Below are 66,954 nucleotides of genomic sequence, written 5' to 3'. Positions count from 1 at the left end.
GAAAGAGCGCAGAGAGAGAGAAAGAAAGAGCGCAGAGAGAGAAAGAAAGAGCGCAGAGAGAGAGAGAATGAGCGCAGAGAGAGAGAAAGAGCGCCGCGAGAGAGAAAGAGCGCAGAGAGAGAGAAAGAAATAGCGCAGAGAGAAAGAAAGAGCGCAGAGAGAGAGAGAAAGAGCGCAGAGAGAGAGAAAGAAAGTGCGCAGAGAGAAAGAAAGAGCGCAGAGAGAGAGAGAGAAAGAAAGAGCGCAGAGAGAGAGAAAGAAAGAGCGCAGAGAGAGAAAGAAAGAAAGAGCGCAGAGAGAGAAAGAAAGAGCGCAGAGAGAGAAAGAAAGAGCGCAGAGAGAGAAAGAAAGAAAGAGCGCAGAGAGAGAAAGAAAGAGCACAGAGAGAGAGAAAGAAAGAGCGCAGAGAGAAAGAAAGAAAGAGCGCAGAGAGAGAGAAAGAAAGAGCGCAGAGAGAGAAAGAAAGAGCGCAGAGAGAGAGAGAGCGCAGAGAAAGAAAGAGAGCAGAGAGAGAAAGAAAGAAAGAGCGCAGAGAGAGAAAGAAAGAGCGCAGAGAGAGAAAGAAAGAGCGCAGAGAGAAAAAAAAGAGTGCAGAGAGAGAGAGCGCAGAGAGAGAGAGAGCGCAGAGAGAGAGAGAGAATGAGCGCAGAGAGAGAGAAAGAGCGCAGCGAGAGAGAGAGAAAGAGCGCAGAGAGAGAGAAAGAAAGAGCGCAGAGAGAAAGAAAGAGCGCAGATAGAGAGAAAGTAAGAGCGCAGATAGAGAGAAAGTAAGAGCGCAGAGAGAGAAAGAAAGAGCGCAGAGAGAGAGAGAATGAGCGCAGAGAGAGAGAAAGAGCGCAGAGAGAGAGAAAGAGCGCAGGAGAGAAAGAAAGAGCGCAGAGAGAGAGAAAGAAAGAGCGCAGAGAGAGAGAAAGAAAGAGCGCAGAGAGAGAGAAAGAGCGCAGAGAGAGAGAAAGATAGTGCGCAGAGAGAAAGAAAGAGCTCAGAGAGAGAGAAAGAAAGTGCACAGAGAGAGAGAAAGTAAGAGCGCAGAGAGAGAAAGAAAGAGCGCAGAGAGAGAAAGAAAGAGCGCAGAGAGAGAGAAAGAAAGAGCGCAGAGAGAGAGAAAGAGAGCGCAGAGAGAGAGAGAGAAAGAAAGAGCGCAGAGAGAGAAAGAAAGAGCGCAGAGAGAAAGAAAGAGCGCAGAGAGAGAAAGAAAGAGCGCAGAGAGAGAAAGAAAGAGCGCAGAGAGAGAGAGAAAGAGCGCAGAGAAAGAGAGAGCGCAGAGAGAGAGAAAGAAAGAGCGCAGAGAGAGAGAAAGAAAGAGCGCAGAGAGAGAGCGAAAGAAAGAGCGCAGAGAGAGAAAGAAAGAGCGCAGAGAGAGAGAGAGCGCAAGAGAGAAAGAAAGAGCGCAGAGAGAGAGAAAGAACGCAGAGAGAGAGAGAAAGAGCGCAGAGAAAGAGAAAGAGCGCAGAGAGAGAGAAAGAAAGAGCGCAGAGAGAGAGAAAGAAAGAGCGCAGAGAGAGAGAAAGAAAGAGCGCAGAGAGAGAGAAAGAAAGAGCGCAGAGAGAGAAAGAAAGAGCGCAGAGAGAGAAAGAAAGAGCAGAGAGAGAAAGAAAGCGCAGAGAGAGAAAGAAAGAGCGCAGAGAGAGAGAGAAAGAGCGCAGAGAAAGAGAAAGAGCGCAGAGAGAGAGAAAGAAAGAGCGCAGAGAGAGAGAGAAAGAAAGAGCGCAGAGAGAGAGAGAAAGAAAGAGCGCAGAGAGAGAAAGAAAGAGCGCAGAGAGAGAGCGCAGAGAGAGAGCGCAAGAGAGAAAGAAAGAGCGCAGAGAGAGAGAAAGAGCGCAGAGAGAGAGAAAGAAAGTGCGCAGAGAGAAAGAAAGAGCGCAGAGAGAAAGAAAGAGCACAGAGAGAGAAAGAAAGAGCACAGAGAGAGAGAAAGAAAGAGCACAGAGAGAGAGAAAGAAAGAGCGTAGAGAGAGAAAGAAAGAGCGCAGAGAGAGAAAGAAAGAGCGCAGAGAGAGAGAGAGAGCGCAGAGAAAGAAAGAGCGCAGAGAGAGAAAGAAAGAAAGAGCGCAGAGAGAGAAAGAAAGAGCGCAGAGAGAAAGAAAGAGCTCAGAGAGAGAAAGAAAGAGCGCAGAGAGAGAAAGAAAGAGCGCAGAGAGAGAAAGAAAGAGCGTAGAGAGAGGGAGAGCGCAGAGAAAGAAAGAGCGCAGAGAGAGAAAGAAAGAAAGAGCGCAGAGAGAGAAAGAAAATGTGCAGAGAGAGAAAGAAAGAAAGAGCGCAGAGAGAGAAAGAAAATGTGCAGAGAGAGAAAGAAAGAGCGCAGAGAGAGAAAGAAAGAGCGCAGAGAGAGAAAGAAAGAAAGAGCGCAGAGAGAGAAAGAAAGAGCACAGAGAGAGAGAAAGAAAGAGCGCAGAGAGAGAGAAAGAAAGAGCGCAGAGAGAGAGAAAGAAAGAGCGCAGAGAGAGAAAGAGAGCGCAGAGAGAGAGAAAGAAAGAGAGCAGAGAGAGAAAGAAAGAGCGCAGAGAGAGAGAGAATGAGCGCAGAGAGAGAGAAAGAGAGCAGCGAGAGAGAGAGAAAGAGCGCAGAGAGAGAGAAAGAAAGAGCGCAGAGAGAGAGAAAGAGCGCAGAGAGAGAGAAAGAAAGTGCGCAGAGAGAAAGAAAGAGCGCAGAGAGAGAGAGAGAAAGAAAGAGCGCAGAGAGAGAGTAAGAAAGAGCGCAGAGAGAGAAAGAAAGAAAGAGCGCAGAGAGAAAAAGAAAGAGCGCAGAGAGAGAAAGAAAGAGCGCAGAGAGAGAAAGAAAGAGCGCAGAGAGAGAAAGAAAGAAAGAGCGCAGAGAGAGAAAGAAAGAGCACAGAGAGAGAGAAAGAGCGCAGCGAGAGAGAGAGAAAGAGCGCAGAGAGAGAGAGAGAGCGCAGAGAAAGAAAGAGAGCAGAGAGAGAAAGAAAGAAAGAGCGCAGAGAAAGAAAGAAAGAGCGCAGAGAGAGAAAGAAAGAGCGCAGAGAGAGAAAGAAAGAGCGCAGAGAGAAAAAAAAGAGTGCAGAGAGAGAGAGCGCAGAGAGAGAGAGAGCGCAGAGAGAGAGAGAATGAGCGCAGAGAGAGAGAAAGAGCGCAGCGAGAGAGAGAGAAAGAGCGCAGAGAGAGAGAAAGAAAGAGCGCAGAGAGAAAGAAAGAGCGCAGAGAGAGAGAAAGAGCGCAGAGAGAGAGAAAGATAGTGCGCAGAGAGAAAGAAAGAGCTCAGAGAGAGAGAAAGAAAGTGCACAGAGAGAGAGAAAGTAAGAGCGCAGAGAGAGAAAGAAAGAGCGCAGAGAGAGAAAGAAAGAGCGCAGAGAGAGAGAAAGAAAGTGCACAGAGAGAGAGAAAGTAAGAGCGCAGAGAGAGAAAGAAAGAGCGCAGAGAGAGAAAGAAAGAGCGCAGAGAGAGAGAGAAAGAAAGTGCGCAGAGAGAAAGAAAGAGCGCAGAGAGAGAGAGAAAGAGCGCAGAGAAAGAGAGAGAAAGAAAGAGCGCAGAGAAAGAGAGAGAAAGAAAGAGCGCAGAGAGAGAGAAAGAAAGAGCGCAGAGAGAGAGAAAGAAAGAGCGCAGAGAGAGAGAGAGAAAGAAAGAGCGCAGAGAGAGAAAGAAAGAGCGCAGAGAGAGAAAGAAAGAGCGCAGAGAGAGAAAGAAAGAGCGCAGAGAGAGAGAAAGAGCGCAGAGAAAGAGAAAGAGCGCAGAGAGAGAGAAAGAGAAAGAGCGCAGAGAGAGAGAAAGAAAGAGCGCAGAGAGAGAGAAAGAAAGAGCGCAGAGAGAGAGAAAGAAAGAGCGCAGAGAGAGAGAGAGCGCAGAGAGAGAGCGCAAGAGAGAAAGAAAGAGCGCAGAGAGAGAGAAAGAGCGCAGAGAGAGAGAAAGAGCGCAGAGAAAGAGAAAGAGCGCAGAGAGAGAGAAAGAAAGAGCGCAGAGAGAGAGAAAGAAAGAGCGCAGAGAGAGAGAGAGAAAGAAAGAGCGCAGAGAGAGAAAGAAAGAGCGCAGAGAGAGAGAAAGAAAGAGCGCAGAGAGAGAAAGAAAGCGCAGAGAGAGAAAGACAGAGCGCAGAGAGAGAGAGAAAGAGCGCAGAGAAAGAGCGCAGAGAGAGAGAAAGAAAGAGCGCAGAGAGAGAGAAAGAAAGAGCGCAGAGAGAGAGAAAGAAAGAGCGCAGAGAGAGAGAGAAAGAAAGAGCGCAGAGAGAGAAAGAAAGAGCGCAGAGAGAGGGAGAGCGCAGAGAAAGAAAGAGCGCAGAGAGAGAAAGAAAATGTGCAGAGAGAGAAAGAAAGAAAGAGCGCAGAGAGAGAAAGAAAATGTGCAGAGAGAGAAAGAAAGAGCGCAGAGAGAGAAAGAAAGAGCGCAGAGAGAGAAAGAAAGAGCGCAGAGAGAGAAAGAAAGAGCGCAGAGAGAGAAAGAAAGAGCACAGAGAGAGAGAAAGAAAGAGCGCAGAGAGAGAGAAAGAAAGAGCGCAGAGAGAGAGAAAGAAAGAGCGCAGAGAGAGAAAGAAAGAGCGCAGAGAGAGAGAAAGAAAGAGCGCAGAGAGAGAAAGAAAGAGCGCAGAGAGAGAGAAAGAAAGAGCGCAGAGAGAGAGAAAGAAAGAGCGCAGAGAGAGAAAGAAAGAGCGCAGAGAGAGAAAGAAAGAGAGCAGAGAGAGAAAGAAAGCGCAGAGAGAGAAAGAAAGAGCGCAGAGAGAGAGAAAGAGCGCAGAGAAAGAGAAAGAGCGCAGAGAGAGAGAAAGAAAGAGCGCAGAGAGAGAGAAAGAAAGAGCGCAGAGAGAGAGAGAAAGAAAGAGCGCAGAGAGAGAGAGAAAGAAAGAGCGCAGAGAGAGAAAGAAAGAGCGCAGAGAGAGAGCGCAAGAGAGAAAGAAAGAGCGCAGAGAGAGAGAAAGAGCGCAGAGAGAGAGAAAGAAAGTGCGCAGAGAGAAAGAAAGAGCGCAGAGAGAAAGAAAGAGCACAGAGAGAGAAAGAAAGAGCACAGAGAGAGAGAAAGAAAGAGCACAGAGAGAGAGAGAAAGAAAGAGCGTAGAGAGAGAGAAAGAAAGAGCGCAGAGAGAGAAAGAAAGAGCGCAGAGAGAGAGAAAGAAAGAGCGCAGAGAGAGAGAGAGAGCGCAGAGAAAGAAAGAGAGCAGAGAGAGAAAGAAAGAAAGAGCGCAGAGAAAGAAAGAAAGAGCGCAGAGAGAGAAAGAAAGAGCGCAGAGAGAGAAAGAAAGAGCGCAGAGAGAAAAAAAAGAGTGCAGAGAGAGAGAGCGCAGAGAGAGAGAGAGCGCAGAGAGAGAGAGAATGAGCGCAGAGAGAGAGAAAGAGCGCAGCGAGAGAGAGAGAAAGAGCGCAGAGAGAGAGAAAGAAAGAGCGCAGAGAGAAAGAAAGAGCGCAGAGAGAGAGAAAGAGCGCAGAGAGAGAGAAAGATAGTGCGCAGAGAGAAAGAAAGAGCTCAGAGAGAGAGAAAGAAAGTGCACAGAGAGAGAGAAAGTAAGAGCGCAGAGAGAGAAAGAAAGAGCGCAGAGAGAGAAAGAAAGAGCGCAGAGAGAGAGAAAGAAAGTGCACAGAGAGAGAGAAAGTAAGAGCGCAGAGAGAGAAAGAAAGAGCGCAGAGAGAGAAAGAAAGAGCGCAGAGAGAGAGAGAAAGAAAGTGCGCAGAGAGAAAGAAAGAGCGCAGAGAGAGAGAGAAAGAGCGCAGAGAAAGAGAGAGAAAGAAAGAGCGCAGAGAAAGAGAGAGAAAGAAAGAGCGCAGAGAGAGAGAAAGAAAGAGCGCAGAGAGAGAGAAAGAAAGAGCGCAGAGAGAGAGAGAGAAAGAAAGAGCGCCGAGAGAGAAAGAAAGAGCGCAGAGAGAGAAAGAAAGAGCGCAGAGAGAGAAAGAAAGAGCGCAGAGAGAGAGAAAGAGCGCAGAGAAAGAGAAAGAGCGCAGAGAGAGAGAAAGAGAAAGAGCGCAGAGAGAGAGAAAGAAAGAGCGCAGAGAGAGAGAAAGAAAGAGCGCAGAGAGAGAGAAAGAAAGAGCGCAGAGAGAGAGAAAGAAAGAGCGCAGAGAGAGAGAGAGCGCAGAGAGAGAGCGCAAGAGAGAAAGAAAGAGCGCAGAGAGAGAGAAAGAGCGCAGAGAGAGAGAAAAAGCGCAGAGAAAGAGAAAGAGCGCAGAGAGAGAGAAAGAAAGAGCGCAGAGAGAGAGAAAGAAAGAGCGCAGAGAGAGAGAGAGAAAGAAAGAGCGCAGAGAGAGAAAGAAAGAGCGCAGAGAGAGAGAAAGAAAGAGCGCAGAGAGAGAAAGAAAGCGCAGAGAGAGAAAGACAGAGCGCAGAGAGAGAGAGAAAGAGCGCAGAGAAAGAGCGCAGAGAGAGAGAAAGAAAGAGCGCAGAGAGAGAGAAAGAAAGAGCGCAGAGAGAGAGAGAAAGAAAGAGCGCAGAGAGAGAAAGAAAGAGCGCAGAGAGAGGGAGAGCGCAGAGAAAGAAAGAGCGCAGAGAGAGAAAGAAAGAAAGAGCGCAGAGAGAGAAAGAAAATGTGCAGAGAGAGAAAGAAAGAAAGAGCGCAGAGAGAGAAAGAAAATGTGCAGAGAGAGAAAGAAAGAGCGCAGAGAGAGAAAGAAAGAGCGCAGAGAGAGAAAGAAAGAGCGCAGAGAGAGAAAGAAAGAGCACAGAGAGAGAGAAAGAAAGAGCGCAGAGAGAGAGAAAGAAAGAGCGCAGAGAGAGAGAAAGAAAGAGCGCAGAGAGAGAAAGAAAGAGCGCAGAGAGAGAGAAAGAAAGAGCGCAGAGAGAGAAAGAAAGAGCGCAGAGAGAGAGAAAGAAAGAGCGCAGAGAGAGAGAAAGAAAGAGCGCAGAGAGAGAAAGAAAGAGCGCAGAGAGAGAAAGAAAGAGAGCAGAGAGAGAAAGAAAGCGCAGAGAGAGAAAGAAAGAGCGCAGAGAGAGAGAAAGAGCGCAGAGAAAGAGAAAGAGCGCAGAGAGAGAGAAAGAAAGAGCGCAGAGAGAGAGAAAGAAAGAGCGCAGAGAGAGAGAAAGAAAGAGCGCAGAGAGAGAGAGAAAGAAAGAGCGCAGAGAGAGAAAGAAAGAGCGCAGAGAGAGAGCGCAAGAGAGAAAGAAAGAGCGCAGAGAGAGAGAAAGAGCGCAGAGAGAGAGAAAGAAAGTGCGCAGAGAGAAAGAAAGAGCGCAGAGAAAGAAAGAGCACAGAGAGAGAAAGAAAGAGCACAGAGAGAGAGAAAGAAAGAGCACAGAGAGAGAGAGAAAGAAAGAGCGTAGAGAGAGAGAAAGAAAGAGCGCAGAGAGAGAAAGAAAGAGCGCAGAGAGAGAGAAAGAAAGAGCGCAGAGAGAGAAAGAAAGAGCGCAGAGAGAGAGAGAATGAGCGCAGAGAGAGAGAAAGAGCGCAGCGAGAGAGAAAGAGCGCAGAGAGAGAGAAAGAAATAGCGCAGAGAGAAAGAAAGAGCGCAGAGAGAGAGAGAAAGAGCGCAGAGAGAGAGAAAGAAAGTGCGCAGAGAGAAAGAAAGAGCGCAGAGAGAGAGAGAGAAAGAAAGAGCGCAGAGAGAGAGAAAGAAAGAGCGCAGAGAGAGAAAGAAAGAAAGAGCGCAGAGAGAGAAAGAAAGAGCGCAGAGAGAGAAAGAAAGAGCGCAGAGAGAGAAAGAAAGAGCGCAGAGAGAGAAAGAAAGAAAGAGCGCAGAGAGAGAAAGAAAGAGCACAGAGAGAGAGAAAGAAAGAGCGCAGAGAGAAAGAAAGAAAGAGCGCAGAGAGAGAGAAAGAAAGAGCGCAGAGAGAGAAAGAAAGAGCGCAGAGAGAGAGAGAGCGCAGAGAAAGAAAGAGAGCAGAGAGAGAAAGAAAGAAAGAGCGCAGAGAGAGAAAGAAAGAGCGCAGAGAGAGAAAGAAAGAGCGCAGAGAGAAAAAAAAGAGTGCAGAGAGAGAGAGCGCAGAGAGAGAGAGAGCGCAGAGAGAGAGAGAGAATGAGCGCAGAGAGAGAGAAAGAGCGCAGCGAGAGAGAGAGAAAGAGCGCAGAGAGAGAGAAAGAAAGAGCGCAGAGAGAAAGAAAGAGCGCAGATAGAGAGAAAGTAAGAGCGCAGATAGAGAGAAAGTAAGAGCGCAGAGAGAGAAAGAAAGAGCGCAGAGAGAGAGAGAATGAGCGCAGAGAGAGAGAAAGAGCGCAGGAGAGAAAGAAAGAGCGCAGAGAGAGAGAAAGAAAGAGCGCAGAGAGAGAGAAAGAAAGAGCGCAGAGAGAGAGAAAGAGCGCAGAGAGAGAGAGAAAGATAGTGCGCAGAGAGAAAGAAAGAGCTCAGAGAGAGAGAAAGAAAGTGCACAGAGAGAGAGAAAGTAAGAGCGCAGAGAGAGAAAGAAAGAGCGCAGAGAGAGAAAGAAAGAGCGCAGAGAGAGAGAAAGAAAGAGCGCAGAGAGAGAGAAAGAGAGCGCAGAGAGAGAGAGAGAAAGAAAGAGCGCAGAGAGAGAAAGAAAGAGCGCAGAGAGAAAGAAAGAGCGCAGAGAGAGAAAGAAAGAGCGCAGAGAGAGAAAGAAAGAGCGCAGAGAGAGAGAGAAAGAGCGCAGAGAAAGAGAGAGCGCAGAGAGAGAGAAAGAAAGAGCGCAGAGAGAGAGAAAGAAAGAGCGCAGAGAGAGAGCGAAAGAAAGAGCGCAGAGAGAGAAAGAAAGAGCGCAGAGAGAGAGAGAGCGCAAGAGAGAAAGAAAGAGCGCAGAGAGAGAGAAAGAACGCAGAGAGAGAGAGAAAGAGCGCAGAGAAAGAGAAAGAGCGCAGAGAGAGAGAAAGAAAGAGCGCAGAGAGAGAGAAAGAAAGAGCGCAGAGAGAGAGAAAGAAAGAGCGCAGAGAGAGAGAAAGAAAGAGCGCAGAGAGAGAAAGAAAGAGCGCAGAGAGAGAAAGAAAGAGAGCAGAGAGAGAAAGAAAGCGCAGAGAGAGAAAGAAAGAGCGCAGAGAGAGAGAGAAAGAGCGCAGAGAAAGAGAAAGAGCGCAGAGAGAGAGAAAGAAAGAGCGCAGAGAGAGAGAGAAAGAAAGAGCGCAGAGAGAGAGAGAAAGAAAGAGCGCAGAGAGAGAAAGAAAGAGCGCAGAGAGAGAGCGCAGAGAGAGAGCGCAAGAGAGAAAGAAAGAGCGCAGAGAGAGAGAAAGAGCGCAGAGAGAGAGAAAGAAAGTGCGCAGAGAGAAAGAAAGAGCGCAGAGAGAAAGAAAGAGCACAGAGAGAGAAAGAAAGAGCACAGAGAGAGAGAAAGAAAGAGCACAGAGAGAGAGAAAGAAAGAGCGTAGAGAGAGAAAGAAAGAGCGCAGAGAGAGAAAGAAAGAGCGCAGAGAGAGAGAGAGAGCGCAGAGAAAGAAAGAGCGCAGAGAGAGAAAGAAAGAAAGAGCGCAGAGAGAGAAAGAAAGAGCGCAGAGAGAGAAAGAAAGAGCTCAGAGAGAGAAAGAAAGAGCGCAGAGAGAGAAAGAAAGAGCGCAGAGAGAGAAAGAAAGAGCGTAGAGAGAGGGAGAGCGCAGAGAAAGAAAGAGCGCAGAGAGAGAAAGAAAGAAAGAGCGCAGAGAGAGAAAGAAAATGTGCAGAGAGAGAAAGAAAGAAAGAGCGCAGAGAGAGAAAGAAAATGTGCAGAGAGAGAAAGAAAGAGCGCAGAGAGAGAAAGAAAGAGCGCAGAGAGAGAAAGAAAGAAAGAGCGCAGAGAAAGAAAGAGCACAGAGAGAGAGAAAGAAAGAGCGCAGAGAGAGAGAAAGAAAGAGCGCAGAGAGAGAGAAAGAAAGAGCGCAGAGAGAGAAAGAGAGCGCAGAGAGAGAGAAAGAAAGAGAGCAGAGAGAGAAAGAAAGAGCGCAGAGAGAGAGAGAATGAGCGCAGAGAGAGAGAAAGAGAGCAGCGAGAGAGAGAGAAAGAGCGCAGAGAGAGAGAAAGAAAGAGCGCAGAGAGAGAGAAAGAGCGCAGAGAGAGAGAAAGAAAGTGCGCAGAGAGAAAGAAAGAGCGCAGAGAGAGAGAGAGAAAGAAAGAGCGCAGAGAGAGTAAGAAAGAGCGCAGAGAGAGAAAGAAAGAAAGAGCGCAGAGAGAAAAAGAAAGAGCGCAGAGAGAGAAAGAAAGAGCGCAGAGAGAGAAAGAAAGAGCGCAGAGAGAGAAAGAAAGAAAGAGCGCAGAGAGAGAAAGAAAGAGCACAGAGAGAGAGAAAGAAAGAGCGCAGAGAGAGAGAAAGAAAGAGCGCAGAGAGAGAGAAAGAAAGAGCGCAGAGAGAGAGAAAGAAAGAGCGCAGAGAGAGAAATAAAGAGCGCAGAGAGAGAGAGAGAGAGAGCGCAGAGAAAGAAAGAGAGCAGAGAGAGAAAGAAAGAAAGAGCGCAGAGAAAGAAAGAAAGAGCGCAGAGAGAGAAAGAAAGAGCGCAGAGAGAGAAAGAAAGAGCGCAGAGAGAAAAAAAAGAGTGCAGAGAGAGAGAGCGCAGAGAGAGAGAGAGCGCAGAGAGAGAGAGAATGAGCGCAGAGAGAGAGAAAGAGCGCAGCGAGAGAGAGAGAAAGAGCGCAGAGAGAGAGAAAGAAAGAGCGCAGAGAGAAAGAAAGAGCGCAGATAGAGAGAAAGTAAGAGCGCAGAGAGAGAAAGAAAGAGCGCAGAGAGAGAAAGAAAGAGCGCAGAGAGAGAGAGAATGAGCGCAGAGAGAGAGAAAGAGCGCAGAGAAAGAGCGCAGAGAGAGAGAAAGAAAGAGCGCAGAGAGAGAGAAAGAAAGAGCGCAGAGAGAGAGAGAAAGAAAGAGCGCAGAGAGAGAAAGAAAGAGCGCAGAGAGAGGGAGAGCGCAGAGAAAGAAAGAGCGCAGAGAGAGAAAGAAAGAAAGAGCGCAGAGAGAGAAAGAAAATGTGCAGAGAGAGAAAGAAAGAAAGAGCGCAGAGAGAGAAAGAAAATGTGCAGAGAGAGAAAGAAAGAGCGCAGAGAGAGAAAGAAAGAGCGCAGAGAGAGAAAGAAAGAGCGCAGAGAGAGAAAGAAAGAGCACAGAGAGAGAGAAAGAAAGAGCGCAGAGAGAGAGAAAGAAAGAGCGCAGAGAGAGAGAAAGAAAGAGCGCAGAGAGAGAAAGAAAGAGCGCAGAGAGAGAGAAAGAAAGAGCGCAGAGAGAGAAAGAAAGAGCGCAGAGAGAGAGAAAGAAAGAGCGCAGAGAGAGAGAAAGAAAGAGCGCAGAGAGAGAAAGAAAGAGCGCAGAGAGAGAAAGAAAGAGAGCAGAGAGAGAAAGAAAGCGCAGAGAGAGAAAGAAAGAGCGCAGAGAGAGAGAAAGAGCGCAGAGAAAGAGAAAGAGCGCAGAGAGAGAGAAAGAAAGAGCGCAGAGAGAGAGAAAGAAAGCGCGCAGAGAGAGAGAAAGAAAGAGCGCAGAGAGAGAGAGAAAGAAAGAGCGCAGAGAGAGAAAGAAAGAGCGCAGAGAGAGAGCGCAAGAGAGAAAGAAAGAGCGCAGAGAGAGAGAAAGAGCGCAGAGAGAGAGAAAGAAAGTGCGCAGAGAGAAAGAAAGAGCGCAGAGAGAAAGAAAGAGCACAGAGAGAGAAAGAAAGAGCACAGAGAGAGAGAAAGAAAGAGCACAGAGAGAGAGAGAAAGAAAGAGCGTAGAGAGAGAGAAAGAAAGAGCGCAGAGAGAGAAAGAAAGAGCGCAGAGAGAGAGAAAGAAAGAGCGCAGAGAGAGAAAGAAAGAGCGCAGAGAGAGAGAGAATGAGCGCAGAGAGAGAGAAAGAGCGCAGCGAGAGAGAAAGAGCGCAGAGAGAGAGAAAGAAATAGCGCAGAGAGAAAGAAAGAGCGCAGAGAGAGAGAGAAAGAGCGCAGAGAGAGAGAAAGAAAGTGCGCAGAGAGAAAGAAAGAGCGCAGAGAGAGAGAGAGAAAGAAAGAGCGCAGAGAGAGAGAAAGAAAGAGCGCAGAGAGAGAAAGAAAGAAAGAGCGCAGAGAGAGAAAGAAAGAGCGCAGAGAGAGAAAGAAAGAGCGCAGAGAGAGAAAGAAAGAGCGCAGAGAGAGAAAGAAAGAAAGAGCGCAGAGAGAGAAAGAAAGAGCACAGAGAGAGAGAAAGAAAGAGCGCAGAGAGAAAGAAAGAAAGAGCGCAGAGAGAGAGAAAGAAAGAGCGCAGAGAGAGAAAGAAAGAGCGCAGAGAGAGAGAGAGCGCAGAGAAAGAAAGAGAGCAGAGAGAGAAAGAAAGAAAGAGCGCAGAGAGAGAAAGAAAGAGCGCAGAGAGAGAAAGAAAGAGCGCAGAGAGAAAAAAAAGAGTGCAGAGAGAGAGAGCGCAGAGAGAGAGAGAGCGCAGAGAGAGAGAGAGAATGAGCGCAGAGAGAGAGAAAGAGCGCAGCGAGAGAGAGAGAAAGAGCGCAGAGAGAGAGAAAGAAAGAGCGCAGAGAGAAAGAAAGAGCGCAGATAGAGAGAAAGTAAGAGCGCAGATAGAGAGAAAGTAAGAGCGCAGAGAGAGAAAGAAAGAGCGCAGAGAGAGAGAGAATGAGCGCAGAGAGAGAGAAAGAGCGCAGAGAGAGAGAAAGAGCGCAGAGAGAGAGAAAGAGCGCAGGAGAGAAAGAAAGAGCGCAGAGAGAGAGAAAGAAAGAGCGCAGAGAGAGAGAAAGAAAGAGCGCAGAGAGAGAGAAAGAGCGCAGAGAGAGAGAAAGATAGTGCGCAGAGAGAAAGAAAGAGCTCAGAGAGAGAGAAAGAAAGTGCACAGAGAGAGAGAAAGTAAGAGCGCAGAGAGAGAAAGAAAGAGCGCAGAGAGAGAAAGAAAGAGCGCAGAGAGAGAGAAAGAAAGAGCGCAGAGAGAGAGAAAGAGAGCGCAGAGAGAGAGAGAGAAAGAAAGAGCGCAGAGAGAGAAAGAAAGAGCGCAGAGAAAGAAAGAGCGCAGAGAGAGAAAGAAAGAGCGCAGAGAGAGAAAGAAAGAGCGCAGAGAGAGAGAGAAAGAGCGCAGAGAAAGAGAGAGCGCAGAGAGAGAGAAAGAAAGAGCGCAGAGAGAGAGAAAGAAAGAGCGCAGAGAGAGAGCGAAAGAAAGAGCGCAGAGAGAGAAAGAAAGAGCGCAGAGAGAGAGAGAGCGCAAGAGAGAAAGAAAGAGCGCAGAGAGAGAGAAAGAACGCAGAGAGAGAGAGAAAGAGCGCAGAGAAAGAGAAAGAGCGCAGAGAGAGAGAAAGAAAGAGCGCAGAGAGAGAGAAAGAAAGAGCGCAGAGAGAGAGAAAGAAAGAGCGCAGAGAGAGAGAAAGAAAGAGCGCAGAGAGAGAAAGAAAGAGCGCAGAGAGAGAAAGAAAGAGAGCAGAGAGAGAAAGAAAGCGCAGAGAGAGAAAGAAAGAGCGCAGAGAGAGAGAGAAAGAGCGCAGAGAAAGAGCGCAGAGAGAGAGAAAGAAAGAGCGCAGAGAGAGAGAGAAAGAAAGAGCGCAGAGAGAGAGAGAAAGAAAGAGCGCAGAGAGAGAAAGAAAGAGCGCAGAGAGAGAGCGCAGAGAGAGAGCGCAAGAGAGAAAGAAAGAGCGCAGAGAGAGAGAAAGAGCGCAGAGAGAGAGAAAGAAAGTGCGCAGAGAGAAAGAAAGAGCGCAGAGAGAAAGAAAGAGCACAGAGAGAGAAAGAAAGAGCACAGAGAGAGAGAAAGAAAGAGCACAGAGAGAGAGAGAAAGAAAGAGCGTAGAGAGAGAAAGAAAGAGCGCAGAGAGAGAAAGAAAGAGCGCAGAGAGAGAGAGAGAGCGCAGAGAAAGAAAGAGCGCAGAGAGAGAAAGAAAGAAAGAGCGCAGAGAGAGAAAGAAAGAGCGCAGAGAGAGAAAGAAAGAGCTCAGAGAGAGAAAGAAAGAGCGCAGAGAGAGAAAGAAAGAGCGCAGAGAGAGAAAGAAAGAGCGTAGAGAGAGGGAGAGCGCAGAGAAAGAAAGAGCGCAGAGAGAGAAAGAAAGAAAGAGCGCAGAGAGAGAAAGAAAATGTGCAGAGAGAGAAAGAAAGAAAGAGCGCAGAGAGAGAAAGAAAATGTGCAGAGAGAGAAAGAAAGAGCGCAGAGAGAGAAAGAAAGAGCGCAGAGAGAGAAAGAAAGAAAGAGCGCAGAGAGAGAAAGAAAGAGCACAGAGAGAGAGAAAGAAAGAGCGCAGAGAGAGAGAAAGAAAGAGCGCAGAGAGAGAGAAAGAAAGAGCGCAGAGAGAGAAAGAGAGCGCAGAGAGAGAGAAAGAAAGAGCGCAGAGAGAGAAAGAAAGAGCGCAGAGAGAGAGAGAATGAGCGCAGAGAGAGAGAAAGAGAGCAGCGAGAGAGAGAGAAAGAGCGCAGAGAGAGAGAAAGAAAGAGCGCAGAGAGAGAGAAAGAGCGCAGAGAGAGAGAAAGAAAGTGCGCAGAGAGAAAGAAAGAGCGCAGAGAGAGAGAGAGAAAGAAAGAGCGCAGAGAGAGAGTAAGAAAGAGCGCAGAGAGAGAAAGAAAGAAAGAGCGCAGAGAGAAAAAGAAAGAGCGCAGAGAGAGAAAGAAAGAGCGCAGAGAGAGAAAGAAAGAGCGCAGAGAGAGAAAGAAAGAAAGAGCGCAGAGAGAGAAAGAAAGAGCACAGAGAGAGAGAAAGAAAGAGCGCAGAGAGAGAGAAAGAAAGAGCGCAGAGAGAGAGAAAGAAAGAGCGCAGAGAGAGAGAAAGAAAGAGCGCAGAGAGAGAAATAAAGAGCGCAGAGAGAGAGAGAGAGAGAGCGCAGAGAAAGAAAGAGAGCAGAGAGAGAAAGAAAGAAAGAGCGCAGAGAAAGAAAGAAAGAGCGCAGAGAGAGAAAGAAAGAGCGCAGAGAGAGAAAGAAAGAGCGCAGAGAGAAAAAAAAGAGTGCAGAGAGAGAGAGCGCAGAGAGAGAGAGAGCGCAGAGAGAGAGAGAATGAGCGCAGAGAGAGAGAAAGAGCGCAGCGAGAGAGAGAGAAAGAGCGCAGAGAGAGAGAAAGAAAGAGCGCAGAGAGAAAGAAAGAGCGCAGATAGAGAGAAAGTAAGAGCGCAGAGAGAGAAAGAAAGAGCGCAGAGAGAGAAAGAAAGAGCGCAGAGAGAGAGAGAATGAGCGCAGAGAGAGAGAAAGAGCGCAGAGAGAGAGAAAGAGCGCAGGAGAGAAAGAAAGAGCGCAGAGAGAGAGAAAGAAAGAGCGCAGAGAGAGAGAAAGAAAGAGCGCAGAGAGAGAGAAAGAGCGCAGAGAGAGAGAAAGATAGTGCGCAGAGAGAAAGAAAGAGCTCAGAGAGAGAGAAAGAAAGTGCACAGAGAGAGAGAAAGTAAGAGCGCATAGAGAGAAAGAAAGAGCGCAGAGAGAGAAAGAAAGAGCGCAGAGAGAGAGAAAGAAAGTGCACAGAGAGAGAGAAAGTAAGAGCGCAGAGAGAGAAAGAAAGAGCGCAGAGAGAGAAAGAAAGAGCGCAGAGAGAGAGAGAAAGAAAGTGCGCAGAAAGAAAGAAAGAGCGCAGAGAGAGAGAGAAAGAGCGCAGAGAAAGAGAGAGAAAGAAAGAGCGCAGAGAAAGAGAGAGAAAGAAAGAGCGCAGAGAGAGAGAAAGAAAGAGCGCAGAGAGAGAGAAAGAAAGAGCGCAGAGAGAGAAAGAAAGAGCGCAGAGAGAGAGAAAGAAAGAGCGCAGAGAGAGAAAGAAAGAGCGCAGAGAGAGAGAGAATGAGCGCAGAGAGAGAGAAAGAGCGCAGCGAGAGAGAGAGAAAGAGCGCAGAGAGAGAGAAAGAAAGAGCGCAGAGAGAGAGAAAGAGCGCAGAGAGAGAGAAAGAAAGTGCGCAGAGAGAGAGAAAGAGCGCAGGAGAGAAAGAAAGAGCGCAGAGAGAGAGAAAGAAAGAGCGCAGAGAGAGAGAAAGAGCGCAGAGAGAGAGAAAGATAGTGCGCAGAGAGAAAGAAAGAGCTCAGAGAGAGAGAAAGAAAGTGCACAGAGAGAGAGAAAGTAAGAGCGCAGAGAGAGAAAGAAAGAGCGCAGAGAGAGAAAGAAAGAGCGCAGAGAGAGAGAAAGAAAGTGCACAGAGAGAGAGAAAGTAAGAGCGCAGAGAGAGAAAGAAAGAGCGCAGAGAGAGAAAGAAAGAGCGCAGAGAGAGAGAGAAAGAAAGTGCGCAGAGAGAAAGAAAGAGCGCAGAGAGAGAGAGAAAGAGCGCAGAGAAAGAGAGAGAAAGAAAGAGCGCAGAGAGAGAGAAAGAAAGAGCGCAGAGAGAGAGAAAGAAAGAGCGCAGAGAGAGAGAGAGAAAGAAAGAGCGCAGAGAGAGAAAGAAAGAGCGCAGAGAGAGAAAGAAAGCGCAGAGAGAGAAAGAAAGAGCGCAGAGAGAGAAAGAAAGAGCGCAGAGAGAGAGAGAAAGAGCGCAGAGAAAGAGCGCAGAGAGAGAGAAAGAAAGAGCGCAGAGAGAGAGAAAGAAAGAGCGCAGAGAGAGAGAGAAAGAAAGAGCGCAGAGAGAGAAAGAAAGAGCGCAGAGAGAGAGAGAGCGCAAGAGAGAAAGAAAGAGCGCAGAGAGAGAGAAAGAACGCAGAGAGAGAGAGAAAGAGCGCAGAGAAAGAGCGCAGAGAGAGAGAAAGAAAGAGCGCAGAGAGAGAGAAAGAAAGAGCGCAGAGAGAGAGAAAGAAAGAGCGCAGAGAGAAAGAAAGAGCGCAGAGAGAGAAAGAAAGAGCGCAGAGAGAGAAAGAAAGAGAGCAGAGAGAGAAAGAAAGCGCAGAGAGAGAAAGAAAGAGCGCAGAGAGAGAGAGAAAGAGCGCAGAGAAAGAGAAAGAGCGCAGAGAGAGAGAAAGAAAGAGCGCAGAGAGAGAGAAAGAAAGAGCGCAGAGAGAGAGAAAGAAAGAGCGCAGAGAGAGAAAGAAAGAGCGCAGAGAGAGAGCGCAGAGAGAGAGCGCAAGAGAGAAAGAAAGAGCGCAGAGAGAGAGAAAGAGCGCAGAGAGAGAGAAAGAAAGTGCGCAGAGAGAAAGAAAGAGCGCAGAGAGAAAGAAAGAGCACAGAGAGAGAAAGAAAGAGCACAGAGAGAGAAAGAAAGAGCACAGAGAGAGAGAAAGAAAGAGCACAGAGAGAGAGAAAGAAAGAGCGTAGAGAGAGAAAGAAAGAGCGCAGAGAGAGAAAGAAAGAGCGCAGAGAGAGAGAGAGAGCGCAGAGAAAGAAAGAGCGCAGAGAGAGAAAGAAAGAAAGAGCGCAGAGAGAGAAAGAAAGAGCGCAGAGAGAGAAAGAAAGAGCTCAGAGAGAGAAAGAAAGAGCGCAGAGAGAGAAAGAAAGAGCGCAGAGAGAGAAAGAAAGAGCGCAGAGAGAGGGAGAGCGCAGAGAAAGAAAGAGCGCAGAGAGAGAAAGAAAGAAAGAGCGCAGAGAAAGAAAATGTGCAGAGAGAGAAAGAAAGAAAGAGCGCAGAGAGAGAAAGAAAATGTGCAGAGAGAGAAAGAAAGAGCGCAGAGAGAGAAAGAAAGAGCGCAGAGAGAGAAAGAAAGAAATAGCGCAGAGAGAGAAAGAAAGAGCACAGAGAGAGAGAAAGAAAGAGCGCAGAGAGAGAGAAAGAAAGAGCGCAGAGAGAGAGAAAGAAAGAGCGCAGAGAGAGAAAGAAAGAGCGCAGAGAGAGAGAAAGAAAGAGCGCAGAGAGAGAAAGAAAGAGCGCAGAGAGAGGGAGAGCGCAGAGAAAGAAAGAGCGCAGAGAGAGAAAGAAAATGTGCAGAGAGAGAAAGAAAGAGCGCAGAGAGAGAAAGAAAGAGCGCAGAGAGAGAAAGAAAGAAATAGCGCAGAGAGAGAAAGAAAGAGCACAGAGAGAGAGAAAGAAATAGCGCAGAGAGAGAAAGAAAGAGCACAGAGAGAGAGAAAGAAAGAGCGCAGAGAGAGAGAAAGAAAGAGCGCAGAGAGAGAGAAAGAAAGAGCGCAGAGAGAGAAAGAAAGAGCGCAGAGAGAAAGAAAGAAAGAGCGCAGAGAGAGAAAGAAAGAGCGCAGAGAGAGAAAGAAAGAGCGCAGAGAGAGGGAGAGCGCAGAGAAAGAAAGAGCGCAGAGAGAGAAAGAAAGAAAGAGCGCAGAGAAAGAAAATGTGCAGAGAGAGAAAGAAAGAAAGAGCGCAGAGAGAGAAAGAAAATGTGCAGAGAGAGAAAGAAAGAGCGCAGAGAGAGAAAGAAAGAGCGCAGAGAGAGAAAGAAAGAAATAGCGCAGAGAGAGAAAGAAAGAGCACAGAGAGAGAGAAAGAAAGAGCGCAGAGAGAGAGAAAGAAAGAGCGCAGAGAGAGAGAAAGAAAGAGCGCAGAGAGAGAAAGAAAGAGCGCAGAGAGAGAGAAAGAAAGAGCGCAGAGAGAGAAAGAAAGAGCGCAGAGAGAGAGAGAATGAGCGCAGAGAGAGAGAAAGAGCGCAGCGAGAGAGAGAGAAAGAGCGCAGAGAGAGAGAAAGAAAGAGCGCAGAGAGAGAGAAAGAGCGCAGAGAGAGAGAAAGAAAGTGCGCAGAGAGAAAGAAAGAGCGCAGAGAGAGAGAGAGAAAGAAAGAGCGCAGAGAGAGAGTAAGAAAGAGCGCAGAGAGAAAAAGAAAGAAAGAGCGCAGAGAGAAAAAGAAAGAGCGCAGAGAGAGAAAGAAAGAGCGCAGAGAGAGAAAGAAAGAGCGCAGAGAGAGAAAGAAAGAAAGAGCGCAGAGAGAGAAAGAAAGAGCACAGAGAGAGAGAAAGAAAGAGCGCAGAGAGAGAAAGAAAGAGCGCAGAGAGAGGGAGAGCGCAGAGAAAGAAAGAGCGCAGAGAGAGAAAGAAAATGTGCAGAGAGAGAAAGAAAGAGCGCAGAGAGAGAAAGAAAGAGCGCAGAGAGAGGGAGAGCGCAGAGAAAGAAAGAGCGCAGAGAGAGAAAGAAAATGTGCAGAGAGAGAAAGAAAGAGCGCAGAGAGAGAAAGAAAGAGCGCAGAGAGAGAAAGAAAGAAATAGCGCAGAGAGAGAAAGAAAGAGCACAGAGAGAGAGAAAGAAAGAGCGCAGAGAGAAAGAAAGAAATAGCGCAGAGAGAGAAAGAAAGAGAACAGAGAGAGAGAAAGAAAGAGCGCAGAGAGAGAGAAAGAAAGAGCGCAGAGAGAGAGAAAGAAAGAGCGCAGAGAGAGAAAGAAAGAGCGCAGAGAGAGAGAAAGAAAGAGCGCAGAGAGAGAAAGAAAGAGCGCAGAGAGAGAAAGAAAGAGCGCAGAGAGAGGGAGAGCGCAGAGAAAGAAAGAGCGCAGAGAGAGAAAGAAAGAAAGAGCGCAGAGAAAGAAAATGTGCAGAGAGAGAAAGAAAGAAAGAGCGCAGAGAGAGAAAGAAAATGTGCAGAGAGAGAAAGAAAGAGCGCAGAGAGAGAAAGAAAGAGCGCAGAGAGAGAAAGAAAGAAATAGCGCAGAGAGAGAAAGAAAGAGCACAGAGAGAGAGAAAGAAAGAGCGCAGAGAGAGAGAAAGAAAGAGCGCAGAGAGAGAGAAAGAAAGAGCGCAGAGAGAGAAAGAAAGAGCGCAGAGAGAGAGAAAGAAAGAGCGCAGAGAGAGAAAGAAAGAGCGCAGAGAGAGAGAGAATGAGCGCAGAGAGAGAGAAAGAGCGCAGCGAGAGAGAGAGAAAGAGCGCAGAGAGAGAGAAAGAAAGAGCGCAGAGAGAGAGAAAGAGCGCAGAGAGAGAAAGAAAGAAAGAGCGCAGAGAGAGAAAGAAAGAGCGCAGAGAGAGAAAGAAAGAGCTCAGAGAGAGAAAGAAAGAGCGCAGAGAGAGAAAGAAAGAGCGCAGAGAGAGAAAGAAAGAGCGCAGAGAGAGAGAGAGCGCAGAGAAAGAAAGAGCGCAGAGAGAGAAAGAAAGAAAGAGCGCAGAGAAAGAAAATGTGCAGAGAGAGAAAGAAAGAGCGCAGAGAGAGAAAGAAAATGTGCAGAGAGAGAAAGAAAGAGCGCAGAGAGAGAAAGAAAGAGCGCAGAGAGAGAAAGAAAGAAATAGCGCAGAGAGAGAAAGAAAGAGCGCAGAGAGAGAAAGAAAGAGCGCAGAGAGAGAAAGAAAGAGCGCAGAGAGAGAGAAAGAAAGAGCGCAGAGAGAGAAAGAAAGAGCGCAGAGAGAGAGAAAGAAAGAGCGCAGAGAGAGAAAGAAAGAGCGCAGAGAGAGAGAGAATGAGCGCAGAGAGAGAGAAAGAGCGCAGCGAGAGAGAGAGAAAGAGCGCAGAGAGAGAGAAAGAAAGAGCGCAGAGAGAGAGAAAGAGCGCAGAGAGAGAGAAAGAAAGTGCGCAGAGAGAAAGAAAGAGCGCAGAGAGAGAGAGAGAAAGAAAGAGCGCAGAGAGAGAGTAAGAAAGAGCGCAGAGAGAAAAAGAAAGAAAGAGCGCAGAGAGAAAAAGAAAGAGCGCAGAGAGAGAAAGAAAGAGCGCAGAGAGAGAAAGAAAGAGCGCAGAGAGAGAAAGAAAGAAAGAGCGCAGAGAGAGAAAGAAAGAGCACAGAGAGAGAGAAAGAAAGAGCGCAGAGAGAGAGAAAGAAAGAGCGCAGAGAGAGAGAAAGAAAGAGCGCAGAGAGAGAAAGAAAGAGCGCAGAGAGAGAGAGAGCGCAGAGAAAGAAAGAGAGCAGAGAAAAAAAGAAAGAGCGCAGAGAAAGAAAGAAAGAGCGCAGAGAGAGAAAGAAAGAGCGCAGAGAGAGAAAGAAAGAGCGCAGAGAGAAAAAAAGAGTGCAGAGAGAGAGAGAGCGCAGAGAGAGAAAGAGCGCAGAGAGAGAGAAAGAAAGAGCGCAGAGAGAAAGAAAGAGCGCAGATAGAGAGAAAGTAGGCGCGCAGAGAGAGAAAGAAAGAGCGCAGAGAGAGAAAGAAAGAGCGCAGAGAGAGAGAATGAGCGCAGAGAGAGAGAAAGAGCGCAGAGAGAGAGAAAGAGCGCAGGAGAGAAAGAAAGAGCGCAGAGAGAGAGAAAGAAAGAGCGCAGAGAGAGAGAAAGAAAGAGCGCAGAGAGAGAGAAAGAGCGCAGAGAGAGAGAAAGATAGTGCGCAGAGAGAAAGAAAGAGCTCAGAGAGAGAGAAAGAAAGTGCACAGAGAGAGAGAAAGTAAGAGCGCAGAGAGAGAAAGAAAGAGCGCAGAGAGAGAAAGAAAGAGCGCAGAGAGAGAGAAAGAAAGTGCACAGAGAGAGAGAAAGTAAGAGCGCAGAGAGAGAAAGAAAGAGCGCAGAGAGAGAAAGAAAGAGCGCAGAGAGAGAGAGAAAGAAAGTGCGCAGAGAGAAAGAAAGAGCGCAGAGAGAGAGAGAAAGAGCGCAGAGAAAGAGAGAGAAAGAAAGAGCGCAGAGAAAGAGAGAGAAAGAAAGAGCGCAGAGAGAGAGAAAGAAAGAGCGCAGAGAGAGAGAAAGAAAGAGCGCAGAGAGAGAGAGAGAAAGAAAGAGCGCAGAGAGAGAAAGAAAGAGCGCAGAGAGAGAAAGAAAGAGCGCAGAGAGAGAAAGAAAGAGCGCAGAGAGAGAGAAAGAAAGAGCGCAGAGAGAGAGAGAGAAAGAAAGAGCGCAGAGAGAGAGAGAGAAAGAAAGAGCGCAGAGAGAGAAAGAAAGAGCGCAGAGAGAGAAAGAAAGAGCGCAGAGAGAGAGAAAGAAAGAGCGCAGAGAGAGAGAAAGAAAGAGCGCAGAGAGAGAGAAAGAAAGAGCACAGAGAGAGAGAGAGCGCAGAGAGAGAGCGCAAGAGAGAAAGAAAGAGCGCAGAGAGAGAGAAAGAGCGCAGAGAGAGAGAGAAAGAGCGCAGAGAAAGAGAAAGAGCGCAGAGAGAGAGAAAGAAAGAGCGCAGAGAGAGAGAAAGAAAGAGCGCAGAGAGAGAGAGAGAAAGAGCGCAGAGAGAGAAAGAAAGAGCGCAGAGAGAGAGAAAGAAAGAGCGCAGAGAGAGAGAAAGAAAGAGCGCAGAGAGAGAGAGAAAGAAAGAGCGCAGAGAGAGAAAGAAAGAGCGCAGAGAGAGGGAGAGCGCAGAGAAAGAAAGAGCGCAGAGAGAGAAAGAAAGAAAGAGCGCAGAGAGAGAAAGAAAATGTGCAGAGAGAGAAAGAAAGAGCGCAGAGAGAGAAAGAAAGAGCGCAGAGAGAGAAAGAAAGAAAGAGCGCAGAGAGAGAAAGAAAGAGCACAGAGAGAAAGAAAGAGCGCAGAGAGAGAGAAAGAAAGAGCGCAGAGAGAGAGAAAGAAAGAGCGCAGAGAGAGAAAGAAAGAGCGCAGAGAGAGAGAAAGAAAGAGCGCAGAGAGAGAAAGAAAGAGCGCAGAGAGAGAAAGAAAGAGCTCAGAGAGAGAAAGAAAGAGCGCAGAGAGAGAAAGAAAGAGCGCAGAGAGAGAAAGAAAGAGCGCAGAGAGAGAAAGAAAGAGCGCAGAGAGAGAGAAAGAAAGAGCGCAGAGAGAGAGAAAGAAAGAGCGCAGAGAGAGAAAGAAAGAGCGCAGAGAGAGAAAGAAAGAGAGCAGAGAGAGAAAGAAAGCGCAGAGAGAGAAAGAAAGAGCGCAGAGAGAGAGAGAAAGAGCGCAGAGAAAGAGAAAGAGCGCAGAGAGAGAGAAAGAAAGAGCGCAGAGAGAGAGAAAGAAAGAGCGCAGAGAGAGAGAAAGAAAGAGCGCAGAGAGAGAGAGAAAGAAAGAGCGCAGAGAGAGAAAGAAAGAGCGCAGAGAGAGAGCGCAGAGAGAGAGCGCAAGAGAGAAAGAAAGAGCGCAGAGAGAGAGAAAGAGCGCAGAGAGAGAGAAAGAAAGTGCGCAGAGAGAAAGAAAGAGCACAGAGAGAGAAAGAAAGAGCACAGAGAGAGAGAAAGAAAGAGCACAGAGAGAGAGAAAGAAAGAAAGAGCGCAGAGAGAGAAAGAAAGAGCGCAGAGAGAGAGAGAGAGCGCAGAGAAAGAAAGAGCGCAGAGAGAGAAAGAAAGAAAGAGCGCAGAGAGAGAAAGAAAGAGCGCAGAGAGAGAAAGAAAGAGCTCAGAGAGAGAAAGAAAGAGCGCAGAGAGAGAAAGAAAGAGCGCAGAGAGAGAAAGAAAGAGCGCAGAGAGAGAAAGAAAGAAAGAGCGCAGAGAGAGAAAGAAAGAGCACAGAGAGAGAGAAAGAAAGAGCGCAGAGAGAGAGAAAGAAAGAGCGCAGAGAGAGAGAAAGAAAGAGCGCAGAGAGAGAAAGAAAGAGCGCAGAGAGAGAGAAAGAAAGAGCGCAGAGAGAGAAAGAAAGAGCGCAGAGAGAGAGAGAATGAGCGCAGAGAGAGAGAAAGAGCGCAGCGAGAGAGAGAGAAAGAGCGCAGAGAGAGAGAAAGAAAGAGCGCAGAGAGAGAGAAAGAGCGCAGAGAGAGAGAAAGAAAGTGCGCAGAGAGAAAGAAAGAGCGCAGAGAGAGAGAGAGAAAGAAAGAGCGCAGAGAGAGAGTAAGAAAGAGCGCAGAGAGAGAAAGAAAGAAAGAGCGCAGAGAGAGAAAGAAAGAGCGCAGAGAGAGAAAGAAAGAGCGTAGAGAGAGAAAGAAAGAAAGAGCGCAGAGAGAGAAAGAAAGAGCACAGAGAGAGAGAAAGAAAGAGCGCAGAGAGAGAGAAAGAAAGAGCGCAGAGAGAGAGAAAGAAAGAGCGCAGAGAGAGAAAGAAAGAGCGCAGAGAGAGAAAGAAAGAGCGCAGAGAGAGAGAGAGAGAGAGCGCAGAGAAAGAAAGAGAGCAGAGAGAAAGAAAGAAAGAGCGCAGAGAAAGAAAGAAAGAGCGCAGAGAGAGAAAGAAAGAGCGCAGAGAGAGAAAGAAAGAGCGCAGAGAGAAAGAAAGAGCGCAGAGAGAGAAAGAAAGAGCGCAGAGAGAGAGAGAATGAGCGCAGAGAGAGAGAAAGAGCGCAGAGAGAGAGAAAGAGCGCAGGAGAGAAAGAAAGAGCGCAGAGAGAGAGAAAGAAAGAGCGCAGAGAGAGAGAAAGAAAGAGCGCAGAGAGAGAGAAAGAGCGCAGAGAAAGAGAAAGATAGTGCGCAGAGAGAAAGAAAGAGCTCAGAGAGAGAGAAAGAAAGTGCACAGAGAGAGAGAAAGAAAGAGCGCAGAGAGAGAAAGAAAGAGCGCAGAGAGAGAGAAAGAAGTGCACAGAGAGAGGAGAAAGTAAGAGCGCAGAGAGAGAAAGAAAGAGCGCAGAGAGAGAAAGAAAGAGCGCAGAGAGAGAAAGAAAGAGCGCAGAGAGAGAGAGAAAGAAAGTGCGCAGAGAGAAAGAAAGAGCGCAGAGAGAGAGAGAGAAAGAGCGCAGAGAAAGAGAGAGAAAGAAAGAGCGCAGCGAAAGAGAGAGAAAGAAAGAGCGCAGAGAGAGAGAAAGAAAGAGCGCAGAGAGAGAGAAAGAAAGAGCGCAGAGAGAGTGAGAGAAAGAAAGAGCGCAGAGAGAGAAAGAAAGAGCGCAGAGAGAGAAAGAAAGAGCGCAGAGAGAGAAAGAAAGAGCGCAGAGAGAGAGAGAAAGAGCGCAGAGAAAGAGAAAGAGCGCAGAGAGAGAGAAAGAGAAAGAGCGCAGAGAGAGAGAAAGAAAGAGCGCAGAGAGAGAGAAAGAAAGAGCGCAGAGAGAGAGAAAGAAAGAGCGCAGAGAGAGAGAGAGCGCAGAGAGAGAGCACAAGAGAGAAAGAAAGAGCGCAGAGAGAGAGAAAGAGCGCAGAGAGAGAGAGAAAGAGCGCAGAGAAAGAGCGCAGAGAGAGAGAAAGAAAGAGCGCAGAGAGAGAGAAAGAAAGAGCGCAGAGAGAGAGAGAGAAAGAAAGAGCGCAGAGAGAGAAAGAAAGAGCGCAGAGAGAGAGAAAGAAAGAGCGCAGAGAGAGAAAGAAAGCGCAGAGAGAGAAAGACAGAGCGCAGAGAGAGAGAGAAAGAGCGCAGAGAAAGAGAAAGAGCGCAGAGAGAGAGAAAGAAAGAGCGCAGAGAGAGAGAAAGAAAGAGCGCAGAGAGAGAGAGAAAGAAAGAGCGCAGAGAGAGAAAGAAAGAGCGCAGAGAGAGGGAGAGCGCAGAGAAAGAAAGAGCGCAGAGAGAGAAAGAAAGAAAGAGCGCAGAGAGAGAAAGAAAATGTGCAGAGAGAGAAAGAAAGAAAGAGCGCAGAGAGAGAAAGAAAATGTGCAGAGAGAGAAAGAAAGAGCGCAGAGAGAGAAAGAAAGAGCGCAGAGAGAGAAAGAAAGAGCGCAGAGAGAGAAAGTAAGAGCGCAGAGAGAGAAAGAAAGAGCGCAGAGAGAGAAAGAAAGAGCGCAGAGAGAGAGAGAATGAGCGCAGAGAGAGAGAAAGAGCGCAGAGAGAGAGAAAGAGCGCAGGAGAGAAAGAAAGAGCGCAGAGAGAGAGAAAGAAAGAGCGCAGAGAGAGAGAAAGAAAGAGCGCAGAGAGAGAGAAAGAGCGCAGAGAGAGAGAAAGATAGTGCGCAGAGAGAAAGAAAGAGCTCAGAGAGAGAGAAAGAAAGTGCACAGAGAGAGAGAAAGTAAGAGCGCAGAGAGAGAAAGAAAGAGCGCAGAGAGAGAAAGAAAGAGCGCAGAGAGAGAGAAAGAAAGTGCACAGAGAGAGAGAAAGAAAGAGCGCAGAGAGAGAAAGAAAGAGCGCAGAGAGAGAGAGAAAGAAAGTGTGCAGAGAGAAAGAAAGAGCGCAGAGAGAGAGAGAAAGAGCGCAGAGAAAGAGAGAGAAAGAAAGAGCGCAGCGAAAGAGAGAGAAAGAAAGAGCGCAGAGAGAGAGAAAGAAAGAGCGCAGAGAGAGAGAAAGAAAGAGCGCAGAGAGAGAGAGAAAGAAAGAGCGCAGAGAGAGAGAGAGAAAGAAAGAGCGCAGAGAGAGAAAGAAAGAGCGCAGAGAGAGAAAGAAAGAGCGCAGAGAGAGAAAGAAAGAGCGCAGAGAGAGAGAGAAAGAGCGCAGAGAAAGAGAAAGAGCGCAGAGAGAGAGAAAGAGAAAGAGCGCAGAGAGAGAGAAAGAAAGAGCGCAGAGAGAGAGAAAGAAAGAGCGCAGAGAGAGAGAAAGAAAGAGCGCAGAGAGAGAGAGAGCGCAGAGAGAGAGCGCAAGAGAGAAAGAAAGAGCGCAGAGAGAGAGAAAGAGCGCAGAGAGAGAGAGAAAGAGCGCAGAGAAAGAGAAAGAGCGCAGAGAGAGAGAAAGAAAGAGCGCAGAGAGAGAGAAAGAGCGCAGAGAGAGAAAGAAAGAGCACAGAGAGAAAGAAAGAGCGCAGAGAGAGAGAAAGAAAGAGCGCAGAGAGAGAGAAAGAAAGAGCGCAGAGAGAGAAAGAAAGAGCGCAGAGAGAGAGAGAATGAGCGCAGAGAGAGAGAGAATGAGCGCAGAGAGAGAGAAAGAAAGAGCGCAGAGAGAGAAAGAAAGAGCGCAGAGAGAGAAAGAAAGAAAGAGCGCAGAGAGAGAGAGCGCAGAGAGAGGAACAAAGAGCGCAGAGAGAGAGAGAAAGAGCGCAGAGAGAGAGAGAAAGAGAGCGCAGAGAGAAAGAAAGAGCGCAGAGAGAGAGAAAGAGCGCAGAGAGAGAGAAAGAGCGCAGAGAGAGAGAAAGAGCGCAGAGAGAGAGGAACAAAGAGCGCAGAGAGAAAGAGAGCGCAGACAGAGAGAGAGTGCAGAGAGAGAAAGAAAGAAAGAGCGCAGAGAGAGAGAGAGAGAGCACAGAGAGAGAGGAACAAAGAGCGCAGAGAGAGAGAGAAAGAGCGCAGAGAGAGAGAGAAAGAGCGCAGACAGAGAGAGAGCGCAGAGAGAGAGAGAGAGCACAGAGAGAGAGAAAGAAAGAGCGCAGAGAGAGAGAAAGAAAGAGCGCAGAGAGAGAGAGAAAGAAAGAGCGCAGAGAGAGAGAAAGAAAGAGTGCAAAGAGAGAGAAAGAGCGCAGAGAGAGAGAAAGAACGCAGAGAGAGAGAGAGAGCACAGAGAGAGAGAGAGAAAGAGCGCAGAGAGAGAGAAAGAGCGCAGAGAGAGAAAGAAAGAGTGCAGAGAGAGAAAGAAAGAGTGCAGAGAGAAAGAAAGAAAGAGCGCAGAGAGAAAGAAAGAAAGAGCGCAGAGAGAAAGAAAGAAAGAGCGCAGAGAGAGAGAGAAAGAAAGAGCGCAGAGAGAGAAAGAAAGAGCGCAGAGAGAGAGAAAGAAAGAGCGCAGAGAGAGAAAGAAAGAGCGCAGAGAGAGAGAGAAAGAGAGCGCAGAGAGAAAGAGAGCACAGACAGAGAGAGAGCGCAGAGAGAGAGAGAGAGCGCAGAGAGAGAGAAAGAAAGAGCGCAGAGAGAGAAAGAAAGAGCTCAGAGAGAGAAAGAAAGAGCGCAGAGAGAGAGAAAGAAAGAGCGCAGAGAGAGAAAGAAAGAGCGCAGAGAGAGAGAGTGCAGAGAAAGAAAGAGCGCAGAGAGAGAAAGAAAGAAAGAGCGCAGAGAGAGAAAGAAAGAGCGCAGAGAGAGAGAAAGAGCGCAGAGAGAGAGAGCGCAGAGAGAGAAAGAAAGAAAGAGCGCAGAGAGAGAAAGAAAGAGCGCAGAGAGAGAGAAAGAAAGAGCGCAGAGAGAGAAAGAAAGAGCGCAGAGAGAGAGAGCGCAGAGAGAGAGTGCGCAGAGAGAGAGAGCACAGAGAGAGAGAGCGCAGAGAGAGAGAGAGCGCAGAGAGAGAGAGAGCAAGAAAGAACGCAGAGAGAGAGAAAGAGCGCAGAGAAAGAAAGAGCGCAGAGATAGAGAGGAAGAAAGAGTGCAGAGAGAGAGAGAGAGCGCAGAGAGAGAGAAAGAAAGAGTGCAGAGAGAGAGAAAGAAAGAGCGCAGAGAGAGAAAGAAAGAGCGCAGAGAGAGAGAGCGCAGAGAGAGAGTGCGCAGAGAGAGAGAGCGCAGAGAGAGAGAGCGCAGAGAGAGAGAGAGCGCAGAGAGAGAGAGCGCAGAGAGAGAGAGAGCGCAGAGAGAGAGAGAGCAAGAAAGAACGCAGAGAGAGAGAAAGAGCGCAGAGAAAGAACGAGCGCAGAGATAGAGAGGAAGAAAGAGTGCAGAGAGAGAGAAAGAAAGAAAGAGCGCAGAGAGAGAAAGAAAAAGCGCAGAGAGAGAGAGCGCAGAGATAGAGAGAGCGCAGAGATAGAGAGTGCAGAGAGAAAGAAAGAGCGCAGAGAGAGAGAAAGAGCGCAGAGAGAGAAAGAAAGAGCACAGAGAGAAAGAAAGAGCGCAGAGAGAAAGAAAGAGCGCAGAGAGAGAGAAAGAAAGAGCGCAGAGAGAGAAAGAAAGAGCGCAGAGAGAGAAAGAAAGAGCGCAGAGAGAGAGAGAATGAGCGCAGAGAGAGAGAGAATGAGCGCAGAGAGAGAGAGAAAGAACGCAGCGAGAGAAAGAGAAAGAGCACAGAGAGAGAGAAAGAAAGAGCGCAGAGAGAGAAAGAAAGAGCGCAGAGAAAGAAAGAAAGAGCGCAGAGAGAGAGAGAGCGCAGAGAGAGAGAGCGCAGAGAAAGAAAGAGCGCAGAGAGAGAAAGAAAGAAAGAGCGCAGAGAGAGAAAGAAAGAGCACAGAGAGAAAGAAAGAGCGCAGAGAGAGAGAAAGAAAGAGCGCAGAGAGAAAGAAAGAGCGCAGAGAGAGAGATAGAGCGCAGAGGGAGAGAGTGCAGAGAGAAAGAAAGAGCGCAGAGAGAGAGAGAGAGCGCAGAGAGAGAGAAAGAAAGAGCGCAGAGAGAAAGAAAGTGCGCAGAGAGAGAAAGAAAGAGCGCAGAGAGAGAAAGAAAGAGCGCAGAGAGAGAAAGAAAGAGCGCAGAGAGAGAAAGAAAGAGCGCAGAGAGAGAGAGAAAGAAAGTGCGCAGAGAGAAAGAAAGAGCGCAGAGAGAGAAAGAAAGAGCGCAGAGAGAGAAAGAAAGAGCGCAGAGAGAGAGAGAAAGAAAGTGCGCAGAGAGAAAGAAAGAGCGCAGAGAGAGAAAGAAAGAGCGCAGAGAGAGAAAGAAAGAGCGCAGAGAGAGAGAGAGCGCAGAGAGAGAGAAAGAAAGAGTGCAGAGAGAGAAAGAAAGAGCGCAGAGAAAAAGAGAGCGCAGACAGAGAGAGAGCGCAGAGAGAGAGAGAGCGCAGAGAGAGAGGAACAAAGAGCGCAGAGAGAGAGAGAAAGAGCGCAGAGAGAAAGAGAGCACAGACAGAGAGAGAGCGCAGAGAGAGAAAGAAAGAAAGAGCGCAGAGAGAGAGAGAGCACAGAGAAAGAGGAACAAAGAGCGCAAAGAGAGAGAGAGAGAAAGAGCGCAGAGAGAGAAAGAAAGAGCGCAGAGAGAGAGAGAGCGCAGAGAGAGAGAAAGAAAGAGTGCAGAGAGAGAAAGAAAGAGCGCAGAGAAAAAGAGAGCGCAGACAGAGAGAGAGCGCAGAGAGAGAGAGAGAGCGCAGAGAGAGAGGAACAAAGAGCGCAGAGAGAGAGAGAAAGAGCGCAGAGAGAAAGAGAGCACAGACAGAGAGAGAGCGCAGAGAGAGAAAGAAAGAAAGAGCGCAGAGAGAGAGAGAGCACAGAGAAAGAGGAACAAAGAGCGCAAAGAGAGAGAGAGAAAGAGCGCAGAGAGAGAGAGAAAGAGCTCAGACAGAGAGAGAGCGCAGAGAGAGCGAAAGAAAGAGCGCAGAGAGAGAGAAAGAGCGCTAGAGAAAGAAAAAGCACAGAGAGAGAGAGGAAGAAAGAGCGCAGAGAGAGAAAAAAAGAAAGAGCGCAGAGAGAGAAAGAAAGAGCGCAGAGAGAGAGAAAGAGCGCAGAGAGAGAGCGCAGAGAGAGAAAGAAAGAGCACAGAGAGAGAGAAAGAAAGAGCGCAGAGAGAGAAAGAAAGAGCGCAGAGAGAGAGAGCGCAGAGAGAGAGTGCGCAGAGAGAGAGTGCGCAGAGAGAGAGAGCGCAGAGAGAGAGAGCGCAGAGAGAGAGAGCGCAGAGAGAGAGAGCGCAGAGAGAGAGAGAGCGCAGAGAGAGAGAGAGCGCAGAGAGAGAGAGAGCAAGAAAGAGCGCAGAGAGAGAGAAAGAGCGCAGAGAAAGAAAGAGCGCAGAGATAGAGAGGAAGAAAGAGTGCAGAGAGAGAAAGAGAGAAAGAGCGCAGAGAGAGCGCAGAGAGAGCGAAAGAAAGAGCGCAGAGAGAGAGAAAGAGCGCTAGAGAAAGAAAAAGCGCAGAGAGAGAGAGGAAGAAAGAGCGCAGAGAGAGAAAGAAAGAAAGAGCGCAGAGAGAGAAAGAAAGAGCGCAGAGAGAGAGAAAGAGCGCAGAGAGAGAGAGAGCGCAGAGAGAGAGAAAGAAAGAGCGCAGAGAGAGAAAGAAAGAGCGCAGAGAGAGAAAGAAAGAGCGCAGAGAGAGAGAGCACAGAGAGAGAGTGCGCAGAGAGAGAGAGCGCAGAGAGAGAGAGCGCAGAGAGAGAGAGCGCAGAGAGAGAGAGCAAGAAAGAGCGCAGAGAGAGAGAAAGAGCGCAGAGAAAGAAAGAGCGCAGAGAAAGAAAGAGCGCAGAGATAGAGAGGAAGAAAGAGTGCAGAGAGAGAAAGAAAGAAAGAGCGCAGAGAGAGAAAGAAAAAGCGCAGAGAGAGAGAGAGCGCAGAGATAGAGAGAGTGCAGAGAGAGAGAGCGCAGAGAGAAAGAAAGAGCGCAGAGAGAGAGAAAGAGCGCAGAGAGAGAAAGAAAGAGCACAGAGAGAAAGAAAGAGCGCAGAGAGAGAGAAAGAAAGAGCGCAGAGAGAGAGAAAGAAAGAGCGCAGAGAGAGAAAGAAAGAGCGCAGAGAGAGAGAGAATGAGCGCAGAGAGAGAGAGAATGAGCGCAGAGAGAGAGAAAGAAAGAGCGCAGAGAGAAAGAAAGAGCGCAGAGAGAGAGATAGAGCGCAGAGGGAGAGAGTGCAGAGAGAAAGAAAGAGCGCAGAGAGAGAGAGAGAGCGCAGAGAGAGAGAAAGAAAGAGCGCAGAGAGAAAGAAAGTGCGCAGAGAGAGAAAGAAAGAGCGCAGAGAGAGAAAGAAAGAGCGCAGAGAGAGAAAGAAAGAGCGCAGAGAGAGAAAGAAAGAGCGCAGAGAGAGAGAGAAAGAAAGTGCGCAGAGAGAAAGAAAGAGCGCAGAGAGAGAAAGAAAGAGCGCAGAGAGAGAAAGAAAGAGCGCAGAGAGAGAGAGAAAGAAAGTGCGCAGAGAGAAAGAAAGAGCGCAGAGAGAGAAAGAAAGAGCGCAGAGAGAGAAAGAAAGAGCGCAGAGAGAGAGAGAGCGCAGAGAGAGAGAAAGAAAGAGTGCAGAGAGAGAAAGAAAGAGCGCAGAGAAAAAGAGAGCGCAGACAGAGAGAGAGCGCAGAGAGAGAGAGAGCGCAGAGAGAGGAACAAAGAGCGCAGAGAGAGAGAGAAAGAGCGCAGAGAGAAAGAGAGCACAGACAGAGAGAGAGCGCAGAGAGAGAAAGAAAGAAAGAGCGCAGAGAGAGAGAGAGCACAGAGAAAGAGGAACAAAGAGCGCAAAGAGAGAGAGAGAAAGAGCGCAGAGAGAGAAAGAAAGAGCGCAGAGAGAGAGAGAGCGCAGAGAGAGAGAAAGAAAGAGTGCAGAGAGAGAAAGAAAGAGCGCAGAGAAAAAGAGAGCGCAGACAGAGAGAGAGCGCAGAGAGAGAGAGCGCAGAGAGAGAGGAACAAAGAGCGCAGAGAGAGAGAGAAAGAGCGCAGAGAGAAAGAGAGCACAGACAGAGAGAGAGCGCAGAGAGAGAAAGAAAGAAAGAGCGCAGAGAGAGAGAGAGCACAGAGAAAGAGGAACAAAGAGCGCAAAGAGAGAGAGAGAAAGAGCGCAGAGAGAAAGAGCGCAGACAGAGAGAGAGCGCAGAGAGAGAGAGAGCGCAGAGAGAGCGAAAGAAAGAGCGCAGAGAGAGAGAAAGAGCGCTAGAGAAAGAAAAAGCACAGAGAGAGAGAGGAAGAAAGAGCGCAGAGAGAGAAAAAAAGAAAGAGCGCAGAGAGAGAAAGAAAGAGCGCAGAGAGAGAGAAAGAGCGCAGAGAGAGAGAGAGCGCAGAGAGAGAGAGCGCAGAGAGAGAGAGCGCAGAGAGAGAGAGCGCAGAGAGAGAGAGAGCAAGAAAGAGCGCAGAGAGAGAGAGCGCAGAGAGAGAGTGCGCAGAGAGAGAGTGCGCAGAGAGAGAGTGCGCAGAGAGAGAGAGCGCAGAGAGAGAGAGAGCGCAGAGAGAGAGAGCGCAGAGAGAGAGAGAGCGCAGAGAGAGAGAGCGCAGAGAGAGAGAGCGCAGAGAGAGAGAGAGCGCAGAGAGAGAGAGAGAGCAAGAAAGAGCGCAGAGAGAGAGAAAGAGCGCAGAGAAAGAAAGAGCGCAGAGATAGAGAGGAAGAAAGAGTGCAGAGAGAGAAAGAAAGAAAGAGCGCAGAGAGAGAAAGAAAAAGCGCAGAGAGAGAGAGAGCGCAGAGATAGAGAGAGTGCAGAGAGAGAGAGCGCAGAGAGAAAGAAAGAGCGGAGAGAGAGAGAAAGAGCGCAGAGAGAGAGAAAGAGCGCAGAGAGAGAAAGAAAGAGCGCAGAGAGAGAGAAAGAAAGAGCGCAGAGAGAAAGAAAGAGCGCAGAGAGAAAGAAAGAGCGCAGAGAGAGAAAGAAAGAGCGCAGAGAGAGAAAGAAAGAGCGCAGAGAGAGTGAGAGCGCAGAGAGAGAGAGAGCGCAGAGAGAGCGCAGAGAGAAAGAAAGAGCGCAGAGAGAGAGAGAGCGCAGAGAGAGAGAAAGAAAGAGTGCAGAGAGAGAAAGAAAGAGCGCAGAGAAAAAGAGAGCGCAGACAGAGAGAGAGCGCAGAGAGAGAGAGAGCGCAGAGAGAGAGGAACAAAGAGCGCAGAGAGAGAGAGAAAGAGCGCAGAGAGAAAGAGAGCACAGACAGAGAGAGAGCGCAGAGAGAGAAAGAAAGAAAGAGCGCAGAGAGAGAGAGAGCACAGAGAAAGAGGAACAAAGAGCGCAAAGAGAGAGAGAGAAAGAGCGCAGAGAGAGAGAGAAAGAGCGCAGACAGAGAGAGAGCGCAGAGAGAGAGAGAGCGCAGAGAGAGCGAAAGAAAGAGCGCAGAGAGAGAGAAAGAGCGCTAGAGAAAGAAAAAGCACAGAGAGAGAGGAAGAAAGAGCGCAGAGAGAGAAAAAAAGAAAGAGCGCAGAGAGAGAAAGAAAGAGCGCAGAGAGAGAGAAAGAGCGCAGAGAGAGAGAGAGCGCAGAGAGAGAGAGCGCAGAGAGAGAGAGCGCAGAGAGAGAGAGAGCAAGAAAGAGCGCAGAGAGAGAGAAAGAGCGCAGAGAAAGAAAGAGCGCAGAGATAGAGAGGAAGAAAGAGTGCAGAGAGAGAAAGAAAGAAAGAGCGCAGAGAGAGAGAAAGAGCGCAGAGAGAGAAAGAAAGAGCACAGAGAGAAAGAAAGAGCGCAGAGAGAGAGAAAGAAAGAGCGCAGAGAGAGAGAAAGAAAGAGCGCAGAGAGAGAGAAAGAAAGAGCGCAGAGAGAGAAAGAAAGAGCGCAGAGAGAGAGAGAATGAGCGCAGAGAGAGAGAGAATGAGCGCAGAGAGAGAGAAAGAAAGAGCGCAGAGAGAGAAAGAAAGAGCGCAGAGAGAGAAAGAAAGAAAGAGCGCAGAGAGAGAGAGCGCAGAGAGAGGAACAAAGAGCGCAGAGAGAGAGAGAAAGAGCGCAGAGAGAGAGAGAAAGAGAGCGCAGAGAGAAAGAAAGAGCGCAGAGAGAGAGAAAGAGCGCAGAGAGAGAGAAAGAGCGCAGAGAGAGAGCGCAGAGAGAGAGGAACAAAGAGCGCAGAGAGAAAGAGAGCGCAGACAGAGAGAGAGTGCAGAGAGAGAAAGAAAGAAAGAGCGCAGAGAGAGAGAGAGAGAGCACAGAGAGAGAGGAACAAAGAGCGCAGAGAGAGAGAGAAAGAGCGCAGAGAGAGAGAGAAAGAGCGCAGACAGAGAGAGAGCGCAGAGAGAGAGAGAGAGCACAGAGAGAGAGAAAGAAAGAGCGCAGAGAGAGAGAAAGAAAGAGCGCAGAGAGAGAAAAAGCGCAGAGAAAGAAAGAGCGCAGAGAGAGAGAGAAAGAAAGAGCGCAGAGAGAGAGAGAAAGAAAGAGCGCAGAGAGAGAGAGAAAGAAAGAGTGCAAAGAGAGAGAAAGAGCGCAGAGAGAGAGAAAGAACGCAGAGAGAGAGAGAGAGCACAGAGAGAGAGAGAGAAAGAGCGCAGAGAGAGAGAAAGAGCGCAGAGAGAGAAAGAAAGAGTGCAGAGAGAGAAAGAAAGAGTGCAGAGAGAAAGAAAGAAAGAGCGCAGAGAGAGAGAAAGAGCGCAGAGAGAGAAAGAAAGAGCACAGAGAGAAAGAAAGAGCGCAGAGAGAGAGAAAGAAAGAGCGCAGAGAGAGAGAAAGAAAGAGCGCAGAGAGAGAAAGAAAGAGCGCAGAGAGAGAGAGAATGAGCGCAGAGAGAGAGAGAATGAGCGCAGAGAGAGAGAAAGAAAGAGCGCAGAGAGAGAAAGAAAGAGCGCAGAGAGAGAAAGAAAGAAAGAGCGCAGAGAGAGAGAGCGCAGAGAGAGGAACAAAGAGCGCAGAGAGAGAGAGAAAGAGCGCAGAGAGAGAGAGAAAGAGAGCGCAGAGAGAAAGAAAGAGCGCAGAGAGAGAGAAAGAGCGCAGAGAGAGAGAAAGAGCGCAGAGAGAGAGAGCGCAGAGAGAGAGGAACAAAGAGCGCAGAGAGAAAGAGAGCGCAGACAGAGAGAGAGTGCAGAGAGAGAAAGAAAGAAAGAGCGCAGAGAGAGAGAGAGAGCACAGAGAGAGAGGAACAAAGAGCGCAGAGAGAGAGAGAAAGAGCGCAGAGAGAGAGAGAAAGAGCGCAGACAGAGAGAGAGCGCAGAGAGAGAGAGAGAGCACAGAGAGAGAAAGAAAGAGCGCAGAGAGAGAGAAAGAAAGAGCGCAGAGAGAGAAAAAGCGCAGAGAAAGAAAGAGCGCAGAGAGAGAGAGAAAGAAAGAGCGCAGAGAGAGAGAGAAAGAAAGAGCGCAGAGAGAGAGAGAAAGAAAGAGTGCAAAGAGAGAGAAAGAGCGCAGAGAGAGAGAAAGAACGCAGAGAGAGAGAGAGAGCACAGAGAGAGAGAGAGAAAGAGCGCAGAGAGAGAGAAAGAGCGCAGAGAGAGAAAGAAAGAGTGCAGAGAGAGAAAGAAAGAGTGCAGAGAGAAAGAAAGAAAGAGCGCAGAGAGAAAGAAAGAAAGAGCGCAGAGAGAAAGAAAGAAAGAGCGCAGAGAGAGAGAGAGAAAGAGCGCAGAGAGAGAAAAAGAAAGAAAGAGCGCAGAGAGAGAAAGAGAAAGAAAGAACGCAGAGAGAAAGTGAAAGAGCGCAGGGAGAGAGAAAGAGCGCAGAGAGAGAAAGAGAGCAGAGAGAGAAAGAGCGCAGAGAGAAAGAAAGAGCGCAGAGAGAGAGAGAGAAAGAAAGAGCGCAGAGAGAAAGAAAGAGCGCAGAGAAAGAAAGAGCGCAGAGAGAGAGAGAAAGAGCGCAGAGAGAGAAATAAAGAGCGCAGAGAGAGAAAGAAAGAGCGCAGTGAGAGAAAGAGAAAGAAAGAGGGCAGAGAGAGAAAGAGAAAGAAAGAGGGCAGAGAGAAAGAGAAAGAGCGCAGGGAGAGAGAGAGCGCAGAGAGAGAAATAAAGAGCGCAGAGAGAGAAAGAAAGAAAGAGCGCAGTGAGAGAAAGAGAAAGAAAGAGGGCAGAGAGAGAAAGAGAAAGAAAGAGCGCAGAGAGAAAGAAAGAGCGCAGAGAAAGAAAGAGCGCAGAGAGAGAGAAAGAAAGAGTGCAGAGAGAGAAAAAGCGCAGAGAAAGAAAGAGCGCAGAGAGAGAGAGAAAGAAAGAGCGCAGAGAGAGAAAGAAAGAGCGCAGAGAGAGAGAAAGAGCGCAGAGAGAGAAAGAGTGCAGAGAGAGAGAGAGAGAGCGCAGAGAGAGAAAGAAACAGTGCAGAGAGAGAGAAAGAAAGAGCGCAGAGAGAGAGAGAGAAAGAAAGAGCGCAGAGAGAGAGAGAGAGAGCGCAGAGAGAGAGAAAGAGCGCAGAGAGAGAGAAAGAGCGCAGAGAGAGAAAGAAAGAGCGCAGAGAGAAAGAAAGAGCGCAGAGAGAGAGAAAGAAAGAGCGCAGAGAGAGACAGAGAGCGCAGAGAGAGAGAGAGAAAGCGCAGAGAGAGAAAGAAAGAGCGCAGAGAGAGAAATAAAGAGCGCAGAGAGAGAAAGAGCGCAGAGAGAAAGAAAGAGCGCAGAGAAAGAAAGAGCGCAGAGAGAGAGAAAGAAAGAGTGCAGAGAGAGAAAAAGCGCAGAGAAAGAAAGAGCGCAGAGAGAGAAAGAAAGAGCGCAGAGAGAGAGCGCAGAGAGAGAGAGAAAGAGCGCAGAGAGAGAGAGAGCGCAGAGAGAGAAAGAAAGAGCGCAGAGAGAAAGAAAGAGCGCAGAGAGAGAGAGAAAGAAAGAGCGCAGAGAGAGAGAGAGAGAGCGCAGAGAGAGAGAGAAAGAGCGCAGAGAGAGAGAGAAAGAGCGCAGAGAGAGAGAAAGAAAGAGTGCAGAGAGAGAGAAAGAAAGAGTGCAGAGAGAGAGAAAGAAAGAGCGCAGAGAGAGAAAGAAAGAGCGCAGAGAGAGAAAGAAAGAGCGCAGAGAGAGAAATAAAGAGCGCAGAGAGAGAGAGAGAGCGCAGAGAGAGAGAAAGAAAGAGTGCAGAGAGAGAGAAAGAAAGAGCGCAGAGAGAGAAAGAAAGAGCGCAGAGAGAGAGAGCGCAGAGAGAGAGTGCGCAGAGAGAGAGAGCGCAGAGAGAGAGAGCGCAGAGAGAGAGAGCGCAGAGAGAGAGAGCGCAGAGAGAGAGAGAGCGCAGAGAGAGAGAGAGCAAGAAAGAGCGCAGAGAGAGAGAAAGAGCGCAGAGAAAGAACGAGCGCAGAGATAGAGAGGAAGAAAGAGTGCAGAGAGAGAAAGAAAAAGCGCAGAGAGAGAGAGAGCGCAGAGATAGAGAGAGCGCAGAGATAGAGAGAGTGCAGAGAGAAAGAAAGAGCGCAGAGAGAGAGAAAGAGCGCAGAGAGAGAAAGAAAGAGCACAGAGAGAAAGAAAGAGCGCAGAGAGAAAGAAAGAGCGCAGAGAGAGAGAAAGAAAGAGCGCAGAGAGAGAAAGAAAGAGCGCAGAGAGAGAAAGAAAGAGCGCAGAGAGAGAGAGAATGAGCGCAGAGAGAGAGAGAATGAGCGCAGAGAGAGAGAGAAAGAACGCAGCGAGAGAAAGAGAAAGAGCACAGAGAGAGAGAAAGAAAGAGCGCAGAGAGAGAAAGAAAGAGCGCAGAGAGAGAAAGAAAGAAAGAGCGCAGAGAGAGAGAGAGAGAGCGCAGAGAGAGAGGAACAAAGAGCGCAGAGAGAGAGAGAAAGAGCGCAGAGAGAGAGAGAGAAAGAGAGCGCAGAGAGAAAGAGAGCGCAGAGAGAGAGAGAGCGCAGAGAGAGAGAAAGAAAGAGCGCAGAGAGAGAAAGAAAGAGCTCAGAGAGAGAAAGAAAGAGCGCAGAGAGAGAGAAAGAAAGAGCGCAGAGAGAGAAAGAAAGAGCGCAGAGAGAGAGAGTGCAGAGAAAGAAAGAGCGCTGAGAGAGAAAGAAAGAAAGAGCGCAGAGAGAGAAAGAAAGAGCGCAGAGAGAGAGAAAGAGCGCAGAGAGAGAGAGCGCAGAGAGAGAGAGAAAGAGCGCAGAGAGAGAGAGAAAGAGAGCGCAGAGAGAAAGAGAGCGCAGACAGAGAGAGAGCGCAGAGAGAGAGAAAGAAAGAGCGCAGAGAGAGAAAGAAAGAGCTCAGAGAGAGAATGAAAGAGCGCAGAGAGAGAGAGAAAGAAAGAGCGCAGAGAGAGAAAGAAAGAGCGCAGAGAAAGAAAGAGCGCAGAGAGAGAAAGAAAGAAAGAGCGCAGAGAGAGAAAGAAAGAGCACAGAGAGAAAGAAAGAGCGCAGAGAGAGAGAAAGAAAGAGCGCAGAGAGAGAAAGAAAGAGCGCAGAGAGAGAGATAGAGCGCAGAGGGAGAGAGTGCAGAGAGAAAGAAAGAGCGCAGAGAGAGAGAGCGCAGAGAGAGAGAAAGAAAGAGCGCAGAGAGAAAGAAAGTGCGCAGAGAGAGAAAGAAAGAGCGCAGAGAGAGAAAGAAAGAGCGCAGAGAGAGAAAGAAAGAGCGCAGAGAGAGAAAGAAAGAGCGCAGAGAGAGAGAGAAAGAAAGTGCGCAGAGAGAAAGAAAGAGCGCAGAGAGAGAAAGAAAGAGCGCAGAGAGAGAAAGAAAGAGCGCAGAGAGAGAGAAAGAAAGAGTGCAGAGAGAGAGAGAGAGAGCGCAGAGAAAGAAAGAGCGCAGAGAGAGAAAGAAAGAAAGAGCGCAGAGAGAGAAAGAAAGAGCGCAGAGAGAAAGAGCGCAGAGAGAGAGAGAGAGCGCAGAGAGAGTGAGAGCGCAGAGAGAGAGAAAGAAAGAGCGCAGAGAGAGAAAGAAAGAGCGCAGAGAGAGAAAGAAAGAGAGAGAGATAGAGCGCAGAGGGAGAGAGCGCAGAGAGAAAGAAAGAGCGCAGAGAGAGAGAGAGAGAGAGAGAGAGAGAGAGAGAGAGCGCAGAGAGAGAGAAAGAAAGAGCGCAGAGAGAAAGAAAGAGCGCAGAGAGAAAGAAAGAGCGCAGAGAGAGAAAGAAAGAGCGCAGAGAGTGAGAGCGCAGAGAGAGAGAGAGCGCAGAGAGAGAGAGAGAGAGAGCGCAGAGAGAAAGAAAGAGCGCAGAGAGAGAGAGAGCGCAGAGAGAGAGAAAGAAAGAGTGCAGAGAGAGAAAGAAAGAGCGCAGAGAAAAAGAGAGCGCAGACAGAGAGAGAGCGCAGAGAGAGAGAGAGCGCAGAGAGAGAGGAACAAAGAGCGCAGAGAGAGAGAGAAAGAGCGCAGAGAGAAAGAGAGCACAGACAGAGAGAGAGCGCAGAGAGAGAAAGAAAGAAAGAGCGCAGAGAGAGAGCACAGAGAAAGAGGAACAAAGAGCGCAAAGAGAGAGAGAGAAAGAGCGCAGAGAGAGAGAGAAAGAGCGCAGACAGAGAGAGAGCGCAGAGAGAGAGAGAGCGCAGAGAGAGCGAAAGAAAGAGCGCAGAGAGAGAGAAAGAGCGCTAGAGAAAGAAAAAGCACAGAGAGAGAGAGGAAGAAAGAGCGCAGAGAGAGAAAAAAAGAAAGAGCGCAGAGAGAGAAAGAAAGAGCGCAGAGAGAGAAAGAAAGAGCGCAGAGAGAGAGAAAGAGCGCAGAGAGAGAGAGAGCGCAGAGAGAGAGAAAGAAAGAGCACAGAGAGAGAGAAAGAAAGAGCGCAGAGAGAGAAAGAAAGAGCGCAGAGAGAGAGAGCGCAGAGAGAGAGTGCGCAGAGAGAGAGAGCGCAGAGAGAGAGCGCAGAGAGAGAGAGCGCAGAGAGAGAGAGCGCAGAGAGAGAGATCGCAGAGAGAGAGAGAGCAAGAAAGAGCGCAGAGAGAGAGAAAGAGCGCAGAGAAAGAAAGAGCGCAGAGATAGAGAGGAAGAAAGAGTGCAGAGAGAGAAAGAAAGAAAGAGCGCAGAGAGAGAAAGAAAAAGCGCAGAGAGAGAGCGCAGAGATAGAGAGAGTGCAGAGAGAGAGAGCGCAGAGAGAAAGAAAGAGCGCAGAGAGAGAGAAAGAGCGCAGAGAGAGAGAAAGAGCGCAGAGAGAGAAAGAAAGAGCGCAGAGAGAGAAAGAAAGAGCGCAGAGAGAGAGAAAGAAAGAGCGCAGAGAGAGAAAGAAAGAGCGCAGAGAGAGAGAGAAAGAGCGCAGAGAGAGAGAGAATGAGCGCAGAGAGAGAGAGAAAGAGCGCAGAGAGAGAGAGAAAGAGCGCAGCGAGAGAAAGAGAAAGAGCACAGAGAGAGAGAAAGAAAGAGCGCAGAGAGAGAAAGAAAGAGCGCAGAGAGAGAAAGAAAGAAAGAGCGCAGAGAGAGAGAGCGCAGAGAGAGGAACAAAGAGCGCAGAGAGAGAGAGAAAGAGCGCAGAGAGAGAGAGAAAGAGTGCAGAGAGAGAGATAGAGCGCAGAGGGAGAGAGCGCAGAGAGAAAGAAAGAGCGCAGAGAGAGAGAGAGAAAGAAAGAGCGCAGAGAGAGAGAGAGAGAGCGCAGAGAGAGAGAAAGAAAGAGCGCAGAGAGAAAGAAAGAGCGCAGAGAGAGAAAGAAAGAGCGCAGAGAGAGAAAGAAAGAGCGCAGAGAGAGAAAGAAAGAGCGCAGAGAGAGAGAGAGCGCAGAGAGAGAGAGAGCGCAGAGAGAAAGAAAGAGCGCAGAGAGAGAGAGAGAGAGCGCAGAGAGAGAGAAAGAAAGAGTGCAGAGAGAGAAAGAAAGAGCGCAGAGAAAAAGAGAGCGCAGACAGAGAGAGAGCGCAGAGAGAGAGAGAGCGCAGAGAGAGAGGAACAAAGAGCGCAGAGAGAGAGAGAAAGAGCGCAGAGAGAAAGAGAGCACAGACAGAGAGAGAGCGCAGAGAGAGAAAGAAAGAAAGAGCGCAGAGAGAGAGAGAGCACAGAGAAAGAGGAACAAAGAGCGCAAAGAGAGAGAGAGAAAGAGCGCAGAGAGAGAGAGAAAGAGCGCAGACAGAGAGAGAGCGCAGAGAGAGAGAGAGCGCAGAGAGAGCGAAAGAAAGAGCGCAGAGAGAGAAAGAGCGCTAGAGAAAGAAAAAGCACAGAGAGAGAGGAAGAAAGAGCGCAGAGAGAGAAAAAAAGAAAGAGCGCAGAGAGAGAAAGAAAGAGCGCAGAGAGAGAGAAAGAGCGCAGAGAGAGAGAAAGAGCGCAGAGAGAGAGAGCGCAGAGAGAGAGAGCGCAGAGAGAGAGAGCGCAGAGAGAGAGAGCGCAGAGAGAGAGAGCGCAGAGAGAGAGAGCGCAGAGAGAGAGAGAGCAAGAAAGAGCGCAGAGAGAGAGAAAGAGCGCAGAGAAAGAAAGAGCGCAGAGATAGAGAGGAAGAAAGAGTGCAGAGAGAGAAAGAAAGAAAGAGCGCAGAGAGAGAAAGAAAAAGCGCAGAGAGAGAGAGAGCGCAGAGATAGAGAGAGTGCAGAGAGAGAGAGCGCAGAGAGAAAGAAAGAGCGCAGAGAGAGAGAAAGAGCGCCGAGAGAGAAAGAAAGAGCACAGAGAGAAAGAAAGAGCGCAGAGAGAGAGAAAGAAAGAGCGCAGAGAGAGAGAGAATGAGCGCAGAGAGAGAGAGAATGAGCGCAGAGAGAGAGAAAGAAAGAGCGCAGAGAGAGAAAGAAAGAGCGCAGAGAGAGAAAGAAAGAAAGAGCGCAGAGAGAGAGAGCGCAGAGAGAGGAACAAAGAGCGCAGAGAGAGAGAGAAAGAGCGCAGAGAGAGAGAGAAAGAGAGCGCAGAGAGAAAGAAAGAGCGCAGAGAGAGAGAAAGAGCGCAGAGAGAGAAAGAAAGAGCGCAGAGAGAGAGAGCGCAGAGAGAGAGGAACAAAGAGCACAGAGAGAAAGAGAGCGCAGACAGAGAGAGAGTGCAGAGAGAGAAAGAAAGAAAGAGCGCAGAGAGAGAGAGAGAGAGCACAGAGAGAGAGGAACAAAGAGCGCAGAGAGAGAGAGAAAGAGCGCAGAGAGAGAGAGAAAGAGCGCAGACAGAGAGAGAGCGCAGAGAGAGAGAGAGAGCACAGAGAGAGAGAAAGAAAGAGCGCAGAGAGAGAGAAAGAAAGAGCGCAGAGAGAGAAAAAGCGCAGAGAAAGAAAGAGCGCAGAGAGAGAGAGAAAGAAAGAGCGCAGAGAGAGAGAGAAAGAAAGAGCGCAGAGAGAGAGAGAAAGAAAGAGTGCAAAGAGAGAGAAAGAGCGCAGAGAGAGAGAAAGAACGCAGAGAGAGAGAGAGAGCACAGAGAGAGAGAGAGAAAGAGCGCAGAGAGAGAGAAAGAGCGCAGAGAGAGAAAGAAAGAGTGCAGAGAGAGAAAGAAAGAGTGCAGAGAGAAAGAAAGAAAGAGCGCAGAGAGAAAGAAAGAAAGAGCGCAGAGAGAAAGAAAGAAAGAGCACAGAAAGAGAGAGAGAAAGAGCGCAGAGAGAGAAAAAGAAAGAAAGAGCGCAGAGAGAGAAAGAGAAAGAAAGAACGCAGAGAGAAAGTGAAAGAGCGCAGGGAGAGAGAAAGAGAGCAGAGAGAGAAAGAGCGCAGAGAGAAAGAAAGAGCGCAGAGAGAGAGAGAGAAAGAAAGAGCGCAGAGAGAAAGAAAGAGCGCAGAGAAAGAAAGAGCGCAGAGAGAGAGAAAGAGCGCAGAGAGAGAGAAAGAGCGCAGAGAGAGAAATAAAGAGCGCAGAGAGAGAAAGAAAGAAAGAGCGCAGTGAGAGAAAGAGAAAGAAAGAGGGCAGAGAGAGAAAGAGAAAGAAAGAGGGCAGAGAGAAAGAGAAAGAGCGCAGGGAGAGAGAGCGCAGAGAGAGAAATAAAGAGCGCAGAGAGAGAAAGAAAGAAAGAGCGCAGTGAGAGAAAGAGAAAGAAAGAGGGCAGAGAGAGAAAGAGAAAGAAAGAGCGCAGAGAGAAAGAAAGAGCGCAGAGAAAGAAAGAGCGCAGAGAGAGAGAAAGAAAGAGTGCAGAGAGAGAAAAAGCGCAGAGAAAGAAAGAGCGCAGAGAGAGAGAGAAAGAAAGAGCGCAGAGAGAGAAAGAAAGAGCGCAGAGAGAGAGAAAGAGCGCAGAGAGAGAGAGAAAGAGTGCAGAGAGAGAGAGAGAGAGCGCAGAGAGAGAAAGAAACAGCGCAGAGAGAGAGAAAGAAAGAGCGCAGAGAGAGAGAGAGAAAGAAAGAGCGCAGAGAGAGAGAGAGAGCGCAGAGAGAGAGAGAGCGCAGAGAGAGAGAAAGAGCGCAGAGAGAGAAAGAAAGAGCGCAGAGAGAGAGAAAGAAAGAGCGCAGAGAGAGACAGAGAGCGCAGAGAGAGAGAGAGAAAGCGCAGAGAGAGAAAGAAAGAGCGCAGAGAGAGAAATAAAGAGCGCAGAGAGAGAAAGAAAGAGCGCAGAGAGAAAGAAAGAGCGCAGAGAAAGAAAGAGCGCAGAGAGAGAGAAAGAAAGAGTGCAGAGAGAGAAAAAGCGCAGAGAAAGAAAGAGCGCAGAGAGAGAAAGAAAGAGCGCAGAGAGAGAGAAAGAGCGCAGAGAGAGAGAGAAAGAGTGCAGAGAGAGAGAGAGCGCAGAGAGAGAAAGAAAGAGCGCAGAGAGAGAGAAAGAAAGAGCGCAGAGAGAGAGAGAAAGAAAGAGCGCAGAGAGAGAGAGAGCGCAGAGAGAGAGAGAAAGAGCGCAGAGAGAGAGAGAAAGAGCGCAGAGAGAGAGAAAGAGCGCAGAGAGAGAAAGAAAGAGCGCAGAGAGAGAAAGAAAGAGCGCAGAGAGAGAAAGAAAGAGCGCAGAGAGAGAAATAAAGAGCGCAGAGAGAGAAAGAAAGAGCGCAGAGAGAAAGAAAGAGCGCAGAGAGAAAGAAAGAGCGCAGAGAGAGAGAAAGAAAGAGTGCAGAGAGAGAAAAAGCGCAGAGAAAGAAAGAGCGCAGAGAGAGTAAGAAAGAGCGCAGAGAGAGAGAAAGAGCGCAGAGAGAGAGAGAAAGAGTGCAGAGAGAGAGAGCGCAGAGAGAGAAAGAAAGAGCGCAGAGAGAGAGAGAAAGAAAGAGCGCAGAGAGAGAGAGAAAGAAAGAGCGCAGAGAGAGAGAGAAAGAAAGAGCGCAGAGAGAGAGAGAGAGAGCGCAGAGAGAGAGAGAGAGCGCAGAGAAAGAGAGAAAGAGTACAGAGAGAGAGAAAGAGCGCAGAGAGAGAAAGAAAGAGCGCAGAGAGAGAGAAAGAAAGAGCGCAGAGAGAGAGAAAGAAAGAGCGCAGAGAGAGAGAGAGAGCGCAGAGAGAGAGAGAGAGCGCAGAGAGAGAGAGAAAGCGCAGAGAGAGAGAGAGAGAGTGCAGAGAGAGAAAGAAAGAGCGCAGAGAGAGAAAGAAAGAGCGCAGAGAAAGAAAGAGCGCAGAGAGAGAGAGAAAAAGCGCAGAGACAGAAAGAAAGAGCGCAGAGAGAGAGAGCGCAGAGAGAAAGAAAGAGCACAGAGAGAGAGAAAGAAAGAGCACAGAGAGAGAGAGAGAGAGAGAGAGAAAGAAAGAGCGCAGAGAGAGAGAGAAAAAGAGCGCAGAGAGAGAAAGAAAGAGCGCAGAGAGAAAGAAAGAGCGCAGAGAAAAAGAAAGAGCACAGAGAGAGAGAGAGAAAGAGCGCAGAGAGAGAGAGAAAGTGTGCAGAGAGAGAGAAAGAACGCAGAGAGAGAGAGAAAGAGCGCAGAGAGAAAGAAAGAGCGCAGAGAGAAAGACAGTGTCAGGGTTCTGCTCGCCACAAACCAGGGTCGGACCGCGAGGCTGAGGTGGGGTTGTAAAAGCACCGACCTGAGACCGCGCAGGCTGATCCGGATTGCGCAGTTCGTAGTCATATGTCGCAGGATCAGGATTGGAGAAGACAGCGTAGTCGTTGTACAAGCCAGGGTCAGAACAGGAGACGTCAGGATAAACATTGTCCATGCAAGAGTTCGGCAATAAGGAGATAGGAGAAACCCGCTTCAGCTTAGGAGCGCGGGGTTGGCCTTTGCGCGAGCGACGACCATGGCCCATGGTGCTGGTCACAGGAGATGGTAGGCAGACCAGAATAGCACACCGTCTTGCTGCACGGGTGCACCAGTGCTACAACGCAAAAGTCCTGAGCGGGCAAGGGAATCCACTGTTTCAGCGCAGGAACCAGGACACGGCCTCTCTATATTAGGGAAAGAGTAGGCCCCAGGAACCAGGAAGCTGTAGATACAGGGAAACCTCCGCTTCAGTGCAGGAATCCAGGAGACTGCAGAACGCAGGGACGAACCTCTACTTTAGTGCAGGAATCCAGGAGGCTGAAGGACGCAGGAACGAAACCTCTGCTTCAGCACAGGGGAACAGAAGCTGAAGGACGCAGGGAATACCTCCGTATCAGCATAAGGGAACAAGCGGCTTGAAGGGAGCTGAAGGATGCAGGACGTAACCTGGAATCAGCATTGGAGAACAAGCGGCTTGAAGGAAGCTGAAGGACGCAGGGCGGAACCTGGTATCAGCAAAGGAGAACAAGCGAGAGCTTGTGGCAAAACAGTTGACATCCAGTTAGGACTATGCTCGGCCAGGAGCATTATGGGCAAGCAATACTTAAAGGCCAGCGGGCCAATCCCCAGCGGGGGTGTGAAGGTCCTGCCCCTAATGAGTGAATGCAAGTATAGTTTGCAATGAAAGGCTGCACAGCTGCAGTAGATACCAGAGGGAGTGTGTATTGCTTTGAGTGAATCCAGGCTGCAGCAAACCCCAGGAAAGCTGTTCCAGAACTGCACCGGTCTGCAAGGTAAGGTAACCAGTAAACCGTGGAGCGGATTCCTTACAGACAGAAAGAGCGCAGAGAGAGAAAGAAAGAGCGCACAGAGAGAGAGCGCACAGAGAAAGAGAGAGCGCAATGAGAAAGAAAGTGCGCAATGAGAAAGAAAGAGCTCAGAGAGAGAAAGAAAGAAAGAGCGCAGAGAAAGAAAGAAAGAGCGCAGAGAGAAAGAAAGAGCGCAGAGAGAGAAAGAAAGAGCGCAGAGAGAGAGAGAATGAGCGCAGAGAGAGAGAAAGAGCGCAGCGAGAGAGAGAGAAAGAGCGCAGAGAGAGAGAAAGAAAGAGCGCAGAGAGAGAGAGAAAGAAAGAGCGCAGAGAGAGAAAGAAAAAGCGCTGAGAGAGAGAGAAAGAGCGCAGAGAGAGAGAAAGAGCGCAGAGAGAGAGAAAGAGCGCAGAGAGAAAGAGAGCACAGACAGAGAGAGAGCGCAGAGAGAGAGAGAGAGCGCAGAGAGAGAGAGAGAGCGCAGAGAGAGAGAGAGCGCAGAGAGAAAGAAAGAGCGCAGAGAGAAAGAAAGAGCGCAGAGAGAAAGAAAGAGCGCAGAGAGAGAGAGAAAGAGTGCAGAGAGAGAAATAAAGAGCGCAGAGAGAGAAAGAAAGAGCGCAGAGAAAGAAAGAGCGCAGAGAGAGAGAAAGAAAGAGCGCAGAGAGAGAAAGAAAGAGTGCAGAGAGAGAAAGAAAGAGCGCAGAGAGAGAAAGAAAGAGCACAGAGAGAGAGAAAGAAAGAGCGCAGAGAGAAAGAAAGAGCGCAGAGAGAAAGAAAGAGCGCAGAGAGAGAGAGAAAGAGCGCAGAGAGAGAAATAAAGAGTGCAGAGAGAGAAAGAAAGAGCGCAGAGAGAAAGAAAGAGCACAGAGAGAGAGAAAGAAAGAGCGCAGAGAGAAAGAAAGAGCGCAGAGAGAAAGAAAGAGCGCAGAGAGAGAGAAAGAAAGAGCGCAGAGAGAGAAAGAAAGAGTGCAGAGAGAGAAAGAAAGAGCGCAAAGAGAGAAAAAAAGAGCGCAGAGAGAAAGAAAGAAAGAGCGCAGAGAGAAAGAAAGAAAGAGCGCAGAGAGAGAGAGAGAGAGAGCGCAGAGAGAGAAAGAGAAAGAAAGAGCGCAGAGGGAGAAAGAGAAAGAAAGAGTGCAGAGAGAGAAAGAGCGCAGAGAGAGAAAGAGCGCATAGAGAGAAAGAGCGCAGAGAGAGAAAGAGCGCAGAGAGAGAAAGAGCGCAGAGAGAAAGAAAGAGCGCAGAGACAGAGAAAGAGCGCAGAGACAGAGAAAGAGCGCAGAGAGAGAGAAAGAAAGAGCGCAGAGATAGAGAAAGAAAAAACACAGAGAGAGACAAAGAGCGCAGAGAGAGAGAAAGAAAGAGCGCAGAGAGAGAAAGAAAGAGCGCAGAGAGAGAAAGAAAGAGCGCAGAGAGTGAGAGAGAAAGAGCGCAGAGAGAGAGAGAGAGAAAGAGCGCAAAGAGAGAGAGATAGAAAGAGCGCAGAGAGAAAGAAAGAGCGCAGAGAGAGAGAGAAAGAGCGCAGAGAGAGAAATAAAGAGCGCAGAGAGAGAAAGAAAGAGCGCAGAGAAAGAAAGATAGAGCGCACAGAAAGAAAGAGCGCAGAGAGAGAGAAAGAAAGAGCGCAGAGAGAGAAAGAAAGAGCGCAGAGAGAGAAAGAAAGAGCGCATAGAGAAAAAGAAGGAGCGCAGAGAGAGAAAAAAAGAGCGCAGAGAGAAAGAAAGAAAGAGCGCAGAGAGAGAGAGAGCGCAGAGAGAGAAAGAGAAAGAAAGAGCGCAGAGAGAGAAAGAGAAAGAAAGAGTGCAGAGAGAGAGAGAGAAAAAGAGCGCAGAGAGAGAGAGAAAGAGCGCAGAGAGAGAGAGAAAGAGCGCAGAGATAGAGAAAGAAAAAGCGCAGAGAGAGACAAAGAGCGCAGAGAGAGAAAGAAAGAGCGCAGAGAGAGAAAGAAAGAGCGCAGAGAGAGAAAGAAAGAGCGCAGAGAGAGAAAGAAAGAGCGCAGAGAGAGAAAGAAAGAGCGCAGAGAGAGAAAGAAAGAGCGCAGAGAGTGAGAGAGAAAGAGCACAGAGAGAAAGAAAGAGCGCAGAGAGAGAGAAAGTAAGAGTGCAGAGAGAAAGAAAGAGCGCAGAGAGAAAGAAAGAAAGAGCGCAGAGAGAGAAAAAGCGCAGAGAAAGAAAGAGTGCAGAGAGGAAGAAAGAGCACAGAGAGAAAGAAAGAGCGCAGAGAGAGAGAAAGTAAGAGTGCAGAGAGAAAGAAAGAGCGCAGAGAGAAAGAAAGAAAGAGCGCAGAGTGAAAGAAAAAGCGCAGAGAAAGAAAGAGCGCAGAGAGAGGAAGAAAGAGCGCAGAGAGAGAAAGAAAGAGTGCAGAGAGAGAAAGAAAGAGCGCAGAGAGAGAGAAAGAGCGCAGAGAGAGAGAAAGAGCGCAGAGAGAGAGAAAGAAAGAGAGCAGAGAGAGAAAGAAAAAGTGCAGAGAGAGAAAGAAAGAGCGCAAAGAGAGAGAAAGAGCGCAGAGAGAGAGAAAGAGCGCTGAGAGAGAGAAAGAAAGAGCACAGAGAGAGAGAAAGAGCGCAGAGAGAAACCCTGATACACACACACACACACACACACACACACACACACACTGATACACACACCCACACACCCACTGATACACACACCCACTGATACACACACACACACACACACACACACACACTGATACACACACACACACACTGATACACACACACACACACACTGATACACACACACACACACACACACACACACACACACACACACACACACACACACACACACACAGATACACACACACACACACACAGATACACACACACACAGATACAAACACACCCACCCACTGATACACACACACACACCCACTGATACACACACACACACACACACTGATACACACCCACTGATACACACACACACACCCCCCCCCACTGATACACACACACACACACACCCCCACTGATACACACACACACACACCCACTGATACACACACACACACACACACTGATACACACACACACACACTGATAGATACAAACACACACACACACTGATACACACACACACACACACACACACACACCCACTGATACACACACACACACACACACACACACAGATACACACACACACACACACTGATACACACACACACACACACAGATACACACACACACACACACACACACACACACACACACACTGATACACACACACACACACACAGATACACACACACACACACACACAGATACACACACACACACACACACACACACACACACACACACACACACACACACCCCGCCAGCCCCTGCACCGCCCGCACAACGCGCAGCCACCACTGCCCGCCCCCGAGCCTATCTCCCATACCAAGTGGACGGGGGGGAAGTGAGCGCCGGGGGGCAAAGGCAGGCGCGCGCGCCGGGGGGCAAAGGCAGGCGCGCGCCGGGGGGCAAAGGCAGGCGCGCGCCGGGGGGGCAAAGGCAGGCGCGCGCGCTGGGGGGCAAGGGCAGGCGCGCGCGCCGGGGGGCAAGGGCAGGCGCACCACCGCTACCACCTCCTATTGCGCACCCCCCCTGGCTGGGACCCGGGACAGAAGGAGGACACTCACCGCACACAGGGAAGCCGGGAGCGGGAAGGCAGTCACGTGTGCACTTCACAAAGCGGAAGCCCCGCCACCGGCTTCCTCTGACATGCCTGCGACCAATCCCCTGCGGGCCGGCCGGCATTCTAAGTCCCGCCCCCGGCATTCTCCATCACTCAGTCCCCCCGGCAGCATTCACATATAGAAAATACTTACCGGCCGCCGCCGCACCGCCGCAATACCGGGACCAGGGACAAAAACCGGGACAAAAACCGGTACAGACTTAAACCGGGACAGGCCACAAAAAAACGGGACTGTACCGGTAAAACCGGTACGAATGGTCACCCTACCCGTAAGAGATGTCTTCCTCTTTATTGGACTGGAAGGGCCACTCTTCAGTGGGGTAGGGTTCATTACAGGAACGCTGCATCTTGTCCTCCATTTTTAGGCTATCAGGTGTCATTTTCTTCCTGACCTCAGGAGGCGCTATTGCAGCTGTTGCCACTGTATTTGCTAGAACCCCCAATTGTGATAGTCCTACAGATGGGTATATTTTGCTTGTAGAGGTCATGGCTCTCACAGGCATCTCTGTAGATTTTTCTTTCTTGGGTAATTTTTTTTTTTTTCAATATCAGCAGTACTGTGCATGCATTTTCTCTTATCAGGTATACAAGATTGTGCAGTTGCTAGGTAAAAAAAAGTCTATTTGCTATACACCATTTATTTGCTAGGTGAAATCCCTCCGCTTCAGCAACAGAATTTGGTTTTCTGCCTGAGTTCAGTAATTTTCAGTCTCATCTTTGGGTATTATGGCATTCACACTTCACACTTTGGGTGTCTGTTTTGCTCCCAAGATAATAGGCATACTTTTTTACTTGCAGAAAAAAAACATTCTTTGCAGTGGACTCAACACTCAGCAATTGGCTTTGAAAAAACTTTTTCTTTATAGGGCAATTTTACACTCAGCATTTGTTTGCTAAAAATACCCTTGCTTCAGCACAGTCTTTGTATCAATTTTCACACTTTTCTGCATATACTCCATTCACAGCTGGTAGCCCTATGCGGTGTGGCAACCTTTATTTGCAAAATCAGTACCACTCGTGGGTCACCATCTGTTTTCACTGCTTCAGCGAAACTTTTGAAAACAAGATAAACCTATCCCTTTTTAAGGGCTGACTCACTTCTTGAACCCTGACTATGGCTAGAAGGCAAAATCCCTATTTCAATGACCGTATTACACTTTGTGATAGGTAATTAAAGGTTTACCTGCTTCAGCAGTCTCTTGGGATTGGGGAAAAGAGTCCATCTGTGGTTTTGTAAGTTTCAGTGCAGTGTAAATTTCAGTGGTGTGTGTCCCTTTAAATCTGATCTCTGCTGCATGAGGGTTTTTTTTTTCTCCAAGTTGTTTAGACTGTTTGTAGGCAAAAAAACATAACAAAAAATTTCACATAAAAACTCCGGTCCTTTTTAACTACAAAGACACCTCTTATCCCACTTCTGACACCATATGTGGACGGACGTTCACAGAGGTACGCAATTAGGAGGCTTTATAACGTGAAATTATAATAGGCTTTATTGTGCCTGTTCCTTTTCATCAGGAAAATTATCCAAACACAGGGGGGGGGGGGAAACAAAGCTTCCTTTCACTTGGGAGTAATTCTAGTGAAAACACTATGCAACCAATTCACATCTCCCTAGTCAAGCATTTCTCCCCAGCCCCAAACATAGCATGAAAATAAGCAGATACAGTATAAGCAGTCTCTTAATAATGAAAGTCTTATCTGTTTATCAGCTGTAGAGTAAGCTTCTCTGCTCTCCTGGAACCGCACTGAGCGTGCACAGAAAATCAGCATCCAGGTTTAGAAGTCTTATTTGGGCCTTGTGTCTTGAAAGCAGCTCTGCTAACTTTGGCAGAGCTCAAAACAAGTGTGTCTCCAAGTTCATCTCAGGTGTCAGCTAAAGAGTTCTCACTTGCTGTTTGAACAGACGGGCTTTTGTAAGCCATCTCAATCAGGCAGGTGGTGTTTAGTAATTAACTACCAGAAGTTAACCACCACACTGCTAGATTAAAGGCACATTACTGAACAGGGATAAGTCCCCTGTTACAGGGCCCCAGAACAGAGCCTTGCGGGACACCACAGGTGATATTCAGGGGGTTGGAGTTAGAGCCTGAGATGGACACATGTTGGGATCTTCCTGATAGGTAGGACTGAAACCAGTTTAAAGCATGCTTCCCTATTCCAGAGCTCTGGAGTTTGTTAAGCAGGATAGCATGATCAACAGTGTCAAAAGCCTTTGCAAAATCTAGGAATACTGCACCAGTGAGTTGTCCCCGTTCCATTCCTCACTGGATTTCATTGCAAACTTTTAGCAGGGTAGTTACGGTGGAGTGTTTGGGACGAAACCCAGATTGGAATTGGCTAGGGAAATTTGTCTTGGTATAGAAATCGCTTAATTGGGAGTGGACACATTTTTCCATGACTTTGGATAGAATTGGGAGAAGTGAGATTGGCCTGTAGTTTGAGACAGTGTTTTTCTCCCCACTTTTGAAGATTGGGACACCTCTGGCAGTTTTCCAGGTCTTAGGGATATGGCCTGCAGACAGGATAGAGTTGACTATGGACGCAATTGGTTTGGCAATGGCTGGGGCACCAAGTCGTAGGAACCTAGATTGTAGTAAGTCAGGTCCACATTGGCTGCTTAGTTTTAGTTTGAGGAGCGCTTGTATAATCTCCTCTTCAGATACTGGGCCAAATTGAAAATTGTGGGCAGTGTTGGGAGGGGGTGGGACTATAGGGGTACTCCCAGGATGAGATTCAGGTTTGTGGTTTGGGCTGCGTTTTGCTAATAAGTTAGTGGCGCACCCCACAAAGTAATCATTGAATGCATTTGCAATGTCAGTGGGGTTTGTCAGAATAATATCCCCCTTAGTGATATTACTTGGTTGTTGATGGTTAGGAGGCTGGAATATATTGTTGATAACCTTCCAGAAGTTAGCTGGGTTTGATGTATTTTGGTGGAGATTGTCAGAGTAATATTGTGCTTTTGCATGTCGTGTTTGCCTTGTGCACATGTTCCGCATGCATCTGTAGTGATTGAGATCCTTGGTAGTGCCATTTACTTTGTAGCTTTTCCACAAGGTATCCCTGAGCTGGTAGAGTGCAATAAGGTCAGTTGTAACCCATGGAAGGTGGGCCCCCTGTACCCTTATTTTGTGTAGTGGAGCATGGGTATCGCAGAGTTTTAAGAACTCGGATTGGAAATAGTTGAATGCAGAATCAGGGTCAGGAATTAAATCGATTCTGCCATGGGCAGTTGGTAAGGTCATCCAGAAACTGTTGTGGGTTAAAGTTTTTAAATGTTCTAGTGAGGAGAACTTTAGGGCTTGAATGGGGCGTTTTAATTTTCCTTACACAGTACACTATTGCATGGTCACTGAAAATGTCAGGAAGTATGCCAGAGGATTGGATTCTGCTGGGGTTTGAGGAGAGAATCCAGTCTAGCAAGGAATGGTTATGCGATTTCAGGTTTGTCCGTGTGGGTTGGGAAATTAGTTGCGCTATGTTAAGTGACTTGAGTTGTATCTGGATTTTGTGGTTTTTAGGGTCAAGCCAATTGAAGTTGAAATCTCCAAGAACTAGCAGCTCACTCTTCTCATTCAGAGAGGAAATGGAGCCAAGAAATTGGGTGATATCAGTCAGGGATTGTAGAGGGGCGTTATATGCTTCACCTGTATATTTTGGGGTTTCTGGGGGTATTTATATGTGTTCTTAGTTCACTCTGTTAATCATCACCTTGACAAAGGTCCCGTTTGCGGACCGAAACGTTGGAATGATGTCTTGTTGAACAAATACATTATTTTTTGATAACCATCTGGAGTGCTGCCTCTGATATTCGTCCACGAGCGGTATGGTTTTGCCTATCTTTCTGTACAGGATTTGCACCCACTTTATTAGTCATTCAGACGGAGTGCCTAGGGTTCTTTATTATCCTATATATATATATTGTGGCAGGACGGCCTCGCGGTGGGGTCAGTAAGACGCTTGACACGATGGGAAACTTTAAACACTAGTGGTTTATTAGCCACAACCAAAATAAGTACGGGTGCACTGTCCCTTTAAGAAACTACTTTCTTGCAAATTAAAGCCTGTTCCCTTTAGGGAAACTAACTCACTTCTTGAGCCCTTACTAACAGGACAGCCAGCTAATCTGGTCATGCCCAAAACATGCTACACAAACGATAACCAATAAGCATAATAAGAATAAAGTCTTATCTGTTTCAGTTCCAAACAGCAAACAGGAACACAGTTCCGGGGAGCAGGCTGTGTCCAGCCTCGCAGCAATGTTTATCTTTATCCTGGGTTGGGGTCCCAGCAGCAAAGCTCCTCGCAGGACTGGGGACCAGGGCAGCAGCAGCTGCTACGGCTTCCAAGCCGGGAGAGTTCTCTCCACCTTCCTGTGGAAAAACAAGCTCACCTTGTGTGAGCAACTTCCTGCTTTTTAAAGCACTTGTTTCACTGATAGTTCAGCCCCTATTTAATTAGGCTGCAGGTGTGCTTCTTTCTGTCTGAGGAGATTAACACTCTGTGAACTGGCTGCAGCATCTCTCCATTCACTGTCACAGCCTACTGAGTCAGTGACTCTGTCACATATCCCTCTCCCCAGTGAAACATTGTCCTGTGGAGCGGCCCGTGCACCATTCCCGTGCACCAGCATTTTTGGCGAAAATGTCTGACGTCGGCCCTTCCCTCCCCCTTTTTTTTTTCTTGCCTTCCAATTTAGGCATTTTCTTTTTTGGGTAATTACCAGGCCATCTGGGCCTGAACACTCATCCTTCTCTACCTCTTTCTCTTGTGCCATCCTGAGTCTAGGGTTGAAGCTCCGCCTTTGTTGTGTCCCCTTTTGCAAATGTCCAAGCCTCCTGCTGTCTATCAGCTATCTCTGCCTTCTTCCTCTTGGGCTCACAGTCTACCTTACCCTGTAGGAGAGCCAAGACCTCAGTTACAGTAGCTCATAGTATTCACTAACCAGTGCTTGTCCTGCTTCTCCCTCTGTTTTTTGACCTTCCTCAAAGGATTTTTGTACTTCTTCGTCTGAATCAGAAGTCTTCCTGTCCCTTTTCTTAGAAGAACCCACACAGATTAAAGCTTCCCATGATACAGAGCTGTCAACCTTTTTTTTATCTTCCGGGCTCTTTTCCAGCTTTTGTTCCTCACCATTTTCTTTAGCTTCCTCTTGATTTTCAACAGAACCAGCACTACCAGTAGAGGACATGGTAGCACTCTTTGCTTTTTCAACCTCATCTTCTTTGTCACTTTCAGAAGGCAGCTTTGCACGCTTTTTAGGGGTGACCATTTTTTTAAAAGAGGCCCATGGTGTAATGCCTTCCTTCTTTCTTTCTCCATCAGAAGTGGCCACTTCACCTTCTGTTTCAACAGTCTGTGCTGTGTCTCCCATTACATTTTCTGTAGGAGAGGTCTCTATAGACTCATCAGGAGAAGAGGGCGAACTGTCTCCTCCATCTACCTCTGCAGGATCACGAGACTCCAATGAGACAGGTACTTGTTCTGTCACATACTCTGCCTTTGTCTCTTCTTCCTTCTTTCCTTTATGCTTCTTGCCTGAAAGCTTCTTTAAACCAGATCCAGTGAAAAGCTTCCTTAGAGGGCTACCTTGAAGCTTAGCCTTCTCTTGTGAAGACAGTAACTCCGCTTCAGTGGTGATGGCTTCTGGACCTTTCTCCATCAGCGTATTTTTAGTGTTGTTTTTCACCTCATTTATCTTTATAACTTCAATTTGGGTGGGGGTCTTATCAACCCTAAGTGCACCCCATGATGCCGCTCTATTACCGTCGGCAGACTCGTAGGCTTGGGCCTTTCTTTCTTGTCCCTTTAATTTACTCCGTTGGGAGTGTTGCTGGAAAAACCTGTGATGTCTTTCTCATCTTATTTTCCAACTGAGCGGTGTCCAACATAGCCACATGCTCAGTCTTTAGGGCCTTGAGTATCTCGTCCAGGTCACGCTTTTGTTTCTCCGCCAACTTGCGGCCAGCACGCTCAGACTCCAGGTCCTTCCTCAGGTCATGAAGCTGTCCTTCTGCATATCTTTTTTCACTCAGTGCCGCTGCCAGTTCATCCTCTTTGGCGTTAAGTCGCGACTCCACATCTCTTAGCAGGTTCAGCGCAAGGCTTAAATCTGTTTCTTTTCCTCTATTTCTGACCTGCAATTGCCTGTGCTCCTCCCAGACCTTGTCCAGCTCCAGCTGCAGTCGGTCCCTCTCATTAGCCGTGTCGTCCAGCAGCCTGTGGGTATCAGCCATCTTGATTTCATAGCGCAATGTCAGGCAAGCCACCTGACGGACGGTCACCTCCTCCCTCTCGGCGAGTTGTATTTTGCGCTCAGCAATCTGCATCTGCAGCTCTTCAATTTGATCCTGCAAATCCCCTCTCAGGGCCTTCACCTCTTCCCGGTGCTTGCTCTGGGCTTGCGTCAGCGCCGCCTTCATCTTTTGGAGCTCTGTAGTTTTTGTCGCCAGTATCGCCGCTGCTTCTGTTTTCCAGGCTTCTTTCTCCTTGGCATACTGCACCGACACACTTTATTCGAGCAAATACCCAGTATGTACCTGGCAGATACCTGGAATGCGCCGCTCCTCACCTCTGACAAGCCCCGTTGCGTTTGCCTTCCCAGCCTGGGTTCATGCCTGGCTGACGGGCGGCTGATCTGTTAAATGATAATGATTAGGATTTAATAGGCTGCAATGCTTCGCGTGTCTACCAGATGGCATAAATTCATGAATTGTAATGCAGTATATATATATATATATATATATATATATATATATATATATACTGTGCAGTATTGCAGCCAGCGGGAATAAAATGCTTCAATCCCTGCCTGGAAAATAACCCAATGCACTCGGGCAGAAAACAGTCACAAACCTCAATACACCCGGGTATACCCGAATTCGTGGGACTAGCCGAGCTCGAATAAAGTGTGTCGCCAGTGTACTGACTCATGGAGATGGAGTTGCCTCTCTGCTTCTCCAGCTCTTGCTCCAGTCTCTGGACCTTTTCGCGCTCCCTCTCACACAGAATCACCTGGCTTTCAAGCTCCGCCCCCAGCGATGCTCTTGTGGCATACAGCGTGGCCCTCAGCTCCTCATGCTGTTCTGTGGGGACATACTGGGTACTCAGCCGTTCCTGTAGCACTTGCTGCTTCTCCTTGGCCGCTTGCAGACTTGCATGTATCTCTTGCAGCTGGCTCTGCCATAGGTGCGCTGCTTGTGTGTGCTGCTCCAGGGAGACACGTTGCATCCTCTCTGCATTCTGCAGTGCTTCCTGCACCTCTAATTTTTCTTGCGCCAATTGCGCCTTCACTTTCTGCGCTTGGTGAAGCTTCTCAGTCCCATCACTGACCTGACCGGTCAGGTTTAAAACCTCTTCTTTCAGGTTTATATTCTCCATTTTCACAGTCTCTATATCCCTTAGGACCGTCTCATTGGCTTTCTTCAAAGTACCCAGCTCTGTTTTGAGCGCGCTAGCTTCTTGGTGAGAAACTTCTAAGTCTTTGATGAAGTTTTGCACATCTCTCTGGGACATCTGATAGCACAGTCTCCAGTCAGGACTTGTTCTCTCTGATTCCATGTTAGCAATTGCGGTGTTGGCTTTATTCAAGCTTGTCGTCAGCTCCTCCAACTCACTCCGCAAGAGCTGCTCTGTTTTCTTTAAAGCCGCATACTCTTGTATAGCTGGGAGTATACATCTCTGTACCTCTGCATTAGCTTCTCGCTCCCTATTCAATTGTTTCTGCAAGACATCATAATCACGCTGGGCAGTTTGGAGTGCAGAAATTAAGGCCTCTTTTCCCTGGATCAAGGATTCAGCTTCCCTTTGCTCCTCCTTTTCCTTTGCCACCGTTCCTGTGACAATTCTGCCCATCACTCCGGTCTGCAGCACATCTCGGTGGCTTGCTGGCGCCTGTTGTCCTAATATCGCAGGCTCAAGTGGTTCAGTCACTTCCTCTGTGACTTGACAAATATTTTTATTTTTCTTCTTTCTCTTTGTTTTATTAGTTCCAGAGACATCAGTGGTACTGGGCACACACACACTGGACACTTTTGCAGCTTTCATCTGCGGGTACGTCTCTCTTCTCGGGGCCACATATGCGTCGTCATCATAATCATCATATGGCCTGAAGGGACACTGTTTTGTATGATTAAGTACATTGCAAAACTGACACTTGACAGCAGCCATTTTAAAACCCCGTTTTTTTTTTTTTTTTTTCACACTCGACGAGGCAGACTTTGCACAACACACATAAGTTGTACTTGCTTTACAATACTTGAACCTTCTGGGTTCTTCTTAGGGCAACTTCTTTGCAAAAATCCATTTTCACTTTCTTTTTACCAGTGTCAGGGTTCTGCTCGCCACAAACCAGGACCGGACCGCGAGGCTGAGGTGGGGTTGTAAAAGCACCGACCTGAGACCGCGCAGGCTGATCCGGATTGCGCAGTTCGTAGTCATATGTCGCAGGATCAGGATTGGAGAAGACAGCGTCGTCGTTGTAGAAGCCAGGGTCAGGACAGGAGACATCAGGATAAACATTGTTCAGGCAAGAGTTCGGCAACATGTAGTCAGGAGAACCCCGCTTCAGCTTAGGAGCGCGGGGTTGGGCTCTGCGCGAGCGACGGCCATGGCCCATGGTGCTGGTCACAGGAGGTGGTAGACAGACCAGAGTAGCACACCGCTTTGCTGCACGGGTGCACCAGTGCTACAGCGCAAGAGTCCTGAGCGGGCTAGGGAATCCTCTGTCTCAGCGCAGGAACCAGGACACGGCCTCTCTAGATTAGGGAAAGAGTAGGCCCCAGGAACCAGGAAGCTGAAGATACACAGGGAAACCTCCGCTACTGTGCAGGAATCCAGGAGGCTGAAGGACGCAGGGACGAAACCTCTGCTTCAGCACAGGAGAACAGGAGTGGACCGCTGCGTGAATATAGCAGCCGGTCACAGGAAACAAGGAGCTGAAGTGAACAAGAAGAGTACTCAGCTACAACACAGGAGACTGGAGCAGACCGCTGCGTGAATATAGCAGCCGGCCTTAGGAAACCTGGAGCTGCAGACAACAAGGAGAATACTCCGCTTCAGCATGAGGGACAGGAACAAGCGAGGGCTTGTGGCAGAACAGATAGTGACATCCAGGAAGGACTATGCTCGGCAGGGAGCATTATGGGAAGACAATACTTAAAGGCCAGCGGGCCAATCCCCGGAGGGGGGTGTGAAGGTACTGCTCCAATGAATGAATGCAAGTCTAGGTTGCAGTGATAGGCTGCACAGCTGCAGTAGATACCAGAGGGAGTGTGTATTGCTTTGGTGAGTGAATCCAGGCTGCAGCAAACATCAGGAGAGGTGCTCCAGGACTGCACAAGTCTGCAAGGTAAGGCAACCAGTAAACCACGGAGCGGATTCCTTACAGTACCCCCCCCTTCACGCGAGACCTCCGGGCGAACATAAGCACACATAGAGTTGGGGGACCGGGAATTGTTGCTGAACCGTCTAGGATTGGGGGTAGAGTCGTGGTCCAGAGACTCGTGGTTACTCCTTAGTGTACCCCCACCCCACGGTGAAAACAGCGGCCAGACAGGACCATCCATGGGTCTCGGAGACATCGAATTGTTCCTAAAGTTCTTTAGGTGGAAAGGGGATCCGTAAACTAGCAGTTCCTTGGTGAGTACAGTTCTAGGAAATAAGCGTGGTAGAAGAAACATCCTTGGTACATGGCTCGCCCCGCAAAATGACTTGGAAATCCAGGGCTGTGAAGAACCAGAGGGTTCCAGAGCAGAAACGGCAGAAGAACCCCTACAGGAAGCCCAGTCTTTAATAACGGAACCTGAATCTAGGCTCAGCGGCCCTGATAGTTGATCGAATACACCAGGAGGAACTTTGTAACAGAAAAAGTCTTGGCTGACCACTGCATGTTGAAATTTGCGAGAATTTTTTCCTCTAGAAGGCTCCCAGGTAATGGTTAGTAATGGTATAGGCTGGTTGGAAGCATCTCCCGATATTGGTATGGAAGGTGACAAGGCAAGTAGTAAACCCGGCATAGGGACCGAAATCTTGGGATACGTACAGAGTATTTCCAACTGAGAGGAAATAACAGGGGCAACCGAAAATTCCGAGGGACAAAACCATGGTTTAGCAGGAGCAGAGAAGCAAACAACAGTAGAGCTCTCCAATACTGGGAAATCTTCATTGGGAGATAGTATTGTCAGTGAATCAGGAATAGTCCTTGGGATCTTCAAATCAGTAGCTTGAGAAAAAGGCAGAGCCAGGGTAGTGGTGGGAGGGAAGCTAACATCAGAAGCTGAAATCTGTACCTCAGTGACAGGGCCTTGAGAATCAACAAGCAGCAAGTATGAACTATGAAAACTCTTAATGACAGGCACCTTAGGAGTACAAGGAGTCTTTTCTGAAACTGCAATGACCCTAACCACAGGGGTACCTAACCTGACAAAAACATGAATTGGTGTGTTTTCTAGTGCAAAATCTCTGATCACAGGACTCCTAACCGATAGTGAGGGTGTCTGGGTTTGATTAGAGAAAAAATCAGATGTATTGATAAGTGACTTAGAAACAATTACTGAGGTTCTAGATTTGCTGGACATGTGAGAAAAAATACCCTTTAAGACAGGAGCTTTAATTTCTTCCCAGAGTAACCCCATGTTTGCTGGGACATATTTAGACACAGTACTGAGGGACTGGGTTTCAGCAAAGGCAGGACAGCTAAATAGCTCAGATTTAAACCCCAGGACTTGTAATATATGCATGGTGACCTCAGACAGTACTAAGGAAGTGACCACAGATATGCTGATCCCTGGAGAATTAGCCTGGACAGAGAAATCAGGGGGACCCCCAATCAGGATACTCCTTGTAGGAAGAGCTTCAGAATCAGAAGGAGAATCATTACCTCTCAGAGTCTCAAAACTAGAAAGACACAATTCAGCGAAAAGGGAAACAGTGTGCAAGCTTTTTACTAATCTATATGAAAAAGCGTCACTTTTGGGAGAAAACCGTGCGTCAGCAAACATTCCTGGGAACATAATATGAACCCCAGGAGGGACATACAGACTACTGTATGCTTTTAACCCTAAGCTTAAAGAGGAGGAGAACTCAGACAGTACACGGGGGTGAATCATAACTGTACTGGTCTCTGAAGTAGGTATTTGGTAAAGAATGTCTGGGAAACCAGAAATTACTGCAGACTCCATAATGTGGGAACTATGCGCTGAAGCAGGGATCACCGCTATGTGGGCGACAGGCTGGTTCAGCGAAACACCCGGGAGAAGGAACTCTGCGAGCAAGCTTAGGGAAAAACCTGACTCCTGAATACATTTATCAGGAACCAGAACTTTAGCCGAAGTCTCCGGAGACGAAACTGCGGAAACTTGAGCTGAAGCAGGGGATTTATAGCAAAGAATATCTAGGGACTCCGTACGGTTATGGGAATCCCTCAATGCAACCTCTGCTGTCTGACTTGTGGACTCATTCTCTGAGGCTAAAACGAAGGCATTAACTTGGAGGCAGCAAGAATTTACAGGGGTTAATGCAGACAATGCCTGAGAGTAAAACATAGGTAATCTCTCTGTATTAGGAGAGACCAGGAATCTCTCGTCTGAAGCTAGGGGCGTGACCATGGCTGGCAGAGAACAGGGATTTACCAAAGGAAACTCAGAGAGCTGCCCCACAGGGGTTAATACAGAAATAACCCTGGGAACAGAACTTAGGGATTCTTTCTCTGACGGGGAAAGCGCACAGGACTGCCTAGCAGAGTTTAAACCTGGAAAACCCTCAAGAGCTGGAGTGACAGATTCGGAGTTAGAAATAGGGGAACAAAGGGACTTATTCTCTGATAGTAGAACCTTAGTGTTGGCTAGTGAAACATATGTATTCTTCAGGGGAACCTCACAGGACTGCTCGGCAGGGGTTAAAGCTGGAAAACCCTCAAGACCTAGAGAAAGGACTTCTGAGCTAGAAATAGGAGAACTAATGAACTTATTCTCTGATACAAGAACATTAGTGCTGGGTAGAGCAACATATGTATTCTCCAGGGGAACCTCACAGGACTGATCGGCAGGGGTTAACGAAAACATATCATTGGTGTCAGGGAACCCGGGCATACACTCAGGGCAAGGATCCGTGGTAGACCAGGGATACAGCCAAGCGGCAGCGAAGCTGGCGAGGGGAGGATCCTGTTCCTTTATGCAAATGTCCAATGTCATGGAAAGGATATGGAGTGTTTTTTGGGCATCAGCCAACATGAGGAGAGGGTCCTCTTTTGCTATATAAATGTCTAAAGACAAGGCCAGGGAAGAGAGTTCCTTTTGGGCGTCGTCCAATTCTAAAGGGTGCACATTTTCCCAAGTTAAAGGGTAACCAGGAAAGCAAATACAAGCGGCCAGCGATTGTTTTAAGTCCCGGAGGCGGTAAACCTTCATCATGAGATCATTACGGCATTTGTTTTGCAAAGGGGTTAAACCTACAAACACAATCAGATCTTCAATCAGGGGTATTATCTCACATAGAAACTGGTATTCACACTGGGACTGGTTTACAGGCTGGGACAGGCTTTCAGACAGAAACTTACCAACCCTCACCACAGGGCGGTCCGAGTTTGTGCGGCCGAGCATACTGTCAGGGTTCTGCTCGCCACAAACCAGGACCGGACCGCGAGGCTGAGGTGGGGTTGTAAAAGCACCGACCTGAGACCGCGCAGGCTGATCCGGATTGCGCAGTTCGTAGTCATATGTCGCAGGATCAGGATTGGAGAAGACAGCGTCGTCGTTGTAGAAGCCAGGGTCAGGACAGGAGACATCAGGATAAACATTGTTCAGGCAAGAGTTCGGCAACATGTAGTCAGGAGAACCCCGCTTCAGCTTAGGAGCGCGGGGTTGGGCTCTGCGCGAGCGACGGCCATGGCCCATGGTGCTGGTCACAGGAGGTGGTAGACAGACCAGAGTAGCACACCGCTTTGCTGCACGGGTGCACCAGTGCTACAGCGCAAGAGTCCTGAGCGGGCTAGGGAATCCTCTGTCTCAGCGCAGGAACCAGGACACGGCCTCTCTAGATTAGGGAAAGAGTAGGCCCCAGGAACCAGGAAGCTGAAGATACACAGGGAAACCTCCGCTACTGTGCAGGAATCCAGGAGGCTGAAGGACGCAGGGACGAAACCTCTGCTTCAGCACAGGAGAACAGGAGTGGACCGCTGCGTGAATATAGCAGCCGGTCACAGGAAACAAGGAGCTGAAGTGAACAAGAAGAGTACTCAGCTACAACACAGGAGACTGGAGCAGACCGCTGCGTGAATATAGCAGCCGGCCTTAGGAAACCTGGAGCTGCAGACAACAAGGAGAATACTCCGCTTCAGCATGAGGGACAGGAACAAGCGAGGGCTTGTGGCAGAACAGATAGTGACATCCAGGAAGGACTATGCTCGGCAGGGAGCATTATGGGAAGACAATACTTAAAGGCCAGCGGGCCAATCCCCGGAGGGGGGTGTGAAGGTACTGCTCCAATGAATGAATGCAAGTCTAGGTTGCAGTGATAGGCTGCACAGCTGCAGTAGATACCAGAGGGAGTGTGTATTGCTTTGGTGAGTGAATCCAGGCTGCAGCAAACATCAGGAGAGGTGCTCCAGGACTGCACAAGTCTGCAAGGTAAGGCAACCAGTAAACCACGGAGCGGATTCCTTACAACCAGACAGGGCAAACTTTACCTCACAGCACTTGCTAGCTGCAAATTCCACGCTTCAGCAAAAAATCATTTTTTTTTTCTGCTTGAGTTCAGTGTCTCAACACATCTTCATCTACTGACCCCCAGAGGCGTAGCATCCCACTTCTGACACCACCTGTGGCAGGACGGCCTCGCGGCGGGGTCAGTAAGACGCTTGACATGATGGGAAACTTTAAACACTAGTGGTTTATTAGCCACAACCAAAATAAGTACGGGTGCACTGTCCCTTTAAGAAACTACTTTCTTGCAAATTAAAGCCTGTTCCCTTTAGGGAAACTAACTCACTTCTTGAGCCCTTACTAACAGGACAGCCAGCTAATCTGGTCATGCCCAAAACATGCTACACAAACGATAACCAATAAGCATAATAAGAATAAAGTCTTATCTGTTTCAGCTCCAAACAGCAAACAGGAACACGGTTCCGGGGAGCAGGCTGTGTCTAGCCGCGCAGCAATGTTTATCTTTATCCTGGGTTGGGGTCCCAGCTGGTCCCAGCAGCAAAGCTTCTCGCAGGACTGGGGACCAGGGCAGCAGCAGCTGCTACGGCTTCCAAGCCGGGAGAGTTCTCTCCACCTTCCTGTGGAAAAACAAGCTCACCTTGTGTGAGCAACTTCCTGCTTTTTAAAGCACTTGTTTCACTGATAGTTCAGCCCCTGTTTAATTAGGCTGCAGGTGTGCTTCTTTCTGTCTGAGGAGATTAACACTCTGTGAACTGGCTGCAGCATCTCTCCATTCACTGTCACAGCCTACTGAGTCAGTGACTCTGTCACAATATATATAATTAGCGTGTGTATGTATATATATATATATATATATATATGCAAATATAACTGTATGCTCATCTGCATGTCTTAGGCAGGTCTGCAACCCCGCCTTTCCCCATCATCACCCAGCATACAGCACTTCCACTGCAGCAAGGGATTCTGGGAAATGACATGCAAATGAGCACACAGTGTCACTTTTTGCCTCAATAACCATTTTTAACATGGTTCCCTATAGGCTTAAGCTTGCTGCATGGTCACAGCTTTGAGCACAGCCAGGGTTAAGGTGCATACCCAGAAAACCACCCACAGACAGCTGTTTCGACCTTGATGGGTCTCATCAGTGTGGGGTTGGCTTTACTGGGAATGCAAGAGAGGCCCATCAAGGTCGAAAAAGCTGTCTGTGGGTGGTTTTCTGGGTATGCACCTTAACCCTGGCTGTGCTCAAAGCTGTGACCATGCAGCAAGCTTAAGCCTATAGGGAACCATGTTAAAAATGGTTATTGAGGCAAAAAGTGACACTGTGTGCTCATTTGCATGTCATTTCCCAGAATCCCTTGCTGCAGTGGAAGTGCTGTATGCTGGGTGATGATGGGGAAAGGCGGGGTTGCAGACCTGCCTAAGACATGCAGATGAGCATACAGTTATATTTGCTTTCCTGTGGAGGGTTTTTGTCACTTTTTTTACTCACCATAACTTAACTCAGTATTATGGTTTTATGTGTGTGTGTGTGTGTGTGTGTGTGTGTGTGTGTGTGTGTGTGTGTGTGTGTGTGTGTGTGTGTGTGTGTGTGTGTGTGTGTGTGTGTGTGTGTGTGTGTGTGTGTGTGTGTGTGTGTGTATATATATATATATATATGTGTATGTATATATGTATATTAGTGTGTGTGTGTGTGTGTGTGTGTGTGTGTGTGTGTGTGTATCTATATGTATGTATGTATGTGTGTGTTATATCTACTATATATTTGTGAAAGCACTGTATGTTTGTCTGCATGGCCTGTGTCCCTAGGGGAAATCTCATTGGTCCCTTGGGCCGCCTGCCCCCGCACCTCTCATTGGCCTGAGGCGGAGTGACGGGCCAAAACACACACACACACACACACACACACACACACACACACACACACACACACACACACACACACACACACACACACACACACACACACACACACACAGCGCTCATCGTGACCCCGCGCACCTCTTCCTCTCCCCAGTTCTCCCGGTTTCCCGCACTTTTTACTCCCCCCTCTCCCCCCCGGCGCCGCTACAGTCACGGCTCTCAGCACCCATAGGCCACTCCCTCACCCGGCGCTCTCCCTCCCCCCCTCCCCCCCCCCACACACACACAGAGCACGCGGCTCTCCCCTCACCCGGCGCTCTCCCTCACCCCCCCCCCACACAGAGCACGCGGGTCTCCCCCTCACCAGGCGCTCTCCCTCACCCACCCCCCACACACAGAGCACGCGGCTCTCCCCTCACCCGGCGCTTTCCCTCACCCCCCCCCACACACACAGAGCACGCGGCTCTCCCCTCACCCGGCGCTCTCCCTCACCCCCCCCCCCCCACACACACAGAGCACGCGGCTCTCCCCTCACTCGGCGCTCTCCCTCACCCCCCCACCCCCCACACACAGAGCACGCGGCTCTCCCCTCACCCGGCGCTCTCCCCCCCCCCACACACAGAGCACGCGGCTCTCCCCTCACCCGGCGCTCTCCCTCACCCCCCCCCCCCCCCCACACACAGAGCACGCGGCTCTCCCCTCACCCGGCGCTCTCCCCCCCCCCCCAACACACACAGAGCATGCGGCTCTCCCCTCACACGGCGCTCTCCCCCCCACACACACAGAGCACGCGGCTCTCTCCTCACCCGGCGCTCTCCCTCACCCCCCCCCCCACACACACAGAGCACGCAGCTCTCCCCTCACCCGGCGCTCTCCCTCACCCCCCCCCCACACACATAGCACGCGGCTCTCCCCTCACCCGGCGCTCTCCCTCACCCCCCCCCCCACACACAGAGCACATGACTCTCCCCCCCCCACACACAGAGCACGCGGCTCTCCCCTCACCCGGTGCTCTCCCTCACCCCCCCCCCCCACACAGAGCACGTGGCTCTCCCCTTACCCGGCGCTCTCCCTCACCCCTCCCCCCCACACACAGAGCACGCGGCTCTCCCCTCACCCGGCGCTCTCCCCCCCCCCCACACACAGAGCATGCGGCTCTCCCCTCACCCGGCGCTCTCCCTCACCCCCCCCCCCACACACAGAGCACATGACTCTCCCCCCCCCCCCACACACAGAGCACGCGGCTCTCCCCTCACCCGGTGCTCTCCCTCACCCCCCCCCCCACACAGAGCACGTGGCTCTCCCCTCACACGGCGCTCTCCCCCCCCACACACACAGAGCACGCGGCTCTCTCCTCACCCGGCGCTCTCCCTCACCCCCCCCCCCCACACACACACAGAGCACGCGGCTCTCCCCTCACCCGGCGCTCTCCCTCACCCCCCCCCCCACACACATAGCACGCGGCTCTCCCCTCACCCGGCGCTCTCCCTCACCCCCCCCCCCACACACAGAGCACATGACTCTCCCCCCCCCCACACACAGAGCACGCGGCTCTCCCCTCACCCGGTGCTCTCCCTCACCCCCCCCCCCACACTGAGCACGTGGCTCTCCCCTTACCCGGCGCTCTCCCTCACCCCTCCCCCCCCCACACACAGAGCACGCGGCTCTCCCCTCACCCGGCGCTCTCCCCCCCCCACACACAGAGCATGCGGCTCTCCCCTCACCCGGCGCTCTCCCTCACCCCCCCACACACACAGAGCACGCGGCTCTACCCTCACCCGGCGCTCTCCCTCACCCCCCCCCCCACACAGAGCACGTGGCTCTCCCTTCACCAGGCACTCTCCCCCCCCCCACACACAGAGCACGCGGCTCTCCCCTCACACGGCGCTCTCCCTCACCCCCCCACACACACAGAGCACGCGGCTCTCCCCTCACCCGGCGCTCTCCCTCACCCCCCCACCCCCCACACACAGAGCACGCGGCTCTCCCCTCACCCGGCGCTCTCCCCCCCCCCACACACACAGAGCACGCGGCTCTCCCCTCACCCGGCGCTCTCCCTCACCCCCCCCCCCCACACACAGAGCACGCGGCTCTCCCCTCACCCGGCGCTCCCCCCCCCCCCCCAACACACACAGAGCATGCGGCTCTCCCCTCACAAAGCGCTCTCCCCCCCCCACACACACAGAGCACGCGGCTCTCTCCTCACCCGGCGCTCTCCCTCATCCCCCCCCCCCCCACACACACACAGAGCACGCGGCTCTCCCCTCACCCGGCGCTCTCCCTCACCCCCCCCACACACATAGCACGCGGCTCTCCCCTCACCCGGCGCTCTCCCTCACCCCCCCCCCACACACAGAGCACATGACTCTCCCCCCCCCCACACACAGAGCACGCGGCTCTCCCCTCACCCGGTGCTCTCCCTCACCCCCCCCCCACACAGAGCACGTGGCTCTCCCCTCACCCGGCGCTCTCCCTCACCCCTCCCCCCCACACACAGAGCACGCGGCTCTCCCCTCACCCGGCGCTCTCCCCCCCCCACACACAGAGCATGCTGCTCTCCCCTCACCCGGCGCTCTCCCTCACCCCCCCACACACACAGAGCACGCGGCTCTACCCTCACCCCGGCGCTCTCCCTCACCCCCCCCCCCACACAGAGCACGTGGCTCTCCCTTCACCAGGCACTCTCCCCCCCCCCCCACACACAGAGCACGCGGCTCTCCCCTCACACGGCGCTCTCCCTCACCCCCCCACACACACAGAGCACGCGGCTCTCCCCTCACCCGGCGCTCTCCCTCACCCCCCCACACACACAGAGCACGCGGCTCTACCCTCACCCGGCGCTCTCCCTCACCCCCCCCCCCACACAGAGCACGTGGCTCTCCCCTCACCAGGCACTCTCCCCCCCCCCCCCCCCCACACACACACAGACACGCGGCTCTCCCCTCACCCGGCGCTCTCCCTCACCCCCCCCCACACACAAACACAGAGCACGCGGCTCTCCCCTCACCCGGCGCTCTCCCTCACCCCCC

The sequence above is a fragment of the Ascaphus truei genome, unplaced genomic scaffold (genome assembly GCF_040206685.1).
Source record: "Ascaphus truei isolate aAscTru1 unplaced genomic scaffold, aAscTru1.hap1 HAP1_SCAFFOLD_141, whole genome shotgun sequence".
NCBI classification, from domain to species: Eukaryota; Metazoa; Chordata; class Amphibia; order Anura; family Ascaphidae; genus Ascaphus; species Ascaphus truei.
This window is presented reverse-complemented; position numbering follows the sequence as displayed.